The sequence below is a fragment of the Bidens hawaiensis genome, unplaced genomic scaffold, assembly GCF_021521415.1.
Source record: "Bidens hawaiensis isolate Kalapana, Puna unplaced genomic scaffold, B.hawaiensis_p1.1 tig00005587_1, whole genome shotgun sequence".
Taxonomy (NCBI): Eukaryota; Viridiplantae; Streptophyta; class Magnoliopsida; order Asterales; family Asteraceae; genus Bidens; species Bidens hawaiensis.
This window is the reverse complement of record NW_027491361.1, coordinates 1,169,488-1,241,576: the sequence shown is the minus strand read 5'-3', so window position 1 is coordinate 1,241,576 and position 72,089 is coordinate 1,169,488. Positions and strand designations below refer to the sequence as shown.

The window sequence follows — 72,089 nt, the reverse complement described above, 5'->3', positions numbered from 1 at the left end:
TGCTCGGCCATTTAAACTGAATAAAATTTAAACAAATATAAGTAATGTGGAGATATACTATACAATTAACAGTTATATATATTTATCAGTGAATGGTGTATTTAAATCTATATGCCGTGCGTAATCGATATATCGACGCGTTTAGGTGGTTGGAATAATTTACTAATTACAATAAGTTGTAAATTTAATTAATTAAATTTAATTAATTAATTAATTAAAATTAAAATGTCATTCCTTTGATTATCAATCTGATTCGTTACAAACATGTATCGAATCAATTGATTCGCTATCAGGTAAATATGTTAACGAAATAGACTTAGTGAATTACTATTCAAAGGAACAAACTAGAATTTAGTTGTTGTGATTTAATGAATTCAAATATGATTCGTTGATTAACTTATTCGCTAAACTAGTTCGTGTGTCTTCTTAACGAATTGGACACGAAATAGTTTCAATTCGCTAAAAATAACGAATAGTCAATAAAAACTTGATCTTTGACTCTCATAGTCAAAGTCAAAAATATATTAAGACCACTGAAAGTCAACAATATAAACCCAGTATCAATTAATCTATAATCATCGTTGGATAACTGAATCAACAGGCTTAGCGATCTCGGAAATACAATACGAAGCACATGGTGTTGAAATTGAGGCTCAACACCGTGAAATAAATTAGGTTAAACGGAGTTTTAACAGAGCATAAACACCCGAAACCATAAACATTTAATCGACCCGGCAAACAAGAATCAAACCTTGATTAAAGTCCACCAAGGGTCTTGGAATCACATTCCGATCACAATGACCTATACATAAACTATATCAACATAGTATAGCATAGATAAACCAGAGTTTTAAAACCCGGAAAACCCTTAGTACAAAAATTACATAATTAGTCTATCAACACAACGTCATATTTGACGAAAATCACATATAAGTGATCGTCTATACCTTAGCAACACAATGGTATACTCGAAAGTTCGAATTTCGAAGGTCAAAAAATAAGAGAAAATTTGAACAGGGTTGCTTTAGGTATAAGGAAAAAAGGTGAATAGTGAAGGACGGTTCGTGTAACCTGTCTTTTATACAGTTACACGCTACCCAATGTACCCTATGTACGAATTATGAGATTCGTTTGAATTTTAAACTAACGAATCAGGTGATTCGTTATTAGAATTCGTTATTTTAGAATAGCGAATAAGACATGAATCGTGTCTTGATTCGTTAAGAATGTATAATGGACAAGAAGTGTTTCGTTACAGAATGCGAAAGCGAATTAGGTGAACGAACTAGATTGTAGTTCGTTAAAACAACACTTAATTCGTTATCCATTATTAACGAATTATATTGTATTTAATTTTAACTTAAATAATTAAATAAATAAATGAATTAAATAAGAATAACTTATTGAAAATTACCGAGGCCCGTTATCTCAATAACCAAATAACTTAAAACATTTTTACGTTCATTACAAATATTCCTTAAATAATATGTAAAAAAGAAAAATAAAATATTTTTGGTATTTTGTAAAAATTAAAGAATGTATTTACAGAAATATCTAAACAAGAAAAGCAGATAATCTTTTTGTGTTTTTCTAAGATTTTCAAAAGCAGTACATATTTTTATGTTTTTGTTGAGTTTGAGCAGCGAATCATATTATCCAAAATGCCCTTCCATCACAGTTTTATATTTTAGCGATAATATGGCTGGCGTTAAGTCGATCATTGATATTGTTGTCAACTTAAATCTTATAACAAACCTTCGAGCATTTATGTGACATGATTTTAAGATTTAATTAGCGCACAGAATATCAGAAACTATCAGCCCCTAATCTCGGTTCAAGCTTAATTTGATTTTTGCCAAATCATCCCAAATTGACTTAAACAGTTATAATGTTGATCAAAATTTTTAATACCAATTGAGAATTTTATAATTTTGAGCAATGCATCAAGTTTCTTTTACTGTGAGTGAGTATGCACGAGTCCATCTGTCGGCTTACATACATTGTATCCCCTGAGGTCCGTTTCTTATTGGTATTGAGATGCGCGCAAGGGAGAAACAGTTGTATGATTAACTGCGGAGTTTGATCAAGTCAGTAATTTGGATTGTACAAAGTACAACAGTGATCAAGTTTAATGACTTTGGGTTTGCTCTAAAAGCGAGTGAAATATTCATGCACATGAATACCCAGATGATTAAGCCGCATAAAGACTCACAATGTACAGAAACCTAACGCTTGTTATTTGTTTTATTACATATTTGGGTGATCAACAACTATAAGGCTGAGTATGATCGGTTATTACATTTCTGCCATCTTCACCGAGACTTTTGCTAGAGACTAACACCTCTTTCAATTTGGCTTTTCTTTAGGTTTATATCAATTAATTTACTCTAACAGCTTGTTTAAGACCTATCAATGCACCAATGATTAAGCACTCAGTCTTTTAAGCTTATTTCTTTCTGGATTTGGGGTCAAATAATCAATGTACTATCATTTTCTCTTTTTGCTTCAAAAACTCAAAATTTTGAGGAGCATAATAAAAATGAATTTAATCCCCTCAGTTACTTTGAGTCTATAGATAAATGGCTATCATATCCTTCTACAGGTAGAGAACAGGACCAAAACTCCAAAAATGCTTTACAAACCTAAATAACTGATGAAATTTTCAGCGAGAAAATAAAGTAGAAAGCTTAACGAACGCCCCAAGTACTTTCCATTTGTCAGATAAATGGCTAACCCGAATATTTACAAGAAATTATCAGGACCAAACATATACAAGTATATGTCCTTCAAAATAGAAGCAAATGACATAATTTTCAGTGAACATTAGCAAAAATCTTTTTGGTTTTTCTCTTTACAAACTAAAAACACAATCTTTTTGTCTTTTCGGATTTTTCTTTAAAAAACGAGAAATTCACATTCTTTTTTACTATCTCAAAATCAATTAATTTATTTTCATAACAATCTCGTATAAAATGATATCGAATTTCGATATGTTTCGTTTTAGAATGTTGTACGGGATTTTTGGTGATACTAATAGCAGCAGAATTATCAATCAAGATGGGAGTAGTGAGAAACTTCAAACCGTAGTCGCGAAGATGTTGTTGTATCCACAAAACCAGGGAACAGCAACTCGAGGTTGCAACATACTCAGCTTCAGCGGTTTAAGTGGAGACCGTTGTCTGCTTCTTACACTGCTAGGAAACAAGCCAGCTTCCTAAGAATTGACATCCTGCTGTAGTAGACTTGAAATTGATCTTGCATCCTCCATAGTCTGAGTCAGAATAAGCGGTAAAATCAAAAGTATCGTCCTTGGGGTACCATAACCCGATGTAAGGATTGCCCGTTAGATATTGCAGAATACGCTTGACCAGTGATAGGCGAGTCACTCGGGGACTAGTTTGGTACCTAGCACATAAACAAACAGCAAACATTATGTCGGGTCGACAAGCAGTAAGATAAATTAAGGAACCAATCATAGCACGATAGAGGGTCGGATCAACGGTATCTTCCAATTCACCCGGTGATAAATTGTGACCCACGGCAAGAGGAGTAGAAGGGATTTTTCCAGCAGTAATCTTAAATCGGCTCAAGACGTCGTTCACATATTTTCTCTGATGAATGAGGATTCCCTTCGCAGACTGACTAACCTACAACCCTAAAATGAAATTCATCTCTCCCATTGATTTCTCGAACTCCTTACACAACGTGTCGTTTGTAGACACAAAGATTATGTCATCAACATAAATCTGAACGAGGAGAAGATCATCACCATTATTCTTATAAAACAAAGGGCAGTCGACAGTTCCACGTTTGAAACCATTATCCGTCAGATGGTCGGCGAGCGTGCCATACCAAGCTCTCGGGGCTTGTTGTAGACCATATAATGCCTTGTTTAATCAGTAAACACGGTTAGGATAATCAGGATCTTCAAAACCTGGAGGCTGTAAGACGAACACTTCCTCATGAAGTTCACCATTGAGAAAAGCACTCTTGATATCAATTTGATAAACTTTAATATTCTTGTAAGCAACATATGCCAGAAAGATTCGAATCAACTCTAATCTTGCAACTGGAGCATATACTTCAGTGTAGTCAATACCCTCTTGCTGATGAAAACCTTGACAACTAATCATGCCTTGTTTCTCACAATTACCCCATGATCGTCTTTCTTACATTTGTATACCCACTTAGTCGGAATCGTCATCTTGACTCTAGCAGGTTTGTCGATAAGATCCCAAACATCTAAACGTGCAAATTGCTGTAATTCTTCTTGCGTAGCGTCTACCCAAGAAGGATCTTGAAGTGCCACACGAGGAGTTGTTGGCTCAACTTGAGATAGAAAACAAGTTAATTTAGCAAGATTTACAATTCCAGACGAGTGTAAATCAGCATAAACACATAGAACATTATTTTCACTTGATGAAGCAACTTGATGTCGTGTTTGAACTCCCACATCGAGTTTTCCAATAATGTTTTCTTGTGGATGGTAATTATGAATCCTGAGAGTAGGATTCTCAGAAACAATAAAATTTTCAAATAAATTAGTGTAGTTTTCGCCCAATTCAGGTGATGAAACATCACTATCAAGTTCAATAACTTGATCTACAACTGCATTATCATCAGATGAAGTAGAAGCATTATCATAATGAACAGGGGACTCAGTATCAAGTTCTTTAGTTGGAACAACAATTTGAGATTCAACATCATTTGAACTTGCAAACCTTGGAATTTCCAAATGTTCTTCAAAATAAGCACGAACAAAATCCTCATCTGGATGATCGGTTGTCGGAGTAAATGAATTAAATAAGCCATCATAGTCAAACATCCAGTCAGGACCTTTTCCTTGAGACGGAGTAGTGTACTTTTGACAGTCCACATGGTACCATTCTTCAACACAACCGGACGTAAAGTTAAATACTCGTTTCTTAGGTGACGCATACCCCAAGAAATAACCTTCAATGGCTTTTTCATCAAACTTTCCCATATCCTTTTTCAACATAGTACAAGGACACCCAAATGGTTCCAAGTACTTTAAATTTGGTTTAAGATTATTCAATAATTCATAACTGGTCTTCTTGAGTCTTTTAACAGTGAGAAATCGATTGAGTGTATAACAAGCAGTATTCACCGCCCCATTCCAAAACTGGACAAGAAGCTTTGAATCAGCAAGCATCGTTCTAGCAGCTTCAATCAACGTTCTATTCTTTCTTTCAGCTAAACCATTCTGTTGTGGTACATATGGAGCACTGTATTCTCAATGAATTCCTTTTTGTACACAAAAGAAATCCAATACAGTATTTTTAAATTCAGTCCCATTGTCACTTCGAATTCTCCTCACTTTCTATTTATATAGTGATTCGATCTTAGTGATTAGATTTTGAACAAGACCCAGTGTTTGATCTTTTGAGCTCATAAACAAGACCCATGAATATCGTGAATAATCATCTGTAACTACTAGGCAATAACAGTCTCCAGAAATACTCGTCCGATTCACTAGACCGAATAAATCCATATGAAGTCATTCATGAGGAGTATCAATGGAATTTAATAACTTAGATGGGTGCGGTTTCTTCTTCTATTTGCCCTTCTTGCAAGCAACGCATTGATCAGATAATTTAAAATTCTTCAGTGACACCCCTCTACCAGTTCATTTGCCATCAGGTAGTTCATCTTTCGAACATGTATATGACCCATTCTTCGATGCCAAAGCACTGAGTCTTTCTCGGTCGCTTTCGAGTCAAAACACGTTTCGATCGATGTAGATACTTTAGAATTCATATTCAAGACATAAATATCATTTGATCGAGGTGATCGAATGACAACCATGTCCTCGGGAATCACATAACCCATTTCAAAACCAGACATTCTTTATCTGTAAATACTGTAGTGTATTGCTTATCACATATTTGGGACACACTCAATAAATTATAGTCCACTTTATCACAATAGTTAACTTTCTCAAAAGTAATCTTCCTATTCGAAACATCACCTTCCTGTGTAATCATACCCCCAGAATTCCCAGCAAACGCCACATAACCTCCTTGAATATTTCTCACATTTGTTAAGAGGTCGAGATTCCCAGTAATATGACGAGAATATCCATTATCCATGATCCAGTTTTCACCAGAAATGGTCTTGGATGTACCCTACACACAAATGAAAGTGATTAGTTCAAAAAGGCAGCCCAGGCCTCGGTCTTAGGCACCTTTTGGTTTTCTTGAGAAAAATTAACCTTAGTTGCATCCAATTGTTGTTCAGCAACTTGAGAATAAGTTACAGGTTTCTTAGACATTCATCTTAGATACGCAGCTTGAACTACATTTGAATTAACATTCTTGCACATTGGTTCGGTTGAAATAAACTTAGCTTTAACGGAAACTTGAGTTTCATTCACATGAACAACTTTTCGAGGACGTACATTAGAGAACATAATATGAGTATCATCAGTATACGACACAGATCGTTTCAGAATCTCCTTTACCAAAGGAACCGGTTTGGAATGGTCCTTGATAAAAGGATGAAGATTCTGATAGTTCTTCTGGCCACAATTTCTTACTACATGACCTTGTTGACCGCAAAGAAAACAACTTCGCATGTCACCAAGAAGATGTTGAGAGTTTGTCGGAACATGTGACACAGATGATGGATGATGATTCACATTTTTGGTCACGCTCTTAGCAAAATCATCAGATAACTCAGATTTCTTTTTCAAGTAGAAATCTAAATTAGAACAGTTTGAAAAACTTTTCAACGTATCTTTCCCAGTTGACTTCACAAATTGAACCTTCTTAGCTTGTTTTAAAACTTGCTTTGCTTTAGTCAATGGATTAGATGGAGCTGATGTTTTCGCTTGAGCATACAAACGTTCAAGTTCACGAATCTTGGAAGTTTCATTGTGAAACACACTCTCAATCAGTTCAGGTTTAATGATACTTATTGGAATGTCTTTCTCAGTGAACATTGTGTCCATCCCCTTTAACTTAAACACACTAGTAGATGAAAAGGTGGAGGACTTAGATGGATTAGGATTTATAAAACACAACAAATCCTCATCAGAAATTTTGGGTTTTTCTGGTTTCTTAGCCTTCACTGGTTTGACATTAACATGAGCATCTTGTTTCATCTTAGTTGTGTGCGAACCATACACAGCCTCCTCAAATTCATGAGGTTCACAAAGTATGTGATTAGAACTTGGAATGTTCTTGTTCTTGTGTATAATTTCAAGTTCGAACACATCCTCAATGACAACTATGTTCACATTTTCAACATAAACTTTGTTGCTCTGAACATGAGATTTTTGAGGAGCAAATTGGGTTTTAACATATTCAAATTTACTAAGTTTAGGTTTTTCTGAAATCACAGGTTCTTTCATAATTACCTCCTCTTCCTTTTTAGCAAAAGGATTAATTTTATAATCACTGTGAAAAGGTGGAGGAATTTCAACGAAACTATGCCTTTCTTTGAATCCTTTTGTTTTTCCGATACTTCAATGATTTCATTCAACAAGAACGAAGAGTTTCGAAATTTACCCAATTTGTTCTTTAACTCAAGACTTCATTCTCAATCTCGGTTATCTTTGAACAATATTTCAAGATTTCTTGAAACTTTTGGTCATTAATTGTCATTTTCACAGATAAATCAGCTTTGAGATCAAGATTACTTGTCGACAATGCTTCAATATTTTCACGAGATCGCATTTGAGATTCAAGAGATTGTCGATAAGTACCTTTTAGTGAAGCAATTTCTCTAACTAAATTATCATTGTGATTCTTTAAAGATTCTAACTTAGATTTGTTAGATTCACATTCAACATAAGTAACTTTAAATGATGATGTAGCAGAAATAGAATGACTAACCTCATTGATTTTAGACATGCACGCAAAGACAGTTGTAGGCTTGTCACATGAATCATCAAAATCAGATCCAGAGTCATTATCGGAAGACACATCACTTCCACTAGCATCATAAAAATCTTGAGTCAACTCAAACAAAGCCAAATTAGCTTGATTATCATTACACAATAGTCGTTGTGACCAATCATTTCCATCAGCTAACATTGCTTGTGACCCAGAACTTGATGGTTTCTTCTCAGCATCATTACCTCGTGTTGTTGAAGGATTTTGATTTTTACCACGAGAACCAGTATACTCCTTTTTCGATTTGTCACATTCTTTTGCAAAATGCCCGAATTCTTGACAATTATAACATTTCACCTTTAACTTGTCAAATCCCAATTTCTTGTTCAAGGCATGAAGATCTTTTCCAGTCCTTTGCATAAACCTTTTCACCTTACGAACAATCATTTCCATGTTCCACTTTAAATCAATGATTTCTAAGTCATCTGGATCAATCTGATCATAGTCTTCATCAGTCAAATCACTAGTGGCAATCTTGCTACTCACCAAATTTTCATAAGAAGTCATGAAAGCTGATAAAAAGGCAAAATTTTGTTTAGCTTCTTTCAAATTGACATTTGGAGGTGATGAGTATTGATTTGTAGTAGATCAACTTCCTGAACCAGCAGACCCATTTGGTGGTCCAAAATTACCAGCAGTATAAAAACATGCTCTAGGATCACTATAGATGGTTGTTTCATTTTCTTTAGCATTCTGTGTAAGAAAAGCAGTAATCGGTGAAATGGTTGAGCTCAGAGGCATGCTACCACCATAGAAAGCAGGATCTTGACTTTCCTTGGATGATTTTTGACATTTGAGGTCATATTCACGAGCTTCAATCTTTTGTAAAAACTCACTTGCAGTCAAGTCGTCATTGAAATAACTGTTTTCTTTTAATACCATTAGAAAAGTACAGTACGAACTTGGTAGTGCACTCTTAATAGTATCAATCTTGTCAATTTCAGAAATTTCCAACTTCATTTTATCCATCTCTGCAATCAAGTAATTGAATCTCATTGTCATTTCTTCAAGGGTTTACCTATGTGACACCCGTCAATTTCAGGTTTACTCCGTTAATCCGAACTCCGTTAATTCAAACTTAAGATCACACGAACTGTAACGCATATCTCATTACATTTAAACTAGGGTTTAGATGACGCATGAAAATAACTACACAAGCACTCTTTCGGAATTTCACCGAAACACACACGAGTCGGCTCAAACCGTTGGTGAAAAAACGACAAATATCAAAACAATAAGTATTTGATAATTATGTGTTAATCTATGTGTTACTTGATATTTAGATATAGAACACAAAAATATAAGAAGCAAAAGTCTATTGTTTTATACTAGAAATTGATTTACTAGAAGTTAAGGGGACTAGGGGTAACAAATTAATAATATAATCAACTTATTTCACAAACCCTAAACTTCTACCCCTGCATACGATCGTCCCCTACCCCCCTCTCCTCTTGGCAGCCGTGAACTCCCACACACACACATACAATTCCCTTGCAAGCTTGTTTGAAGAATCAAAGTGCTAGCTAGGTAAATTACATCCTCTCTAGTTTACTCCATTGAATTAATTGCATGATTAAGCATAATAAATATAAACCCTAGATGTTAAAACTATTGATTATTGATAGATTATGAGTCTAGAAGGTTTCTTGCATGGTTAATGGTTCATAGGATGATAGTTTGTTGAGTTTTGATGTAAACTGATGCTGGACAGATTATTGAATTACTGTTTGGATGACTGTAACTCGATATTAATTACATGTTTTGATGTGATTATTGATTCTATAATATATTAGGTCGAGTCTAGTTTCTTAAAAGTTCGAGTTTGTAAATTTTGTACATGTAAAAGTTTGTTTTTATTATTTTACAAAACTGTTGTGCAAGGCTGATTCGGGAGACCTGCTGTTAGGCTGTTTTGTGGCTAAGATATCTCATAAACGCAAGACCAAATGGGTTGGTTCCACTTCTGGAAGTTAATATTTTGAGTTAGGAATCTAACCCAATTGGTCTTGCATTAATTAGATTTGTCATTTAACGGGAATAACAAATAAAATTCTGTTGCGCATGATAATGATTGTTGTGTGTTTGCTGTGATGTTTTGATCATTGTGATAAAACCATATATGATAAAAATATAATAAAATTTTTTTAAAAAATTTAACCCACGTATACTTCTGTGATGATTCTTGGTGATTTATTTGACATGTTAGGATTTATTAATAAGAGTAATCTTGTTGAGTGAAAATCTGCCTTGACAATTTAGCTGCTGTATTACTTGAATTGTAATGAAAAGTGCATAACTGATCGATGTTTGCTATGTTTTGACCAAATTGCCCTTTTGGGGGATAATTTCTAGTAACGTACAATGTTAATACTTGACACTTAAGTAGTTTTTTACACATGTAACGTATCACCAACGCGTTTGTCGAGTCGCACTTATTTAACAAATGGAACACGAAACGCATCTCATGCATAAGTTGTATGTGTCGAGTCTAGGGACTCACTTGTAGTTTAAATACTTAGAAAAACTCATTTGTGTTGTTAGAGCACTAGTGAGGATTTTCTGTGACTCACACCTCTTTCGGATTCTTTTTGATTTTCTTCAGTGAGTTTCATGTCCCCTTTTTACTCTTTTTAAACGCTTTTATTTGGGGGGATATAACATACTCCAACGCTGTAGATTTTGTTAGTTTTTATATATCACTTGTAAGGCTAAGTGGCAAACAAACCAGCTAAAGTCCTTCATAACATCGAACCGGTTAATATTTGGATAATAGCGAGTCACTGTTGAGTAGTACTACTGGGTATGACAAACCACACCCAACTCTAAACTCGACTGTAGGTTGAGTGGGTGTAGTCTTGGCTAACACATTACCATGGTCGTGGTTGACATGGTGGCAAGGCAATTGATAAAAAGTCAGCTTCGGTGTCGAACACTTAGTAATACATGCTTGATAGGTTAGCTACCTATCGACATATAATTGACTTAACACTGTCTGGTAACGCAAAACGTAAACGCAAACGCAAACGCTTTAATTATATAAACTTGTGAACTCACCAGCCCTGTGTTGACACTTTTAGTATGTTATTCTCAGGTAGCCGAGGCGGGCGCGCGGTATAGGAACATGCATTCGCTAAACACCATCGCTTGAAAACTTCTTTTAATTTTTATCTTAATAACTTGGGTTTTTAAGTCGTCCTGTGTGGCGCAAACTTTTTGGTTTACAATTTACGCTTCCGGCTTTTTTTTAAGACTTAATGTCTTGTTGGTTTGAAAACTTAACACATGGTGTTTGAATATACCTAATGATTCCGATCCTGTTAGTTCACACCCTCTGACGGTAAAACTCCTTTAGTGGATTTTGAGGGTGTGACAGATTGGTATCAGATCCATTGGTTATAGCGAACTAGAATTGCATGCATACTAGACTATAACCGCAACGAACCATAAGTTATAATTACACGCACTGCATATATAAATATATATATATATTATATTTAGTCCTTCGTTTTTCTTTATTTCTTTACCTCATTCATTCATACGCGCGCATACACAACTTATCCTGTAGGGATGTCGACGCCATCATCATCATCATCATCCGACCCGGTGTCTCATGCCCCTGGAAAGGAACCGCAGCTACCTAACTCATCGCCACATGGTGTAGTCCTGGCACTAGCAGCCCCTGCACCGAAGAGGTATCGCCTATCTTGAGACATGTACGAAGATAACGTTAGCCAGAGTTGGTACCCGAGTTTGATCCAGCGTATGGTTTACCGTGAGCAAGTTCCCCCATTACCTCACCCGGGCTGTCCTATATCCTCCAACAACCTACCACCCATAACCGAACCAACGGAGCGTGCTTTCGCAGCTCTCGCTTCCTGTTTAGAGCATGAAGTGGGCTTTATGCGCTCGACAAGAGCGAATGTTACTGGATTGATAAAGGATGGAACTGAGGCTAGGGAGGAAATTTCTCACCTGACTGAAGCTATGAAGGAAGTTCAGGTTGCTCACGTTCAGCAAATGATGATAATGAGAAAAATGCAAGCAGAGATGATAGATTTGCATGATCAACTTCTTAAGGCGAGATCCCTGGCAGCGACAGCCCTAGCTCGTTGTAACATCTTAGAGGCGCAAATTGCCCAGAATGAGGAAGAACCTGAGGAAGAACCCGAGGAAGATCCCGAGGAGGAACCCGGAGAGGAACCGGAGGAAGAGCCGGCTGAGGAGGAGGCACACTCAAAGGTGTCCTCAGACGATGACATCTAAGAATGATAACACCTAGATGGAGGGGTTGTCTCCATCCAAACTTATATTTTGTTCTATAATTTTAAGGATTGATTTTAAATACTTTGTAGCGGATACAATGTTGTGATGTGATGTTTTATTTCTTTTCTTTTCTTTCTTACCTACCTTTTATTACATGTATGGTGTGTTGCATATGAAACCGAGAATTCATGTCTAACATTTTATGCAGTGATTCTAGGAGATGTCTGGAAGAAACGCTGGTCATGGTCGCGGTAACATTAACCTAACCGCAGCAGAACTCCAAACCCTACTGAATGACCATGCGGCGGCAGCTCTAGCTGCACATGTTCAGAATCAAGCCGGAGGTCCAGCCAGAGTCTGTACTTTCAAGAACTACTTAGACTGCATGCCTAATTCATTTGACGGCACTGAGGGAGCCATAGGTTTCCTGCGTTGGGCCGAGAAGGCAGAGTCAGCTTTCGAGATGTGTAACTGTCCACCAGCCAGCAGGGTCAAGTTTGCTGCTGGAACACTGCAAGATTCCGCCCTCACCTGGTGGAACTCTAATGTTCAAATTCTTGGGTTGGAATTGGCCAATGCTATGAACTGGGTGGAATTCAAGAATATGATGCGGGAAGAGTATTGTCCTAGAGAGGAAATCACGAAGTTGGAGTTGGAATTTTGGGCCCTGAAAATGGTGGGTTCTGAGATTGAAGCCTACACCACCCGTTCCCATGAGCTAGCAGTGATGTGCCCGCGGATGGTTGATGCGCCAAGTAAGAGAATCGAGATGTATATCAATGGTTTGGTACCCCAGATTCAGGGTATGGTGACGTCTTCCAAACCGGCTACAATTCAGCAAGCGATCCGAATAGCCCACAAACTGACAGACCAAGCAGTGGCACAAGGTGCATTACCACCTAGAGGGTCCACCTCTAAAACCCGTGACAACTCAAGCACCGACAACAACAACAACAACAACAACAACAACTCTGGTAATGGAAAGAGAAAATTTGACAACACTAGGTCCTCATCATCGAACCCCCCACAACAACAACACCACCGTAAACCCGAACTCGCTCGGAACATTAATAATCAGGGTTCCAACAATAACAACAACGGTGGAGGACAGGGTTCGAGTGGCTATGCTGGAAAGTACCCGAAATGTAACAAGTGCAACTATCACCATGCTGGCCCATGCGACCGTATCAAGTGTCTACGATGCGGTAAATTGGGTCATCAGGCCAAGGACTGTAGGGGAGACCTAGCGGCTAAGGGTGCTCCTAAAAAGCCTACAGAGACAAAAAGGTGCTTTGAGTGTGGTCAAGAGGGTCACTTCAGGAAGGATTGTCCCAAACTGAAGCAGAATGAAAACAATGGAGGTAATAACAGTGGCTGGAGCAGTGGTAAAGGTAAGTTCCCTGTGAACAACTGTTTTGCTTCTATTTTGTTTGACACTGGAGCTGATAGGAGTTTTGTATCGAAAGCCTAAAGTAAACTCTTAGAGTTAACTCCAACCCCATTAGATGCTAAGTTTCCTGTTGAATTAGCCGACGGTAAGTCTATAGAAACAACTCATGTACTAGCGGGATGTAAGTTAAAACTCTCGGGTCATACTTTCGATATCGACCTCATACCCTTTACGCTTGGTAGCTTGGATGTAGTTTTCGGCATGGACTGGCTATCCGAGAATAGAGCTGATATTATATGTCATGACAAGGTAGTCCATATCACTACCTCTTCCGGCGAAATCATCTCGATACAGGGAGAGAAGAGAGGCATGACCACAAGCGTCATCACCCTCATGAAGGCACAAAAATATTTACGAAAGGGCCATCCGGTGATTTTAGCTCATATTGTCGAGAAACCCGCGGAGGAGAAGCGAATCGAACACATACCGATTGTGCGAGATTTTCCGGAAGTCTTCCCGGAGGTTTTCCTGAACTCCCACCTATTCGACAAGTCAAGTTCCAAATCGAATTAGCCCCCGGTGCAGCACCCATAGCACGAGCCCCGTATCGGCTCGCACCGGCGGAGCTTCAGGAGTTGTCCACTCAACTACAAGACTTGTTGAATAAAGCTTTCATCCGACCTAGCTCATCACCATGGGAGCCCCTGTCTTATTTGTTCGAAAGAAAGATGGGACTTTCCGCATGTGAATCGATTACCGGGAGCTGAACAAGGTTACAGTCAAGAACCGTTATCCCCTATCCCGAATTGATGATCTTTTCGACCAACTTCAAGGATCGAGTTACTACTCAAAGATCGATCTGAGATCTTGTTACCATCAATTATGAGTGCGAGAAAAAGACATTTCAAAGACGGCTTTCAGAACTCGGTACGGTCACTATGAGTTTTCGGTTATGCCTTTTGGCTTAACCAACGCACCAGCCGTATTTATGGACCTCATGAACAGAGTATGCAAGGGGTACCTCGATAAGTTTGTGATTGTTTTCATTGATGATATCCTCGTTTACTCCAGGAACAAGACCGACCTTGAAGAATACCTGAGGTTAGTCCTGGAATTACTAAAGAATGAACAACTGTACGCTAAACTCTCGAAATGCAAATTTTGGCTTCGCTAGGTTCACTTCTTAGGAAATGAGATCAATGAGGGTGGTATCCATGTCAATACAGGCAAGGTAGAGGCCATCAAAAACTGGGAAGCACCTAAGACTCCGACTGAGGTGAGACAATTCCTAGGACTGGCTGGCTACTACCGACGTTTCATCGAGGGATTTTCAAAGATTCCTCAACCCCTCCTCGCCTTGACACACAAGGGTACTAACTACGATTGGGGTGACGCGCAGGAATCTGCCTTCCAACTATTGAAAACCAAACTCTGTAGTGCCCCTATCTTAGCCCTCCCAGAGGGAACAGGAAACTTTGAAGTGCGCTGTGATGCATCGATACAGGGTCTCGGTTGCGTGTTGATGCAACTCGAGAAAGTTATAGCCTATGCCTCTCGACAACTTTGGATCCACGAGAATAACTACACGACCCATGACTTGGAACTCGGAGCTGTGGTGTTTTCTATTAAGATGTGGAGGCATTACTTGTACGGTACCATGTTTACCATTTACACCGACCACAAGAGCCTCCAACATATCTACGATCAAAAGAAGGTGAACATGCGACAGCGTCGTTGGGTCGAGCTACTTAAGGATTATGACTGTGCCATCAAGTACCACCCGGGCAAGACCAATGTAGTGGTCGATGCTCTCAGCAGAAAAGAAACCGCTAAGCCTAGACGAGTGCGAGCATTACAACTCACGATTCACGCCAACTTACCTGATCAGATTCGTGATGCTCAACTCGAAGCGTTGAAAAACGATAATCTCCCATCAGAACTCATGTGGGGCATGGACAAGCAGCTTGAAACCAAATCGGACGGGATCAGATATTTCAAACACCGGATTTGGGTCCCTCGATACAGAGAGTTGAGAACTCTAGTGATGGACGAAGCACACAAGTCCCGATATTTCATTCACGCTGGCTCAGATAAAATGTACCATGACCTAAAGGCACTTTACTGGTTGCTAAACATGAAAGTCGACATTGCCACCTACGTGAGAAAATGCTTGACTTTTACAAGAGTCAAAGTGGAATATCATAAACCATCTGGTCTGCTACAGCAACCGAAACTTCCAACGTGGAAATGGGAACACATTTTCATGCGACAGTGGAAATGGAAACAATGACGTGAGCAAATTCTTGACTTGTGCAAGAGTCAAAGTGGAAATGGATTTCATCACGAGATTACCCAAAACACCGACGGGATGCGATACCATCTGGGTGATCGTTGACCGATTGACTAAGTCTGCGCATTTCTTAGCGATCAAGGAATCGGACAAAATGGAAACACTGGCTCGCATCTATATGAAAGAAGTAGTGTCTAGACACGGAGTGTCTGTCTCCATCATATATGATCGAGATTCCCATTTCACTTCGCACTTTTGGAAGTCACTACAGAGTGCCCTAGGCACCCGTCTTGATATGAGTACAGCATACCATCCTCAAACGAATGGGCAAATTGAACGCACCATTCAGAATTTGGAAGACATGTTGCATGCATGCGTGTTGGATTTCGGAAAAAGTTGGGAACCTCACTTGCCCTTGGTAGATTTTTCGTATAATAACAGCTACCACAAATCATTAAAGCAGCGCCGTTTGAAGCGTTGTACCGACGGAAGTGTCGATCACCTCTTTGCTGGGCAGAAGTGGGTGATAGCCAAATCACTGGTCCAGAATTAGTACTTGAAACCTCTGAAAAGATTGTTCAAATCCGAAACCCCATGGCAGCAGCACGAGATCGCCAAAAGAGTTACGCCGACAAGCGCCGAAAACCTCTGGAATTCCAAGTGAACGACCAAGTTTTACTCAAAGTCTCACCTTGGAAAGGTGTAGTTCACTTTGGAAATCGAAACAAACTCAACCCACGATACGTTGGCCGATACCGGATAACCGAACGCGTTGGTCCGGTAGAATACCGATTGGAATTACCAACAGAACTCAATGGCGTACATAACGTTTTCCATGTATCCAACTTGAAGAAATGCCGTTCTGGCGAATCACAAGCAGTTCCTTAGGGCGAGTTGCAAGTTGATGAACAGCTACGCTTCATCGAAGAACCAGTCGAAGTTTTGGATTGGGAAACCAAAACACTCAAGCACATCAAAATTCCAATCGTTAAAGTTCGTTGGAACTCGAGACGTGGACCAGATTTCATGTGGGAACGCGGGGATCAAATGATGAAAAATTATCCTCACCTTTTTGAAGGGTAGACAAAACGTCAGAACACACCGGAGGTATGAATTAAATTTCGGGACGAAATTTCTTTCTACTAGGAGATGATATGACAAACTGAAAATTTTTGCGTTTTTCAGACACCCATCGCGACTTTACTCAAATTTTCGAGACGAAAATTCTTTCAACATGGGAATGATGTGACACTCGTTAATTTCAGGTTTACTCCGTTAATCCGAACTCCGTTAATTCAAACTTAAGATCACACGAACTGTAACGCATATCTCATTACATTTAAACTAGGGTTTAGATGACGCATGACAATCACTACACAAGTACTCTTTCGGAATTACACCGAAACACACACGAGTCGACTCAAACCGTTGGTGAACAAACGACAAATATCAAAACAATAAGTATTTGATAATTATGTGTTAATCTATGTGTTACTTGATATTTAGATATGGAACACAAAAATTTAAGAAGCAAAAGTCTATAGTTTTATACTAGAAATTGATTTACTAGAAGTTAAGGGGCTAGGTGTAACAAATTAATAATATAATCAACTTATTACACAAACCCTAACCCCCTACCCCCTGCATACGATCGTCCCCTTCCCCCCTCTCCTCTTGGCAGCCGTAAACACCCACACACACACATACAATCTCCTTGCAAGCTTGTTTGAAGAATTAAAGTGCTAGCTAGGTAAATTACATCCTCTTTAGTTTATTACATTGAATTAATTGCATGATTAAGCATAATAAACATAAACCCTAGATGTTAAAACTATTGATTGTTGATATATTATGAGTCTAGAGGGTTGCTTGCATGGTTAATGGTTCATAGGATGATAGTTTGTTGAGTTTTGATGTAAACTGATGCTGGACAAATTATTGAATTCCTGTTTGGATGACTGTAACTCGATATTAATTACATGTTTTGATGTGATTGTTGATTATATGATATATTAGGTCGAGTCTAGTTTTTTAAAAGTTCGAGTTTGTAAATTTTGTACGTGTAAAAGTTTGTTTTTATTATTTTACAAAACTGTTGTGCAAGGCTGATTCGGGAGACCTGCTGTTAGGCTGTTTTGCGGCTAAGATATCTCATAAACGACAAGACCAAATGGGTTGGTTCCACTTCTGGAAGTTAATATTTTTAGTTAGGAATCTAACCCAATTGGTCTTGCATTAATTAGATTTGTCATTTAACGGGAATAACAAATAAAATTCTGTTGCGCATGATAATGATTGTTGTGTGTTTGCTGTGATGTTTTGATCATTGTGATAAAACCATATATGATAAAAATATAATAAAAATATTTTTAAAAATTTAACCCATGTATACTTCTGTGATGATTTTTGGTGATTTATTTGACATGTTAGTATTTATTAATAAGAGTAATCTTGTTGAGTGAAAATCTGCCTAGACAATTTAGCTGCTGTATTACTTGAATTGTAATGAAAAGTGCATAACTGATCGATGCCTTTCGGGGGATAATTTCTAGTAATATACAATGTTAATACTTGAAACTTAAGTAGTTGTTTACACATGTAACGTATCACCAACACGTTTGTCGAGTCGCACTTATTTCACAAATGGAACACGAAACGCATCTCATGCATAAGTTGTATGTGTCGAGTCTAGGGACTCACTTGTAGTTTAAATACTTAGAAAATCTCATGTTTGTTGTTAGAGCACTAGTGAGGATTTTCTGTGACTCACACCTCTCTCGGATTCTTTTTGATTTTCTTCTGTGAGTTTCATGTCCCCTTTTTACTCTTTTTAAACGCTTTTATTTGGGGGGATATAACATACTCCAAAGCTGTAGATTTTGTTAGTTTTTATATATCACTTGAAAGGCTAAGTGGCAAACAAACCAGCTAAAGTCCTTCATAACATCGAACCGGTTAATATTTAAATAATAGCGAGTCACTGTTGAGTAGTACTACTGGGTTTGACAAACCCCACCCAACTCTAAACTCGACTGTAGGTTGAGTGGGTGTAATCTTGGCTAACACATTACCATGGTCGTGGTTGACATGGTGGCAAGGCAATTGATAAGAAGTCAGCTTCGGTGTCGAACACTTAGTAATACATGCTTGATAGGTTAGCTACCTATCGATATATAATTGACTTAACACTGTCTGGTAACGCAAAACGTAAACGCAAACGCAAACACTTTAATTATATAAACTTGTGAACTCACCAGCCCTGTGTTGACACTTTTAGTATATTATTCTCAGGTAGCCGAGGCGGGCGCGCGGTATAGGAACATGCATTCGCTAAACACCATCGCTTGAAAACTTATTTTAATTTTTATCTTAATAACTTGGGTTTTTAAGTCGTCTTGTGTGGCGCAAACTTTTTGGTTTACAATTTACGCTTCCGCATTTTATTTAAGATTTAATGTCTTGTTTGTTTGAAAACTTTAGACATGGTGTTTGATTATAACTAATGATTCCGATCCTGTTTGTTCACACCCTCTGACGGTAAAACTCCGTTAGTGGATTTTGAGGGTGTGACAACCTTTGAGTAAATTAAAGTTTCTGAATTGAAACTTAAGCATAACCTTTTTGCTTTCAGCAGTGTTTCCCATACTTCTCATTCGGATATGTTGAAACAAAGAGGCACATATTTGTATACTACCCACTTGGTGAAAGATATTTTCAGGTAAAGCCAAGGTTAGAGTAGAATAGGCTTTTGTCTCTATCTCTAAAGCTTTCTTCTCTTCCTGTAGGTTAGAGTAGAATAGGCTTTGTTAGAATAGCCAAGGTTAGAGTATTGAGATATAGCTTTAGGTCTGAATCCTATAGTCTAATCCCCAATCATTGGAACGGTATAAACTTCATCTAAACAATATGAGTAATTAGGATGAACTGATCCTAGATGAGCACGAAACCGAGGTTCCCACTTGGTAAAGTCATTAAACTTCATCAACCTTGGACATTTCGAATGCGAACTTATCTCGGTATCAAGTTGTAACATTTGTTACATCAACATGTTTTGAGAAGATAATGCATACATACCGGCCATTTTTGACAAATTTCAAAAATTCAAGGATGACTTATGAAAAATAAGATTAACTAATGCTGAACAGTGAATGTAACGAACTGTAAACAGTTTTAGCGAACTGTGAACAGTGATAAATGAATTAGAATTTGATGATTAACGAATCCAATGGTCAACGAATGAGTAAGCGAATTAACTAAGCGAATCACGAAGTACAAGCTTAGCGAATTAGAGTATTTTCTATAACGAATCACTAAGATAGACTTAGCGAATAAAATGACGAACCAACTACAGTTGATAGCGAATCAAACAATAGCGAATCAGGTTGTTACAATCGGTTGTAACAAACTCCGACACCTAATGCCACGTGGCAAAGGTTGTTATAACACAAATTCCAAGATGACCACGTGTCACACGAATTTGTGAACACGAATCAGATAGATTAACGAACTGATTACACGAATCAACTATAGTTCATAGCGAATGAATAACGAATCAACAAGAACTCATAGCGAATTGGGTGAAATATGTTAACGAATCAATGAAAAAATGGTAACGAATCAATCTCATATTCAAATCTCCAAACCTTCAACAAAGATTTCCAGAAATCTGGAAATGAAGAACACAAAACCCAGAAACTCAAATCCGTAATACACGCTCAATACGTAACCAAATCTCACAAATCAAGTACCAAAACACTCGTCATCACCACACCAAACCAAATCAACCATTCTCGTGACCGATTAACACAGATCACAATTCCAATTATACCAAAACAAAACCTCTGTTCCGGTTAACACTGAATTCACACCAATATCAATCTAAACACAGTTCTAACTTCAATTCCAATCCACAATACCTCACCAATACCTTAACCACCTCAAATCCAGTCCAAACCTTCCATAATTCAATCAATTATCCTCAAATTGATCCTAATTCAATCAAAAACAACATTAACAATACATAATACTAATTAACAGTCCAATAATCCAAATAAACAACAAAATCAAGAGTAATTGAGCCCCGAAAGCTCTGATACCACTTGTTGGAACTTAGATCAATCCTTTAACTATAAATAGATCTCAGATCTATATGAATACGATTAATCCTATATCTCGGATCTAGCTCATTATCACGTTTGATTGTATGTTATATGTATATATATTATCAATATTAGTATGTGTATGTGTATAACATTAAGATGAAGATTGAGAGCGATTTGGACAGAGGTTCGATAATTATCTCTCAAAACTTAAATTAAACGTGAACAGTGTTCAAATATAAATAGAAGATGGGGTTAGTTCGTTAACATCCCTTAACGAACTAGAGCCCACTTCGTTACATACATTTCGAAATAATACACTTAACGAATCACCCCCTGATTCGTTAAACATCCTTATCGAATCAGGGGAAACTTAACTTAAGTCTTAGTTCTCTAAACAACCTTAGCGAACTAGACATTACATTAACGAACTAAATATAACTTAATTTTTTATTACATTAAATAAAATGACAAATACATTTAACGATAAATACAAATACTCAAGACGCAAAACCCTGCACTAACAATTTTTGGTGAGTTTAAGTAGAGAGTCATATTGACCAAATTGCCCTTCCATCACAGTTTTATATTTTAACGATAATATGACGGGCGTTAGGTCGGTCATTGATATTATTGTCCACTTAAATCTTATAACAAACCTTCGAGCATTTATGTGATATGATTTTAAGATTTAATTAGCGCATAGAATATCAGAAACTATCAGCCCCTAATCTCGGTTCAAGCTTAATTTGATTTTTACCTTATCACCCCAACTTGACTTAAACCATTATATTGTCTATCAAAATTTGAATTTATAGATAATTTTGAGCAATGCACCAAGTTTCCTTTTTTAGTGAGTGAGTATGCATGAGTCCATATCTGGGCTTACGTACATTGTATCCCCTGGGGTCCATTTCTTATGGGTATTGAGACGCGCGCAAGGGAGGAACAAATGTATGACTAACAATGGATTTTGATCAAGTCAGTAGTTTAATTTGCACGATGTACAACAGTGATCAAGTTTAATGACTTTGGGTTTGCTCTAAAAGCGTTTGAAATATTCATGCATATGAATACCCAGATGATTAAGCCGCATAAGTTCTCACAGTGTCCAAAATCCTAATGCTTGTTATTTGCTGTATTTTATTTTTGGTGATCAGACAAATATAAGGCTTGAGTATGATAGGCTATTTCATTTCTTCCATCCTTACCGAGATTTTTGGTAGAGACTAACACCTCTTTCAATTTGGTATTTCTTTATGTTTGTATCACATAATTTAATCTAATGGCTTGTTTAAGACCTATCAATGCACCAATGCAATTAAGCGCTCAGCCTTTTAAGCTTATATCTTTCTGGATATGGAACCAGATGATCAATGTACTATCATTTTCTCTTTTTGCTTCAAAACTCATTTTTGAAGAGCTTAAAATAAATTCACTTTCCCCAATCACTTTCAGTCTATAGATTAATCGCTATCCTTTCAATCTACAAGTAGATAACATGACCAAAACATGCAAGCATGTCCCACAAACTTAAATAGCCGACGTAATTTTCAGCGAGAGAATAAATTAAAAACGCATAATAATCGCCCCCAACTACTTTCCATTATTAGGTAAATGGCTATCCCGAAGATTTACAAGTAAATATCATGACCAAACATATACAAGTATATGTCCTTCAAATATGAGTAATTGACATAATTTTCAGCGAAAGTATGCAAAAATCGTTTTGGATTTTCTCTTACACACATAAAATCACAATCTTTTTGTTTTTTCAGATTTTTTTATACATACGAAAAACGCAATCTTTTTGTCTTTTCAGAATTTTTAAACAAAATTCACAATATTTTTGTATTTTTCATCATTTTTAAATTTTTTTGGTTTTTCTCTATACAAACAAAAATTACAATATTTTTGTATTTTTCAGTTTTCACCCCACAAGCCAAAGCGTAAAAATAAATGAAAGAAAATAAACGAAAACGAAATAAAGATAATTATCTTTGTTTAAGGACCTCAGCAAGTGTTTTAAGACCATTTAGACCAAGCAAAAGTTAAAACGACTTTCGTCAAATGCCTTGGTAAACAGGTCAGCGCGTTGAAATCCGTGTGCACTTTTTCGATATCAATTATTTTCTTTTCAAAACAGTCTCGAATGTAATGATATCAAATCTCAATATGTTTTGTTTTCGAATGCTACACATGATTTTGGGTGATACTTATAGTAGCCGAGTTATTAATTAAAATTGGAGTATTAAGAAACTTCAAACCGTAGTCGCGCAGATGTTGTTGAATCCATAAAACCTGTGAACAGCAACTCGAGGCTGCCGCGTATTCTGCCTCAGCGGTTGAAATGGAGACTGTTGTCTGCTTCTTACACTGCCAAGAAACAAGCCGGCTTCCTAAAAATTGACAACCCACTGTAGTCGATTTGAAATTGATCTTGCATCCTCCATAATCAGAATCGGAAAAAGCAGTGAGTTCAAAGCTATCGTCTTTTGGATACCATAACCTGATGTCAGGATGACCCCTCAGATAGTGAAGTATACGTTTAACCACCGCCAGGTGAGTCACTCGAGGACTGGATTGGTACCTAGCACACAAACAAACATCAAACATTATTTCCGGACGAGAAGCAGTTAAATACGTTAATGAACCAATCATTGCTCGGTAAAGGGTAGAATCTACGGTATTCTCCATTTCATCCGGTGATAAATTGTGACCCACTACAAGAGGTGTCGAAGTGATTTTTCCAGCAGTTATCTTGAATCGGCTCAAGACATCGTTCGCTTATTTCGTCTAATGAATATAGATTCCCTTATCAGACTATTGAACCTGCAACCCTAAGAAGAAATTCATCTCCCCCATCGAGCTCATTTCAAACTTCGACTGCATCGACTTATCAAAATTCGTACAAAGCATGTAATTTGTTGAACCAGATATAATGTCATCGACATATATTTGTATAAGGAGCAGATCATTACCAACGTTCTTATAAAATAAAGTGCTATCCACAGTTCCTCTCTTGAAGCCGTTATCGGTAAAATAGTCGGCAAGTGCTTTTCTTCTGTCTGAATCGATATTATTCCATTCCATTTCCTTCCCGATACCTCTCAAGGAAAATATCGAATTGGATCCTAAATTGACGGATTAGTGTGAGCTAATCCATGGTACCAAGCTCTCGGGGCATGATGCCATACAGGGCCTTGTTCAAACGGTAAGCACGGTCCGGATAATCTGGATCTTCAAAACCATGAGGATGCAGCACAAACACCTCTTCATGTAATTCCCCATTAGGAAATGCACTTTTGACATCCATTTGATAAACCTTAATGTTTATGAAAGCATTATAGGCCAAGAATATTCGTATAGCTTCCAATCGTGCGACTAAAGTATACACTTCCGTGTAATCTATGCCTTCTTGCTGATGAAAACCTTGAACGACCAATCTTGCTTTGTTTCTTACGATCACCCCTCGATCGTCCTTCTTGCACTTAAATACCCACTTTGTCAGAATTTGTTTCTTAACTCTAACCGGTTTATCAATGAGATCCCAAACACCCAGTCGATTAAACTATTGCAATTCTTCTTGCATCGCTTCTACCCAAGATGGATCAGCAAGAGCCATACGAACATTTGTTGGTTCTACTTGAGATAGAAAGAAAGTGTATTTCATGAGATTCATGATTCTCAATGAGTGCATATCGGCATACGAACACAATATGGAATTAGTAGAATTAGCAATTTGATGACGTTTTTGCACACCTATATTAAGATCACCAATGATGTTGTCCTGTGGCTGATGTTAGTGCACGGTTTTGCGTCTCGAGTCTTTGTAATTATCGTTAACGTTTTTGTTTTATATTTTAATGTAATGTCTAGTTCTCTACACTTGTGTGGCGAACTAAGACTTAAGTTTATTCCCTCCTGATTCGTTAAGGGATGTTAACGAATCAGGGGGTGATTCGTTAAGATATTTTGTTTATTAATGTATGTAACGAAGTAGTGTCTGGTTCACTAGGGAATGTTAGCGAACCAGACCTATCTTCTATATATAGTGAACACTGTTCACGTTTAATGTAAGTTTTGAGAGTTAATTAACGAAACCTTGTCCAAATCCTCTCTCGATTTTCATCCTAATATTATACAAACTATTGATATACATATACTGATAATACATATACATATATAACACTTAATCTAAATTAATTATGAGCTAGATATATTATTAAGGTATTAATCATATATACACAGATCTGAGATCTGTTATTGTTATTGGATTGATACACCGGGTTCCAACAAGTGGTATCAGAGCTTTCAGGGCTCAATTACACTTGATTTGGTGTTTATTTAGAGTTTGAATGTTTAATTAGTTTAAGATATTGATAGTGTTCTGTTTTGGTTGAATTTGAATCAATTTATGGATAATTGTTTGATTTATGGTTGGTTTGGATTGGATTTGAGGTGTTTTAAGTATTGGAAAGGTTTTGTGAATTAGAATTGAGGTTTGGATTGATTTTGGATTGATTCGGTATTGGTTTGGTTTGTGGCCGAAACAGGGTCGATGTTTTGGGACAATTGTACTGGTAATTGGAGATAATCGGTTACGAGGTTTGGTGTATTGGATTCGCAATCACGTTACGAGTGTTTTGGTAGGTAATTTGTGCGTTTTGGTTAAGAATTGAGTTTGTATTACGGATTTTAGGGTTCTAGGTTTCTGGGTTTTGGTGTTCATCATTTCCAGATTTCTGGAAATCTTCTTTGAAGATTTGAAGATTTGAAGATGAATATGTTTCGTTATCATTTTTCTGATGATTCGTTACATTATTCACTTTGATTCATCGTCACAGTTAGTCAATTCGTTATAAACTTCAAGTGATTCGCTAGCCAGTTAGCATCAATAGTTGATTCGTGTTATCTAATTCGTTATTTGAGTTAACTGATTCGTGTGACATGCGTCCACTTTGGGATTTTTGTCATAACAACCTTTGCAAGTGGCATAAGGTGTCAGAGTTTGTTACAAACCGTTGTAACAACCTGATTCGTTATAGTTGATTCGCTAATCAACTGTAGCTAATTCGTTATCTATTTCGCTAAGTCTTTCTTAGTGATTCGCTACTGAATATTTTTTAATTCGTCAAGATTTCTTAATCAATTCACTATCTAGTTCGTTAGTCAATTCGTTAGTTTGACCTGATTCGTTGACTTTCTGATTCGTTAGTTTGGTTCGTTAAACTCAATCTTGATTCGCTATCTGATTAATCTTAGCTTCGTTAAGATATGATTCGTTAAGCTACTGTTCATAGTTCGCTACAACTGTTTACAGTTCGTTAGAATTCTCATTCGTTAATCTTATTCTCTGGCTGATTCGTTACACCCTCAAAATTTGGAAACTTGTCAACAATGGCCGGTATGTATGCATTAGCGTCTCAAAACATGTTGATGCCATAAATGTAGCAACTTTATACCGAGACAGGTTAACATTCGAAATGTCCAAGATTGATGAAGTTTAGTGACTTTGCCAAATGGGAACCTCGATTTCGTGCTCATCTAGGATCAGTTCATCCTGACTGCTCATATTGTTTAGATGAAGTTTATACTGTTCCTATGATTGGAAATGAGACTATCGGATTCAGACCTAAAGCTATATCTCAATACTCACAAGAAGAGAAGAAGGCACCAGAGATAGAGACGAAAGTATATTCTACTCTAACTATGGCTATACCTGAAAATATATTTCACCAAGTAGGTAGTATTAAGATATGTGCTTCTTTGTTACAACATATCCGAATTAGAAGTATGGGAAATACAGCTGAAAGCAAAAAGGTGATGCTTAAGTTTCAATTCAGAAACTTTAACTTACTCAAAGGTGAAACGGTTGAAGAGATAACAACGAGATTCAATCACTTTATTGCTGAAATGGATAAAATAAAATTGGAAATTTCTGAGATTGACAATATTGATACTATTAAGAATGCATTACCAAGTTCGTACTCTACTTTTCTAATGGTATTAAAAGAAAACAGCTATTTCAATGAAAACATGGACTGCAAGTGAGTTTTTACAAAAGATTGAAGCTCGTGAGTATGATCTCAAGTGTCAAAAGTCATCCAAGGAAAGTAAAGATCCTGCTTTTTTGGTGGTAGCATGCCTCTAAGTTCGACAATTTCACCGATCACTTCTTTTCTGACACAGAACGCAAGAGAGAATGAAACAACAATCTATAGTGATCCTAGAGCATGTTTTTATATTGCTGGTAATTTTGGATCACCAAATGTTTCTGCTGGTTCAGAAAGTTCGTCTTCAGCAAATCAATACTCATCACCTCCAAACGTCAATATGAAAGAAGCTGAACAAAACTTTGCCTTTCTATCTGCTTTCATGACGTCTTATGAAAATCTGGTTAGTAGCAAAATTGCCACTAGTGATTTAACTGATGAAAACTATGATCAGATTGATCCAGATGAATTAGAAATCATGGATTTAAAGTGGAACATGTCAATGATTGTTCGAAAGGTGAAAAGATTCATGCAAAGAACCGAAAAAGATCTTCCCGCTCTATACAAGAAGTTGGGATTTGACAAGTTGAAAGTGAAATGTTACAATTATCAAGAATTCGGTCATTTTACAAAAGAATGTGACAAACCGAAAAAGGAATATAATGGTCCTCGTGGTCAAAGTTCAAACTCTTCAACACCACGAGGTAATGATGCTGAGAAGAAACCATCAAGTTCCGGGTCACAAGCAATGTTACCTAATGGAGATGATTGGTTACAACGATTTTTGTGCAACGATAATCAAGCTAATTTGTCTTTGTTCGGGTTGACTCAATATTTCCATGGAAGTGAGGTGTCTTCTGATAATGACTCTGGATCGGATTCTGATGATTCATGTGACAAGCCTACAACAGTCTTTGCATGCATGGCGAAGATAAACGAGGTTAGTCATTCTATTTCTGCTACATCATCTGTTAAAGTAAATTGTGTTGATTGTGAATCTAACAAACCTAAGTTAGAATCTTTGAAGAATCACAATGACAAATTAGTGAGAGAAATTGCTTCTCTAAAGGATACTTATCGACAATCTCTCTAATCTCAAATGAGATCTCGTGAAAAGATTGAAGCATTGTCGACAAGTAATCATGATCTCAAAGCTGAGTTATCTGTGAAAATGACAATTAATGACCAAAAGTTTCAAGAAATTATGAAATATCGTTCAAAGATAACCGAGCTTGAGAATGAGGTTCTTGAGTTAAAAAACAAATTGGTTAAATTTCGAAATTCATCTTTTCTGTTGAATGAAATTATCGAAGTTTCTGGAAAACAAAAGGATTCAAAGAAAGGTATAGGTTTTGTTGAAATTCCACCGCCATTTCACAATGATTATAAAATTAATCCTTTCGCTCCAACTGAGGAAGATGTTATTCTTAAAGAGCCTGTGATTTCAGAAAAATCTAAACCTAGTAAGTCTGAAACTGTTAAAACCCAATCTGTTTCTCAGAAACCTCATGTTCAAAGCAACAAAGTTTTTGTTAAAAATGTTGACAAAGTTATCATTGAGGATGTGTTTGAACCGGAAATTATACACAAGAACAAGAACATTCCAAGTTCTAATCACATATTGTGTGAACCTCATGAATTTGAGGAGGCTGTGTATGGTTCGCACACAACTAAGATGAAACAAGATGTTTGTGTCAAATCGGTGAAGGCTAAGAAACCAGAAAAACCCAAAATTTCTGATGATGATTTGTTGCGTTTTATAAATCCTAATGCACTAAAACCATCATCTGCTCGTGTTTTTAAGTTAAAGGGGATAGATACTATGTTCACTGAGAAAGACATTCCAATAAGTATCATTAAACCTAAACTCATTGAGAGTGTATTTTACAATGAAACCTCCAAGGTTCGTGAACTTGAACGTCAATATGCTCATGCGAAAACATCAGCTTCATCTGACACGTTGACTAAAGCAAAACAAGTTTTAAAACAAGCTAAGAAAATTAAATTTGTGAAATCAACTGGGACAGATACGTTGAAAAGTTTTTCAAACTATTCTAATTTAGATTTTTACTTGAAAAAGAAATCTGAATTATCTGATGATTTTGCTAAAAGCATGACTAAAAATGTGAGTCATCAGTCATCATCTGTGTCACATGTTCCAACAAATTCTCAACATCATCATGTTGACATGCAAAGTTGTTTCCGAAAGATGAATTTTTTAATGGCAAACGATCTGGTGGAGGGGGTGTCGTTAAAGAATTTTAAGTTATCTGATCACTGTGTTGCTTGCAAAAAATGGAAACAGAAGAACAAATCGCACGCATCTAAGTTATTAAATTCTATTGATACTCCACTTGAACGACTTCATATGGATTTATTCGGTCCAGTGAATCATGCGAGTATCTCTGGAGATTGGCATTGCTTAGTTGTTACAGATGATTATTCACGATATTCATGGGTTTTATTTATGAGTTCAAAAGATCAAACACCGGGTCTCGTTCAAAATTTAATCACTAAGATCGAATCACTTTACAAACTGAAAGTGAAGAGAATTCGAAATGACAATGGTACTGAATTTAAAAATACTGTATTGGATTTCTTTTGTGTCCAAAAAGGAATTCATCTAGAATACAATGCCCCATATGTACCAAAACAGAACGGTGCAGCTGAAAGAAAGAATAGAACGTGTAACACCCCGTAACCGCAGCGGAAACGTACACGGGATGCAACAGACACATCTGATATCAACAGCATTGCTTATAAAGAAAACACCACTACATTAATTTAAACGAATTACATTGTTCCGAGTTTCGTTACCATCTAGGTGTTATCACAAAAGTTTTACCGATAGTACATTAACATATTTAATGCAAAATATAGATCCTTAATCTTCCACAAAATAGCACACATCATCAAGCACGTATCATTCATTCCAATTTGGGTGTACCTAGAAAGCATGTAAAGAAAACGGGTCAACTACGAAAAGTTGGTGAGTTTCACTAATTTAAATAAACCATGACAAATCATTTTACTAATCATAAATTAATGATGTAATTATGCTGAGCCTACAAGTGAAAACTCTGTTAACCCAGAAACACATTTAATAACCTCTGGGGACACTGTTAACCCAGAAACACATTTAATAACCTCTGGGGACACTGTTAACCCAGAAATACATTTAATAGCCTCTGGGGACACTGTTAACCCAGAAATACAATTAATAACCTCTGGGGACACTGTTAACCCAGAACACTGTTTCGGGCCTTACAATATTAGCAACTCAGACAATTACCATCTTAATACATTACCGTACGATTCCCGTACAATAAACATCATATAAATACATTCATTTCCATGCGATCGGCATGTACTTAAACACTTTGATAAAAACATGCTTTCCGCCCCGGGAAAATATTTAAAACAGTTCAATAAAAAGGGGCTCGTGAAACTCACCTTTTTGGTGAGCAGAGGTGTAATACTGGCACGGCTACCTGTCCGGATCTGTAATACGATCCCTAAGTCGTTACTACACAATTTCTATTAATATAACTTAAATTCGTGTTAACCGGTACGTCCGGGGACACTGTTAACCCAGTACCGTACACGATCCGGGGACAATGTTAATCCCCGATACACTTCTCAGGACTTAGATTGTGATATCACTTAGAGTTCTTTAGTTAAAACTACCATTAGTTTGTTTTCTCGTTTTGCGTGCCTAGCACGGTTATTCGTCTTTATGTTTTCAAAAATGAGTTTGGCCACATACGGCCCGAAAGTAGTTGTTATTGATATTTTAATTAAAGTGGTGAAATTAGAGCTCGGTTTAGACACCCCGTTTGGCCGCGGGGCCCGTTTCCGTCTTTAATATACCGGAAACGACTAAATCGGGTAAAATTACCCAAATCATCCGAATTACTTTCGGATGATTTATTTTTACTTGATTTACTCAGTTTCATGAAAATAGTCCATTTTTAAGGTTTTTATACACCAGTCAGCTCGCTTAGGCGAACTTTGCCGGTTTACACGTTTTAAGCTTTAAAAGTTTGTTTTTAAGTTCCATTTAGCACAAATAAATATCCGTTTAGTCTCGGATCTTGAAATTTTGCACAAATCAGTTTTTGACAGTAAGGAATTTTATAAAAATATTTCCAAAATTAATTTTTATATTTAACATTTATTTATCTATTTTTAAACGTCATTTAAACACCAAATATGCCGAAAATACCAAATGACTTTAGAAAAATCCCAAATTTTTCTGAGATGGCTCCTGCCATCCATATAGTTCCCAGTAATTTTTACAGAACCAAAAACTCATTTTTCATGCCATTTTCACCAAAACCGAGCTAGAAAACCCTAGAACTTGTTTTAGCGAAAAGCCTACTTAGACACATCCAATAGACCTGAAATTTTGTGTGTGACTTTTATATGTTATAAAAAGCTTATCTAAATTTTTCCAGTATTTTTCATGATGTTTAGCTATTTTTCACCATTTTTAGCCAAAACCGAGCATTAAATTCACCAAATATTCATCCTTTATCCAAAAATTACCAAAATTTCACAGATCTCATATTTTCATGTGTAGATCATCTCTGTGAAATTTTAGGACTCAACTCTAAGCCTACCACAATCTGTTCAAATCTTACAAATCATACGAAAAACCGAACTACCTTGTGTTTCTAGCTTTAGATCGCAAAGATCTTGATTTCTAGCCTTTGCTAGCAACTAGATACAACACCTACAAGCACAACAACACCACACCAAGCAAGTTATACCCACAATCAAGCCATTTCTTTCATGGTTTCGGTTAAGACATCAAAACAAAGATTTTAACCGTAAAAATTCGTTTTTGACTCTTTTGAATCCTTTCTTGGACCAAGATCCCTTGTATAACTTGTATACATCACTTGATCACGCAAGAATCGGTTTCATCTCGGGTTTTCACCCATTTTTCACTTGAAACTTCATTCTCTTGCAAACAACTTAAGATCATGGAATCAAAACTATGAATCAACCATTAAAACCATGTTTTTACCTTATGATTCTTGTTAAAAATCAAGGATTTGGATGAAGGTTGAAGAGTGTTGAGAGGATTTTGGAGTTGGGAGTTTAGAAAAAAGAAAAATGAAATGTGTGTGTGTGATCCATGGACCGATCGGTCCATGTATGTGTGGGGGGCGGGCCCACATCTCAAACCATGGCCACACATTTGGATTGTGTAATCCGGATAATGTTGTGGATAATCTGGTTCAGTTCGTTTTTCGGTTAAACACTTAATTCGGCTTAAAACGAGGCTAAAACGGTCGTTTTTCGGCTTAAAATTTAAATTTATATAAAACCGATTTAAAATCTTTAAAAAACTTAAACCATGACATTTATTGACTCAACACATCATATTGTCGGTCATTGTGCATCTTTTTCGGCTTGATCGATCGTCTCTTGCTTGTTTTGATGTTAAAGGTTTCGTTTATCGTACTTACGTACTAATAAATCGAAATCCTTTTTCTGTGCTATAATTCACTTATCCCGAAGCTTTAATACTTCGTACACATCACTAAACATTATATATTTCGTCTATAATGTAATCCCCGATTCGTTCGGGTTTCAATAACCGTTCATCGATTATTCGTAATTTCAATACGACTAGCTATATATTCGAGTATAATTCGTACTGTGAATCTTATATACTCGTATAAACACATTATAATTCATATATTCAGTATTGAATAACACGTAAATAGTATATTCCGGCTAGGGTATACCTGAATTTGCCGGAATCGTTACATTCTCCCCCCGTTACAAAAATTTCGTCCTCGAAATTTTACGCGTCAACTACTTCCTTTTGAGGAAATAGGTGGGGGTATTTCTTCCGAAATTCGTCTTTTCGTTCCCATGTATATTCTGGGCCTCGTTGCGAGTTCCACCAAACTTTGACCAACGAGATCTTATTGTGTCTAAGCTGCTTGATTTTCCCGTCCACTATTTCTATGGGTTCCTCTACGAAATTAAGCTGATCACTTATTTGGACACCCTCTAAGGGTAACACCGATGTCTCATCCGACAGACACCTTTTCAAGTTCGACACGTGAAACACGTTGTGAACTGCACTTAATTCATCAGGCAGTTCTAATCGGTATGCTACAGGACCGATTTTTGCAGTAATGTCGAATGGTCCAATGTATCTAGGGGCCAACTTCCCCGCCTTTCCAAATCTGACTACTCCTTTCCAAGGTGATACTTTCAAATACACTTTATCACCTTTCTCAAATGATAACGGTTTTCTACGGGTATCGGCATAACTCTTCTGCCGATCCCGTGCGGCCTTCAGATTGTTCTTAATTTCAAGGATTTTGCTGGTCGTTTCCTGGACCAGATCTGATCTAATAACCTGTGTGTCACCCACTTCAGTCCAGCAGAGTGGTGATCGGCACTTCCGTCCATACAATGCTTCGTAAGGTGCTGCCTTTATACTGCTATGGTAACTGTTATTATAGGAAAATTCAACGAGTGGGAGATGTTGATCCCAATTTCCCTTAAAATCCAGTACGCATGCACGAAGCAAATCCTCCAGGGTTTGGATGGTCCTTTCAGACTGACCATCGGTCTGAGGGTGGTAAGCTGTGCTTAGATTAATACGCGTTCCCAGCGCTTCTTGCACAACTTGCCAAAGCTTGGAGGTGAAATGGCTATCCCGATCGGAGATGATTGAGATGGGTATCCCATGACGAGACACAATTTCATTTAAATAAATCTGCGCAAGTCTCTCTGTGTTATAATTATTTCTAATCGGGATAAAATGTGCCGACTTGGTTAGTCGATCCACGATTACCCAAATTGCATCGTGTCCACGGGACGTCTTAGGGAGATGTGTCACGAAATCCATCGTGATTTGCTCCCATTTCCATTCGGGAATTTCCGGTTGTTGTAACATTCCCAAAGGTTTCTGGTGCTCCGCCTTAACCCTCGCACACGTCGTACACTTGCCGACGTATGTGGCTATATCCTTTTTCATACCCGGCCACCAGTAGAACTCCTTCACATCCTTGTACATCTTATCCGATCCCGGATGTATGGAATATTTTGATTTATGCGCTTCGTCCATGATTAATTCACGAAGGTCATGGAGGGTCGGGATCCAAATCCGATTTTTGAAATAGAGAATTTCATCCATGCGCTGTTCGAAATTCTTCTCGTTACCATAAAGTCCCTCTTTTACCAATTGTTCCTCTTTCAACGCCTCGCGTTGAGCGACTCGAACCAGGTCCGAAAGGTTCGACTGGACTATCATTTCCAGTGCTCGCACTCGCAATGGCTTAACCCGATCCTTCCTACTCAGGGCATCGGCTACGACGTTAGCCTTGCCGGGGTGATAACGGATGTCACAGTCATAGTCGCTTAACAACTCGACCCATCTTCGTTGCCTCATATTCAGTTCTTTCTGATCGAATATGTGTTGCAAACTTTTATGATCGGTGAAGATGGTGCACTTTGTACCGTAGAGATAATGTCTCCAGATTTTAAGTGCGAAGATGACTGCTCCCAGTTCTAAGTCATGAGTAGTGTAATTTTTCTCGTTTATTTTTAACTGTCGAGAAGCATAGGCTATAACCTTATTATTTTGCATCAACACGCATCCTAACCCTCTCCGGGATGCGTCACAATACACGACAAAACCATCGTCTCCGTCGGGGAGACTTAAGATCGGCGCTTGGCACAATCTTTGTTTTAGCGTTTGAAACGCCGTTTCCTGCTCTTTACCCCATTCATACTTTCGATCTTTTTGGGTCAGAAGGGTTAAAGGTTGGGCGATGCTGGAAAAGTTCTCTATAAATCGACGATAATATCCAGCTAAGCCTAAGAATTGGCGGATTTCCTTTGGCGATTTAGGCGCTTGCCAATTCTTAACTGCTTCAATCTTACTTGGATCAACGTGTATTCCTTGATGGTTTATAACGTGACCAAGGAATTGCACTTCTTGTAACCAGAAGTTACACTTGGAGAATTTTGCATACAACTTCTCCTGATTTAGAAGCTCTAAAATTAATCTTAAATGTTGTTCGTGCTCTTCTTTACTCTTCGAGTATATCAAAATATCGTCAATAAACACGATGACGAATTTATCGAGGTAGGGCTTACAAACTCGATTCATGAGATCCATGAACACTGCTGGCGCATTTGTTAGCCCAAAAGGCATAACTAGGAACTCGTAATGGCCGTAGCGAGTCCGGAATGCGGTTTTTGGGATATCCTCCTCCTGGATTCTAACCTGATGGTATCCCGATCTAAGATCTATTTTTGAGAAGTAGCTCGCACCTTGTAGCTGGTCGAACATATCATCCATTCGGGGGAGGGGATACCTATTTTTGATTGTCAACTTGTTCAGCTCCCTGTAATCAATGCACATTCTAAGGCTTCCGTCCTTCTTTTTCACGAATAGAACTGGTGCACCCCACGGGGAATAACTAGGACGTATAAATCCTTTATCCAACAATTCTTGCAATTGGTTGGATAATTCTTGCATCTCTGATGGTGCAAGTCGGTAGGGTGCCTTAGCAACAGGGCCAGCTTGAGGTAATAGATCGATTCTGAATTCGACCTGTCGGGTTGGCGGTAATCCAGGAAGTTCTTCTGGGAAGACTTGTGGAAATTCGCGTACCACTGGAATATCATCCACCCGTTTCTCCTTAGAATCAGTGGCCGTCAAGCTTGCTAGATACGCCACGCATCCTTGGCGTATGTATTTTAACACCTTGAGGTGGGATATAAATGGTATCATGGTGCCTGACTTTTCTCCTTGCACTAATATCTCTTCGTCATCCGACACCCGGATCTTGACGATTTTCTTTTCACAGTTTATTTCTACTTTGTTACGTGCTAACCAATCCATTCCCACTATCACGTCAAAACTACCCAATTCTACCGGTAACAAGTCAATCGGAAGGGATTGATCGTTCAGAATAAAAGGGCAATTCCGAACTATCTGATTAACTATCATGGTTTTACCGTTAGCGACTTCAACGGTGTAAGGTTCTATGGTTTCACCAATTGGAAGGTTTGCTATCGACAGGAATTTAACGGAAACAAAACTTCTATCGGCGCCTGTATCAAATAATACAGAAGCGTAATGATCAGAGACGAGGAATGTACCTGTCACTACGCTGGGGTCCTGGCGTGCCTCGTTCGCCCCCATCACGAATGCTCGGCCTCGCGCCGGATTGGACGACGATGCCTGACCCGCGGTTTGCCGCCCATTTCCTCCCTGGTTCAGCTTCGGACAGTTTCTCTTGAAGTGATCTGTGCTGCCGCATTCATAGCAAGCACGGCTGGTGGTCACCATTTGGTTTCCTTGCGGGTTTTGTTGTCGGGCTGGTTGGGTCCTAAATGGCTGCGCACGGATAGGTTGCGGTTGCCGGTTCAAGTTGTTCAGGTTTGTGCTACAACTCGGTGCGTAGTGCCCAATCCTGCCGCACCGGTGGCACACCACCTCTTTGCACATGCCACCATGGTGGTAACCGCATTTCCCACACTTAAGAAACGTTCCCCTCTGCGGTTCTTGCCTTCCGCCTGAACTAGTCATGGCGTAGTTCTGGGCAGTGGGCCTAGCACGTTTACCTTGCTGCTTTTCCTGGATCCTATGGTCATGTGTACCCCGCTTTCCCCCAGCGGACTCTCCCGCCACCTTCAGTGACCCGCTCCTTACGAAATCATACGTGACGATACCAGCTTGCGTCACCGCACCCTCATACGTCTGGTGTCCCCCAGAATTGACTATACTCCTTACAACTGAAGTTAGCCCCCAAATATAACGCTCAACCCTCTTCGACTCTGGGGTGACCAACCATGGTACCAATCGCGACAACTCATTAAACCGGTTCGTATAACCCAAATGGTCTGCCCCCTGCATTTCCAGGTTCCACAATTCATTTTCTAATTTTTGCAATTCATTTTTCGGGCAGAAGTGTTCCAGTACAAGAGCCTTGAGCTCTGTCCAGGTCATGCGGTTTGTCGCCGCCTGACCCCGGGTCTGCACTATCGTGTTCCACCATGTCAAGGCATGGTCCGTGAATGTGCAGGTAGCATACTTAACAACACAATCCTCGGGGCAGTTGCTGATATTCACAACAGATTCTATTTTCTCCATCCACTTAACCAACCCATTTGGTCCTTCAGACCCGCTAAACTCTAGAGGTTTGCACAACATAAAGTCTTTGATCGAACATCCCCTGGATGCACGAATCGGTTCAGTACGGTTCATCTCTACCGTAGGTATAGGGCCATTACTATCTGTAACGACCACCCTAGGCGGTGCGTCATTACTCGGAATCGTGTTATCATTCTGTGGAGGATTAACATTTTGTTCCCCGTCATTATTGGTGGTCGTTTGATTGCTCGGAGGGGCTGGATTGGTCGAATTGTTAATACTGGCGGCGATGCGCGATACTATATCCGGTATCGCCGCCTCTAACTGTTGAGCAATCAAACGGCTCACGTCCACTTCCGACAATTGGGCTGAATGTTTTGGTGCCATTCTACACAACATCAAGAAAATATATATAATTAATACAAGTTCCAATCATAAAACACAACAAACATTCCATTCATTAATAAACAGTAGTACATTTTACATCCATATCAGTTCACATACGTTTCCTGTCATCATTACATAAGTTAAGTTTTCCTACATAGGGCCTATGTCGGCATCATCTCGACATAACCCACAATGGTTCAATGCTTGAATGATACCCAAAAGTATCTATAACGATATGCCCCAAAAGAGACCCCCCTAAGGGCCAGTGGTCGTATTATAACTACCCAAGATTCACTCTATGTTAGCATCACCACTAACTGCTTACACAGAGTATCAAAAAGCGGCCCCTGACTACTCCCGTCCTAGCACAACTAAACACGGTGGTATACCAAACCCACCAACACCGCCACCAACACCACCATCACAGCCAGCATAACCCGGATCCGCGTCTCCATCCGGCCGATCATCCACTAGGAGTATGAGCACTCCCTCTTCAGCTGCGAAATCGCATACTGGTGGTCCAGTATGCAATCCCCTAGGTACATCCGCCTCTGTACCCCCACCGTCAAGGCGGCGGAGTGCTCATTCACCTGTTCGGTGAGCACTCGTAGCCACGCCGCCGCGTCCCTCTCCTGCCTGGGGAGACCCCACACAGGTGGAGTCACAGGCTCGGGCTGGGAGCGGGAGGACTCGCCCCTGCGGGTAGCAGGTCCGGGTGGGGGCGAGGTAGGTGGGACCCGCGGAATACTGATCCGCGCCGTGAGGCGGGGTCCGAATCCGGGAGGGATAGGGACAGCCTGTGGTGCGGGTGGGGTAGGAGATCTATCAATCCTGGCAGGGGAGGACTGGCTAGAGCTCCTAACACTAGCCTCGCTAGGCTCCGAGCTGGATGATACGGGGAGGCTCCCAGAGTTCCCGGAGCTGACCTCCTCCGGGTCCTCCTCCATCGATGCACTAGGTGTTCTTGACATTCAAACCTGCACACAAGTTAACAAACATATAGTTCTTTCCATAGTGTAAATCGTAATCAAATTAATATACACTTACTTATACAACTTGACCACAAACAATATTATCATATATTTGCACATATGTTGCTAATTTTACCAATTAAAGTCCCCCGTGACTTCCCCTGAATTCCCTCGTGCGGACAAGTCTGTTATTATGTTCCGGACCATAATAACTCACTTGTCCATCCAAGTTCATCCAGACCTCGTCACAATAAATTATTAGTTGATATTCAGATCCTATAACACTTGAGCTACTGGTTATATTTTAGGTATCTTTTAAAGACATCCTAATTCTTTATAACCAATGGCTCTGATACCAAGTTCTGTAACACCCCGTAACCGCAGCGGAAACGTACACGGGATGCAACAGACACATCTGATATCAACAGCATTGCTTATAAAGAAAACACCACTACATTAATTTAAACGAATTACATTGTTCCGAGTTTCGTTACCATCTAGGTGTTATCACAAAAGTTTTACCGATAGTACATTAACATATTTAATGCAAAATATAGATCCTTAATCTTCCACAAAATAGCACACATCATCAAGCACGTATCATTCATTCCAACTTGGGTGTACCTAGAAAGCATGTAAAGAAAACGGGTCAACTACGAAAAGTTGGTGAGTTTCACTAATTTAAATAAACCATGACAAATCATTTTACTAATCATAAATTAATGATGTAATTATGCTGAGCCTACAAGTGAAAACTCTGTTAACCCAGAAACACATTTAATAACCTCTGGGGACACTGTTAACCCAGAAACACATTTAATAACCTCTGGGGACACTGTTAACCCAGAAACACATTTAATAACCTCTGGGGACACTGTTAACCCAGAAATACATTTAATAACCTCTGGGAACACTGTTAACCCAGAAATACATTTAATAGCCTCTGGGGACACTGTTAACCCAGAAATACAATTAATAACCTCTGGGGACACTGTTAACCCAGAACACTGTTTCGGGCCTTACAATATTAGCAACTCAGACAATTACCATCTTAATACATTACCGTACGATTCCCGTACAATAAACATCATATAAATACATTCATTTCCATGCGATCGGCATGTACTTAAACACTTTGATAAAAACATGCTTTCCGCCCCGGGAAAACATTTAAAACAGTTCAATAAAAAGGGGCTCGTGAAACTCACCTTTTTGGTGAGCAGAGGTGTAATACTGGCACGGCTACCTGTCCGGATCTGTAATACGATCCCTAAGTCGTTACTACACAATTTCTATTAATATAACTTAAATTCGTGTTAACCGGTACGTCCGGGGACACTGTTAACCCAGTACCGTACACGATCCGGGGACAATGTTAATCCCCGATACACTTCTCAGGACTTAGATTGTGATATCACTTAGAGTTCTTTAGTTAAAACTACCATTAGTTTGTTTTCTCGTTTTGCGTGCCTAGCACGGTTATTCGTCTTTATGTTTTCAAAAATGAGTTTGGCCACATACGGCCCGAAAGTAGTTGTTATTGATATTTTAATTATAGTGGTGAAATTAGAGCTCGGTTTAGACACCCCGTTTGGCCGCGGGGCCCGTTTCCGTCTTTAATATACCGGAAACGAATAAATCGGGTAAAATTACCCAAATCATCCGAATTACTTTCGGATCATTTATTTTTACTTGATTTACTCAGTTTCATGAAAATAGTCCATTTTTAAGGTTTTTATACACCAGTCAGCTCGCTTAGGCGAACTTTGCCGGTTTACACGTTTTAAGCTTTAAAAGTTTGTTTTTAAGTTCCATTTAGCACAAATAAATATCCGTTTAGTCTCGGATCTTGAAATTTTGCACAAATCAGTTTTTGACAGTAAGGAATTTTATAAAAATATTTCCAAAATTAATTTTTATATTTAACATTTATTTATCTATTTTTAAACGTCATTTAAACACCAAATATGCCGAAAATACCAAATGACTTTAGAAAAATCCCAAATTTTTCTGAGATGGCTCCTGCCATCCATATAGTTCCCAGTAATTTTTACAGAACCAAAAACTCATTTTTCATGCCATTTTCACCAAAACCGAGCTAGAAAACCCTAGAACTTGTTTTAGCGAAAAGCCTACTTAGACACATCCAATAGACCTGAAATTTTGTGTGTGACTTTTATATGTTATAAAAAGATTATCTAAATTTTTCCAGTATTTTTCATGATGTTTAGCTATTTTTCACCATTTTTAGCCAAAACCGAGCATTAAATTCACCAAATATTCATCCTTTATCCAAAAATTACCAAAATTTCACAGATCTCATATTTTCATGTGTAGATCATCTCTGTGAAATTTTAGGACTCAACTCTAAGCCTACCACAATCTGTTCAAATCTTACAAATCATACGAAAAACCGAACTACCTTGTGTTTCTAGCTTTAGATCGCAAAGATCTTGATTTCTAGCCTTTGCTAGCAACTAGATACAACACCTACAAGCACAACAACACCACACCAAGCAAGTTATACCCACAATCAAGCCATTTCTTTCATGGTTTCGGTTAAGACATCAAAACAAAGATTTTAACCGTAAAAATTCGTTTTTGACTCTTTTGAATCCTTTCTTGGACCAAGATCCCTTGTATAACTTGTATACATCACTTGATCACGCAAGAATCGGTTTCATCTCGGGTTTTCACCCATTTTTCACTTGAAACTTCATTCTCTTGCAAACAACTTAAGATCATGGAATCAAAACTATGAATCAACCATTAAAACCATGTTTTTACCTTATGATTCTTGTTAAAAATCAAGGATTTGGATGAAGGTTGAAGAGTGTTGAGAGGATTTTGGAGTTGGGAGTTTAGAAAAAAGAAAAATGAAATGTGTGTGTGTGATCCATGGACCGATCGGTCCATGTATGTGTGGGGGGGGGCCACATCTCAAACCATGGCCACACATTTGGATTGTGTAATCCGGATAATGTTGTGGATAATCTGGTTCAGTTCGTTTTTCGGTTAAACACTTAATTCGGCTTAAAACGAGGCTAAAACGGTCATTTTTCGGCTTAAAATTTAAATTTATATAAAACCGATTTAAAATCTTTAAAAAACTTAAACCATGACATTTATTGACTCAACACATCATATTGTCGGTCATTGTGCATCTTTTTCGGCTTGATCGATCGTCTCTTGCTTGGTTTGATGTTAAAGGTTTCGTTTATCGTACCGACGTACTAATAAATCGAAATCCTTTTTCTGTGCTATAATTCACTTATCCCGAAGCTTTAATACTTCGTACACATCACTAAACATTATATATTTCGTCTATAATGTAATCCCCGATTCGTTCGGGTTTCAATAACCGTTCATCGATTATTCGTAATTTCAATACGACTAGCTGTATATTCGAGTATAATTCGTACTGTGAATCTTATATACTCGTATAAACACATTATAATTCATATATTCAGTATTGAATAACACGTAAATAGTATATTCCGGCTAGGGTATACCTGAATTTGCCGGAATCGTTACAGAACGTTGATTGAAGCTGCTAGAACGATGCTTGCTGATTCAAAACTTCCTGTCCAGTTTTGGAATGAGGCGGTGAATACGGCCTGTTATACACTCAATTGAGTTCTAACTATTAAATGACTCAAGAAGACCAGTTATGAGTTATTGAATAATCGTAAACTTAATTTAAAGTACTTGGAACCATTTGGTTGTCCGTGTACTATGTTGAAAAACGATGTCGGAAAGTTTGATGAAAAAGCCATTGAAGGTTATTTCTTGGGGTATGCGTCTCCTAAGAAAAGAGTGTTTAACTTTACGTCCAGTTTTGTTGAAGAATGGTACCATGTGGACTGTCAAAAGTACACTACTCCTTCCCAAGGAAAAGGTCCCGACTAGATGTTTGACTACGATGGCTTATTCAATTCATTTACTCCAACAACCGATCATCCATATTAAGATTTAGTTCGTGCTTATTTTGAAGAACATTTGGAAATTCCAAGGTTTGCCAGTTCAAATGATGTTGAAGCTCCAATTGTTGCTCCAACTGAAGAATCTGATAATGAGTCTCCTGTTACTTATGATAATGCTTCTACTTCATCTGATGATAATGCAGTTGTGGATCAAGTTATTGAACTTGACAATGATGTTTCATCTCCTGAATTGGGTGAACATTACACTAATTTATTTGAAAATGTTTTTGTTTCTGAAAATCCTACTCTCAGGATTCATAATTATCATCCACAAGAAAACATTATTGGAGACCTAGATGTGGGAGTTCAGACACGACATCAAGTTGCTTCTTCAAGTGAAAATAATGCTCTATGTGCTTATGCTGACTTACACTCATCTGAAATTGCAACTGCTGCTAAATTCACTTGTTATTTATCTCAAGTTGAGCCAACGACTCCACGTATGGCACTTCAAGATCCTTCTTGGGTAGAAGCTATGCAAGAGGAATTACAACAATTTGCTCGTTCAGGTGTTTAGGATCTTATTGACAAACCTGCTAGGGTCAAGAAGGCAATTCCGACTAAGTGGGTATCTAAGTGTAAGAAAGATGATCGTGGGGTAATTGTGAGAAACAAAGCACGTTTAGTGGTGCAAGGTTTTCATCAGTAAAAGGGTATTGATTACACTGAAGTATATGCTCCAGTTGCAAGATTAGAGTTGATTCGAATCTTTCTGGCATATGCTGCTTACAAGAATATTAAAGTTTATCAAATGGATGTCAAGAGTGCTTTTCTCAATGGTGAACTTCATGAGAAAGTGTTTGTCTTACAGCCTCCAGGTTTTGAAGATCCTGATTATCCTGACCGTGTTTACCGATTAAACAAGACATTATATGGTCTACATCAAGCCCCGAGAGCTTGGTATGGCACGCTTGCCGACCATCTGACGGATAATGGTTTCAAACGTGGAACTGTCGACTGCACTTTGTTTTAAAAAAATATTGGGGATGATCATCTGCTCGTTCAGATTTATGTTGATAACATAATCTTTGGGTCTATAAACGACACATTGTGTGAGGAGTTCGAGAAATCGATGCAAACCAAGTTCGAGATGAGCTCGATGGGAGAGATGAATTTCTTTTTAGGGTTGCAGGTTCATCAGTCTCCGAAGGGAATCTTCATTCATCAGACAAAATATGTGAACGATGTCTTGAGCCGATTCAATATTACTGCCGGAAAAATCCCTTCTACTCCTCTTACCGTGGGTCACAATTTATCACCGGATGAATTGGAGGATACCGTAGATCCGACCCTCTATCGTGCTATGATTGGTTCTTTAATGTATTTAACTGCTTCTCGACCCGACATAATCTTTGCTGTTTGTGATAGGTCCGAGCCCCGGTGCGGAAGCTTGAATAATAGTCAATACTAATCAACGGTATGGAGCTCGGAACTAGGGTTAGGATCGAATCTTACTCAGATTCACTCTTGAATGATGATATCAGTTGGACGGATGAGGTGTATTGAGAGAGAGCCTGATTTGATTAACAATCAACAGTAAAGTAGGATGAACAATTGTAATCAAAACACAAACAAGATAGAAAAGGTAGTATGAAATATTAGCCAAATGATTCTCATTAAGATGAAACACTCATACATACATTCATACATACAATCAATTAAGAAATATCTCAGCCGCCACCAGGAGAGCTCATCCTGGCGGCAGAGACTCTCTCAAATGGATAAAACCTTAAATCTCACACATACACAATACAGTCACTCATACTAGACAAATGAATAAAAACATCTATTTATACTAGCCTTGCATGACTTGGTCTTCAAGCCATCCACCCTTGGTTGAGACCAAATAATACATTTTTCACCCAAAGTTTAATTCGATGCGTCGGTCTAAAATATAAGTCCCAACAGTTTGTTTATGTGCTAGGTATCAAGCTAGTCCCCATGTGACTCACCTGGCAGCGGTCAAGCGTATTCTCCAATGTCTAAGGGGAAATCCTAACATTGGGTTATGGTACCCCAAAGATGATACTCTTACCGCTTACTCAGACTCTGATTATGGAGGATGCAAGATCAATTTCAAGTCTACTACAGCGGGATGTCAATTCTTAGGAAGCCGGCTTGTTTGCTGGCAGTGTAAGAAGCAGACAACGGTCTCCACTTCAACCGCCGAAGCTGAATATGTTGCAGCCTCGAGTTGCTGTTCCCAGGTTTTGTGGATACAACAACATCTTCGCGACTACGGTTTGAAGTTTCTTACTACTCCCATCTTGATCGATAATTCTGCTGCCAATTGTATCACCAAAAATCCCGTACAACATTCTAAAACGAAACATATCAAAATTCGATATCATTTTATACGGGATTGTTATGAAAAGAAATTAATTGACCTTGAGAAAGTGTATACTGATTTTAAAAAAGCCGATCTATTTACCAAAGCTTTTGACAAAACACGTTTTAACTTTCTGCTTGGTTTAAATGGATTGAAGACCCTTGCTGAGATCCTAAAATTAGGATGATTCCCTTTATTTTAGTTTGTTCTAGTTTAAAATTTTTGTTTTTAGGTTTTAGGGGGTGAATCTTAGAAAATACAAAAATATTGTGCTTTTTGTCTGTATAGTAAAACCCAAAAAGATTCTGAAAAAGTCAAAAAGAATGTGAATTTTCTTGTTTTGTAAAGAAAAATCCGAAAAGACAAAAAGATTGTGTTTTTAGTTTGTAAAGAGAAAAACCAAAAAGATTTTTGCTTATGATCGCTGAAAATTATTTCATTTGCTTTTATTTTGAAGGACATATACTTGTATATGTTTGGTCCTGATAATTTCTTGTAAATCTTCCGGTTAGCCATTTACCTGACAAATGGAAAGTACTTGGGGCGTTCGTTAAGCTGTCTACTTTATTTTTAGCTGAAAATTTAGTCAGTTTTTTAAGTTTGTGAAGCATGCTTGCATGTTTTGGTCCTGTTCTCTACTTATAGATGGATAGGATAGCCATTTATTTATAAACTTAAATTAACTGGGCACTTAAAATCATTTTGTTTTATGCTCCTCAAAATTTTGATTTTTTGAAGCAAAAAGAGAAAATGATAGTACATTGATTATTTGACCCCAAATCCAGAAAGAAATAAGATTAAAAGACTGCGTGCTTAATAATTGGTACATTGATAGGTCTTAAACAAGCTGCTAGAGTAAAGTAAGTGATATAAACCTAAAGAAAAGCCAAATTGAAAGAGGTGTTAGTCTCTAGCAAAAGTCTCGGTGAAGATGGCAGAAATGTAATAATCGGTCATACTCAAGCCTTATAGTTGTTGATCACTCAAAAATATAATAAAGCAAATAACAAGCGTTAGGATTCTGGACAGTTTGAGTCTTTATGCGGCTTAATCATCTGGGTATTCATAAGCATGAATATTTCACTCGCTTTTTAGAGCAAACCCAAAGTCATTAAACTTGATCACCGCTGTACTTCGTACAATCCAAATTACTGACTTGATCAAAATCCGCTTTTAGTCATACAATTGTTCATCCCTTGCGTGCGTCTCAATACCAATAAGAAACGGACCCAGGGGATACAATGTATGTAAGCCGACAGATGGACTCGTGCATACTCACTCACAGTAAAGGAAACTTGATGCATTGCTCAAAATTACAATTGGTATAACAATTTTTTGATCAACACTATAACGGTTTAAGTCAAGTTAGGATGATTTGGCAAAAATCAAATTAAGCTTGAACTGAGATTAGGGGCTGATAGTTTCTGATATTCTGTGTGCTAATTGAATCATAAATCATATCACAAAAATGCTCGAAGGTTTGTTATAAGATTTAAGTAGACAACAATATCAATGACAGACTTAACGCCAGTCATAATATCGCTGAAATATAAAACTATGATGGAAGGGCATTTTAGTTAATATGATTCTCTGCTCAAACTCAACAAAAACACAAAAATATGTACTGCTTTTGATAAATCATAGAAAAATACCAAAAATATTGTGCTTTTTGTTTAATGGTCGGATATTTTTTTTAAATACATTCTTTAATTTTTAACAAAATGCCAAAAATATTTTATTCTTTTTACTTTACATATTATTTAATGATTTTAATTTATGTTTCGTAAAAGTGAAACGCTTTTAAAGTATTTAATTATCGGGATAAAAAGGTCCTCGGTAATTCTTTATTTATTTCATTTAAGTTAAAAAAAAACAATTCGTTAAGTATGGATAACGAACTAGGTGATTCTTTAGCGAGGTAATGTCTTGTTCGCTCACCTAATTCGCTTCCGCACTCGGTAACGAATCACTTCTACTTCGTTATAAATATTTAACGAATCAATACATGATTCATGTCTTGTTCTCTATTCTGACGTAACAAATTGGAATAACGAATTGTCTAATTCGTTATTTAAATTCAAATGAATCGCTTGATTCGTACAGTGAGTACCTTGGGTGGCGTGTTAGGCTATATAGGACAGAAACACGAACAGTCCTTCACTGTTCATCATCTTTCTTCACCCTAAAGTCACCCTTTTCAAAATTTTTCTCTGATTGTCAACCGTCAAAATTCGATCTTTCACAAATATCATTGTGTTACTAAGGTATAGACGATCATATCTATATGATTTTCATCAAAAATGACGTTGCTTTGATAGACTAATTATGTACTTTTGTGTTCTAAGGGTTTTCCGAGTTCAAAACCCTAGTGTATTTATGATATACTGTGTTTTTATAATAAATGTATAGTCATTTGTGACCGGAATGTGATTCCGAGACCTTGGGTAGACCTTAATCAACGATCGATTATCGTTTGCTGGGTTGATTGATGGATAATACCTTTGGGGTTTTAGACTCTGTTTAACTTATCGAGTGTTTTTATTTATGTCACTGTGTTAAGCCTCAATTTTAACACCTTGAGCTTCGTATTGTGATTACGAGTTGGATAGACCTGTTTTTTTGATTACTCAACGATGAACATGAGCTTATTGAATCTGGTTTTGTTCAGTTGACCGTCGGTGTTCTTATTAATTTTGACTTTGACTATGCGAGTCAAAGATTAAGTCTAAATTATTGACCATTCGTTATATTTAGCGAATTGGAACTACCTAGTGTCCAATTCGTTAAGGAAATACACGAACTAGCACAGCGAAACACTTATTCAACGAATCAAAATACGGATTCACCAAATCTGTAACGAACTAGACTTTAGTTCTTTAACTTTTATAGTTAATTCGCTGTGTCTCTTTTCGTTAACCTATCTCTTGATTCGTTACTGTATGGTAACGAATCATAGTGATAATCACACGAATGACATTTATTATTAATTATTTAATTAAATTTAAATTACCTTTTAAATTAACTAACTTATTCCAATCGTCTAAACGCGTAAATACATTAATTACACATATCGTATGAAATTAAATACACCATTTATAAATAAATAGATGTGCTAAATGTATATTACATCTTCACATTCCTTATATTCGTTTACTTATACTGTAAAAATGGCTGATCAAGTAAATCAAGATCCACCGGTTGCTGATCCAGGGAAACAAGAATAACCACCACAAAAGCAACCACCTCAAGAACAGTAGGAAGATGTTATCTTATTACCTTTTGACATAAAACACAATATCTGTGCTTATGTTGATCAAGATATTGCTCATGTTGCTGTATTTGGTGATATGTTAGCTTTCTTACGACGCTCAGCAATACATTATGCAATTACTGCTCGCCCTATAGTTTATCTGAGTATCGTTAGGCAGTTTTAGGATACAGCTGAGGTTGTTGAGGCGGAGAATCATATTAGAGCCACGATTAATCAAACTGTTATTACAATTGATGTGGGAGTGGTTCGCCGTGTGCTTCAATTTGGTGATTATGATGACAACCCGAGTGAATTTAACAAGCAGTTGATCAAGGGTTTGTTTACTCGTCTACATTATGGTGGTGATATTGATAAATCTATGTTGATCAATAATGGATTATGTCCACCATACAAGTATCTTCTTCATGTTTTAATTCATTGTATGAGTGGTCGTCGTGGTGGATTTGACGAATTTAGAAGCAGTGTGAAATCAGCTTTTGTTGCACTTATCCTCAACAAGCCATTCAACTACTCCGAGCTTGTATTCGATCATTTGAAAGAACAAGTTCAACAAACACTTCAAAAGAAGAAATTTTTAATGTATCCTCGATTTCTACAACTAATCATTCAAGATTTAATTCTCAATTTAGTTGTTGATCCAACTCAGGTGAATGATGTGATTCCTATGGAACACATGAAAGCTGATACCGTACATAGGATGTTGGTTTATCGAAAGGAGAAACCAAAGGACGAAAGAATGATTGGTCAAATAATTAATTCGAATTATGTATGTCCTCCTAATGAACGCTGGATTCACGACGACTCGGATTCCGAGTGTGAAGGGGGAGAAGGTGGGAACGATGATGATGGGAATGATGATGGTAATGATGGTGATGGTGGAGCTGGTGATGCTGCCCTTCAAAAGCAACAAGAGGCAGTAAATGCTGCATTAGCTGCTACCATTGCAGCTCAACAAGAACGAAAGAGGAAAGGGAAAGCGGTGGCAACTGGAGAGCCATCAAAGAAACGACGTGTGTCAGCTGGGGCTGGGGTAATTATTGGTGTTCCACCACCTCGTCATTCAACGCCTCAACGCTCGGTAGTGCCGCCTACTACTAGCACTCTGATGCTTACATTGACAACGACGTTGGTGTCTCATGAAAGGCTTGGGTTAATTCCACATATGGCGCTATCTGAAATACCAAGGCCACCTGCTACTTTATTACTGTCCCTCCAACACCATCTATGAGGCCTCCCCATCCTCCTCCTCCTCCACCTCCCAGTGATGTCTCTTTCATTAGAATCACTCGGCCTCAGGGACCCATCCAACCTGTTCATCCATCATTGTACAAATTGCCACCCAACCGCCAAACAGAGATGCTATAAAATCTTCTTCATCTTTATGAAAACCAAATGGCAGCTGACCGTTAGAATCAGGAACGTCTTATGGAGAATCAAAGACGGATGATGAGTTATATCTCATTTTGCCAAAAGGAGACTAAAGCGCTGCGTGCGATTGTTGAGTCTCAGGGGGTGAAAATGAAGGAACAAGAAGAGTTAATCTTGTAGTTGACTTGCAAAGAAGATGCCCTAAAGAAACTCAAAAATGATGATCAAGATCCCGACGAGTCTAGTGCAGGAGGTGAGCCTAAACAAACGCACGGCTCATCTTTCGGTGCTGGTACTAGTGGCGATGAGGACTCAGGTAAACAGATTGTTATGTATTAGGATCCAACTGCCGCTAAGCTAATTGAGATGATTGCAGCCAACACTGTGATATTTTTGGATGGTTCGGGGGTGGTTAGAAGTGTGGTGAACAGAGATGAGATAGAAGTTGGTGAGTTTGTTGATAGATCTCTGACACGAGAGCATATTTCCATATTGCTAGGCTTGAATGATGAACAGTTGAATGTGTTAGAGACTGAGCCTGATGTTGAAGTGATGAATGAGGAGGGTATATCAGATGATCCGTCAATTCAAATGAATACGGATTTTATTTATGAAGACGAGGATGTTGAGATGGATGATGTAACTGCTGAGGAGTATCCTGACTTGTTTCAACACACGAACTTTGATCAAGGTGCTCCTGTGTTTGATGAGCAGACGGTTAAAGCGGCTGAAGATGATTTGGAAAATATGTCTAAGGGAAAGAAGGTTGTGTATACTCGGTTTAGATCGATTGAGAACCCAACTGATGCTGACATTGCTAAGTGGTTCAACTACAAAGCGACGGGTAAGATTATCAAGGAATATCGTTTTGTTGATCAAGAACAAAAAGACACAGCTGCTGCATGGGTCAAAGAAAATCAAGTGACCTCCTTCAAGACTGTTTCCAAGGTACATGGTGATATTGTCTCATGGCTTTATGATTCTGAGCTTAAAGTATGTATAATTAAATGGGAGAAGGGAATCCAGTACTACGAAACGATAATGGATGTTCTTACTTTACCGCGTTGGGATGTTCGTACCCTCGCGATACGTCCATTTATCAATCATAGGGGTTACCGGACAGTTAAGTGGTTTCATCAACACTTACTGTTCGACGTCAGTCATGGCTTTAAGTTCTTCAAGCCCTAGGTCCCGAGACATAAGCGTATTGATGAGATTGACCCTAGGAATAGCTGGAGGAAACTGGTTCTAAAGGTAAAGCCGCCGAAAACGATGAAACAGGTGACGGTGAAGACGATGCCCCAATATATCTCTCGTTCAACCTCTGGTATTATGACAATCGTACTGGCGAGGCCGTCATTGTCCTTGGCAAAGGACTGAAAACTGAGCTCATCAAGATAATCGACCCTATGTGGTTGGTTAATTTATCTGAAACAGACAATGACGTGCTACACAGGAAACAGATTATGATCGAGCGCCATGAAGACTACGACCTGGCTATGCAATTCCAACGCGTTGTGCGTGTTTGTCATGAAAATGGAATTCATAGTTGCAGAGACTGGCAGTCCAAGCGCTTCAAGTAACTTAAGGATAAAGAGCTCAAGACGAGGGGGTGTCTGTTAGTGCACGGTTTTGCGTCTTGAGTCTTTGTAATTATCGTTAACGTTTTTGTTTTATATTTTAATGTAATGTCTAGTTCTCTACACTTGTGTGGCGAACTAAGACTTAATTTTATTCCCTCCTGATTCGTTAGGGGATGTTAACAAATCACGGGGTGATTCGTTAAGATATTTTGTTTATTAATGTATGTAACGAAGTAGTGTCTGGTTCTCTAGGGAATGTTAGCGAACCAGACCTATCTTCTATATAAAGTGAACATTGTTCACGTTTAATGTAAGTTTTGGGAGTTAATTAACGAAACCTTGTCCAAATCCTCTCTCGATCTTCATCCTAATATTATACGAACTATTGATATGCATATACTGATAATACATATACATATATAACACTTAATCTAAAGTAATTATGAGCTAGATCTGTTATTAATGTATTAATCATATATACACAGATCTGATATCTGTTATTGTTATTGGATTGATACACCGGGTTCCAACAGTTGATACAAATGAATCCGATAAATTAGTTAGACTCTCCTCATCATCATGAGACGATTCATTAATCTCATGTGTTTCAGGAAATGGAGTCGAGGAAGAGTCAACAAAATGACCATCATTAGATGAGATAGAAATCACATTAGACGTATCAGGAAGATCATCTTGTGAAGCATCAACACAAACAGTACCAGAAGATCTTGGAGGTAAGAATTGATCTTCAAAATACGCATGCACCAAGTCTTCATCTGGTTGATCGGCTATTTGTGTGAACGACTTAAATAAATCTCATAATCGAACATCCAATCAGGTCCTTTACCTTGAGGAGGTGTGGTATACCTTTGACAATCAACATGGTACCACTCCTCTACACAACCCGAAGTAAAGTTAAATACATGTTTCTTAGGTGATGCGTAACACAAGAAATAACATTCAATAGCCTTTTCTTCAAATTTTCCCGCATCTTTCTTTAACGTAGTACAAGGACACCCGAATGGTTCCAAATACTTTAAGTTAGGCTTTCGCTTGTTTAGAAGTTCATAGCTCGTCTTTTGAAGCTTCATAGTCAAAACAAGATTAAGCGTGTAGCAAGCAGTATTCACAACCTCGTTCCAGAACTGAACAAGAAGCTTAGAATCTGCAAGAATTGTTTGAGCCGCTTCAATCAGTATTCTATTCTTTCTTTTTGCCACACCATTTTGTTGAGGTACATAAGGAGCACTATATTCTCAATGAATTCCTTTCTGGATACAAAAGAAATCCAATACATTGTTCTTAAACTCCTTACCATTATCAATTCGAATACGTCTCACTTTAAGTTTATACAATGATTCGATCTTAGTGATTAAAGTTTGAACCAGAATGGGTGTTTGTTCTTTTGAACTCATAAATAACACCCAGGAATATCTTGAATAATCATCAATGACAACTAGACAGTTGCAATCACTAGCGATACTCTCACGATTCACAGGACCGAACAAATCCATATGAAGTTGTTCCAGTGGAGTGTCAATGGTATTGATTAACTTAGATGGGTGCGACTTCTTCTTCTGTTTGCTCATCTTATAAGCAACAAAGTGGTCAGTTAATTTAAAATATTTCAAGGAAACACCATAAACCAAATCATTTGCCATTATATAATTCATTTTTCGAACATGAATATGACCTATCCTTCTGTGCCACAGAATCGTGTCCTTTTCAGTTGCCTTAGAAACAAAACACGTCTCGACAGAAGTAGATACCTTAGAAGTCATGTTTAATACATAAATATCATCCGATCGAGGAGATCGAATAACTACCATATCCTCAGGAATGACGTATCCTGGTTTCAATATATGCACTCCTTGTCATTAAATACGGTTTTGTATTTCTTATCACAAATTTGTGACACACTCAACAAATTATGATCAGCTTTATCACAATAACTAAATTTCTAAAATGTGATACTCCCATTTGACACATCTCCTTTCTTTGTGATCAATCCACCCGAATTACCCGTAAACGCTACATACCCTCCTTGTATATTCTTGGAATTTGTTAAGAGGATAATATTGCCGGTAATATGGCGAGACCATCCCCTATCCATTATATAGTTTTCACCAGAAACAGTCTTGGATGAACTCTACACATGAATGAAAAATGATCAATTCAAAAAAGCAGCCCAGGCCTCAGTCTTGGGCACCCCTTGATCTTCACTTGAAGTTTTAATGTTTAATGAATTCAAATGTGGTTTAGCCGCTTGTGAATAAGTCACAGGTTTTTTAGACTTTCGTTTTAGGTATGCAGCTTGAACGACGTTTGTATTCACATTTTTGTAGCTTGAACAAATTTGGGCTTTAAATTACCTGAATTTTCTAACATGAACCACCTTTCGATGATTCACATCAGAAAACATGATATGGGTTTCATCATCAAAAGACATCGGTCTTTTCAAAATCTCATTAATCACAGCAATGGGTTTAGATTTTTCCTTGATAAATGGGGAAGATTTTGTGAATTCTTCAGTCCACAATTCCTGACTACATGACCTTGTTCACCACAGTGAAAACAAGTTGTCATGTCAACACGATCACGTTGTGGTTTAGCAGGTTCTTGTGCAACCGAAGGTTCATGAAAAACGCCAGCATTGGGACCATTGTCCAAATCATCAAATGTCATGGATTTCTTTTTCATGTAGAAATCAAGATTTGAACAGATTGAAAAGCTATGTAATGTATCATTTCCATTTGATTTAACAAATTGCACATTCTTAGAAGATTTTAACAATTGTTTAGCCTTTATCAAAGGATTTGTTACATTTGACGTTTTGGAATTCACTAACTTATGTTCAAGATCTTGTATGTTGGAAGTTTCAATCTGAAAGACGCTATCAATCAATTCAGGCTTGATTAGATTAAGCGGAATGTCTTTCTTAGTGTAAAATTTGCTAATCCCTTTCAACTTAAACAATTGATCAATAGATTGGTTAGAAGCAACATGATTGATAAAAAGCATCAAATTCTCATCGGAAATCTTTGGTTTTTCTGATTTCTTAGGTTTAACTTTAACCTGTTTCTCCTTTTTCACTTGAGATGCAATCTAACCATACACAGCCTCCTCAAATTCATGAGGTTCACATAAATTGTGATTTGAATGTGGAATGTCCTGGTTTTTGTGTATAACATCAGGTTCAAATACATCCTCAATGATTACCTTATCAACATTTTCAACAAAGACTTTGGTGCTTTGAAAATGAGATTTTTGTGATGAGGAATCGGCATTCAAATTGTCATTGTTAACCATTTTAGATTTTGTCTCAACAACAGGTTCATTAACAACATTTTCCTCTTTTTCCGCAAAAGGATTTGCAGTGTAATTATTATGAAATGGTGGTGGTACTTCAACAAAATCTACAACTTTCTTGGAATCTTTTTGCTTGCCAGTTACTTCAATGATTTCATTAAGAAAAACGATGAATTTCTAAATTTGCCCAATTTTCTCTTCAAATCAAAAACCTCATTTCCAAGTTTGGTAATTTTAGTTCGATGTTTCAAAATATCTTGATATTGTTGATCGTTAAATTGTCATTTTGACAGACAATTCAGCTTTCAAGTCATGATTACTCGCAGACAATGCTTCGATTTTCTCCCTATATCTCATTTGCGATTCTAGTGATTGTCTATATGTATGCTAATTTGAAGCAATTTCTTTTACCAATATGTCATTATGCTCTTTTAACGATTCTAACCTTATCTTAAATTGTCACACTCAACACAAGGCACAGTTGCAGATTATTTAACAGAAGAAGAGGAAGAAGAACTAACCTCGTCAAACTTTAGCCATGCAAGCGAATGACACGAATCATCAAAATCTGATTCTGTTTCAATGTCAGATGACAGCTCATTCCCACTTGCATCTTGAAATCTGTCATTCATCTCAAACATAGCCAAGTTATCTTGATTAACGTTGCACAATATTCTTTGAGGCCAATTAGTTCCATCAGCAGCAGAAAGCAAGGCTTGTGATCCCGAAGCAGAAGGTTTACCGCCAGAAGGTTTGTCAGCATCATTGCCCTTTTTCACATGACTTCTTTCATAATTTCGCGGTCCATTATATTCTTTTGTCGGCTTATCACACTCTTTTGCAAAATGACCAAATTCTTGACAGTTAAAGTATTTGACTTTCAGCTTATCGAACCCAATTTTCTTGTTCAAAGCTGGTAAATCTTTACTAGTTCTTTGCATGAATTTCTTCACTTTTCTTACAATCATTGCCATGTTCCACTTAAGATCCATAAGCTCAAGATCATCGGGATCTATTTGACTTTACTCTTTACTGGTTAATTCACTCATTGCAATTTTGCTACCCACCAGATTCTCATACAATGTCATAAAAGCACACATAAAAGAATAGTTTTTCTCAGCTTCTTTCATGTTCACGATTGGTGGTGGAATGAAATTGTTTGTAGAAGAAGATCCACCAGAATTCTCAGTGTATCCAGATTCCATAAAACATACATTTGGATCACTATATGTTGAAGATCCCACATTTGCATTTTGAGTGAGAAATACAGTGATCGAAGCTATAGTGCTACTTAAAGGCATACTTCCTCCATAGAAAGATGGATCTTGAATCTCTTTTGAGGAATTTTGACACTTTACATCATACTCTCTAGCTTCTACTATCTGCATAAATTCTGAAGCAATCAGATCTTTATTTATGAAGTAATTGTTTTCTTTTAACACCATCAGAAATGTTGAGTTGGAACTTGGTAAGGTATTCTTCACCGTGACAATCTTATCCGATTCAGTAGGCTCCAATTTCAATTTGAACATTTCTACTATCAAATGGTTAAATCGGGTAAGCATCTCCTTAACCGTTTCACCTTTCAATAAATTAAAGTTTCGAAATTGAAACTTTAACATTACTTTATTGCTTTCTTGTGTATTTCCCATGCTTCACATTTTAATATATTGGAACAGTGAAGCGCATATCTTGATACTTCCAACTTGATGAAATATGTTATCAGGTAAATCCATTGTTAAAATTGAGTATGCTTTGGTCTCAATCTCTAACGCTTTCTTTTCTTCTTGTGAATATTGAGAAAAAGCCTTTGGAGTAAAACGTGTTGTTTCACTACCAAGCATCGGAACATTATAATCTTCATCAAGACAATGAGAAAAATCATGATGAACAGAACCAAGATGCACGAAAACGTGTTTCCCATTTGGCAAAATCACTGAATTTCATCAGTCTTGGACATTTTGAATGAGATCCAATTTCCGCATCGAGGTGTAACATTTGCTACATGAGTACGTTTCCGCATAGAGATGGCAATGGCAAAATAACTGAAAATTTTAAATTTAACAAGAATCTAAACTTGAGGGTTAAAAGTGAAAAATCTATAACGAACTAAGAATAGTAACCTTGACGAACTGAGTCTGGATAACGAACCAAAGACACGAACTAGTAACTTAACGAATCATATAAGGTATCAGTAACGAACTAGAAAGAGTATTCTAACGAATTAGATTATAACAAATTAGTAACGAATCAAAGATACGTCGCTAACGAATCACAAATGAATTAGTGATAGCGAATCAGCTACAGTTGATAACGAACAAGATCACGAATTGTTGACGAATTGAGATGACGAGTCATGAACGAATTGATAACGAATCAGGAATTAAAATGTAACGAATTCAAGAACAAGAATTAAGAACATTAAGTACGAAAAAGCTACATTCGATAACGAACAAGGTAGTTAGACGGTTATAACAAACTCAGCCACCTGACACGAATCTGTTCAGAATTGGTAACGAATTAGAAAACATGGATGACGAATAAACAATAACGAATTATCGTCATTAATGAATCTTCAAGCAAAACAAGCAGATCTTCAAATCTTCAAAGGAACTCCCAGAAATATGGAAAATTTCCAGATTCATGAACACACAAAAACCAAACTCAAGTCCGTAATACTACCTTAATGAACTACCAAATCATCCAAATCATAGCTCAAAATACTCGTCAATCACTCGCGAATCCAAATTTACCTATCCCGTATACTTTTATAGATTAGTTGAAGTATTGAGTGAGAGAGAAAATGGGCAGAGGTTCAATACGTTAACTCAACACTTTTATTATCGGGGTATAAACACCCTATATATAGACGATGGATACCAATTCGTTACACATCCCGTAACGAATTGGATACAGTTCGTTAACTTACAAGACTCAAATGGAAAGCATAACGAATCTCTGATTCGATATGCCCCCATTCGTCAACATTCGATTACGAATGGGAACATACATAACGAACTAACAGTCCATTCGCTAAACGTCCTTAACGAATGGGCCTTACATATAACGAAATGGCTAATTCGTTAAACATCCTTAAAGAATTAGCCTATACTTTAATGAACTAACATAAATTACATAAATTCCCTTAACGTTAAAATATAATAAATTACAAATGATAATTACAAAGACTCGAGACGACAAACACATGCACTAACATTTAACTACAAGGGCGAGCTGGATCGATAACAATGCAACAAGGCTTATTTATGTTAACAATATAAGTACTTATTACATGTACTTATTCACTGTCTTGGAGTACGAATAGGTGGGTTTGACGAGTGCCGAATATTGCTGCAGTCTGCTTTCGTGGCTCTTATTCTCAACAAGCCATTCAACTTCTCAGAGTTGATATTCTACCATTTGAAAGGGAACAACGATGGTGGTGAAGGAGGAAGCAGTGGAAATGAAGGGAATGATGGTGGTAATAGGGTCGTTGTGGCAGCTCGTGTTGAGGCTGCTCAACATAAATGAAAGGGAAAAGCACCAACGAAAGAAAAGCCAAAGAAGATGAGGACTCTAAGAGGTGATGGAGTGGAGATTTGTCCATTCGTACCAAGGTCATCCGATCCTCAACAAACACCGGTGTCGTTAGTACCCCGACTATTACTTTGATGACCACGGTATCTTCTGATCCGAGATTTGCATCAATTCCACAGTCGATGAAATCTCCAATTCCAACCTCTCTGATTACTAAAGTTGCTACAACTCTTTCACCAACATTGACGACAATGCAGCCAACGGCCTTATTATATATGAGGTTTAATCTTCCTCAAGGTCCTGTGCAGCCGATCCCTCCGGCTCAGCAAATGGACATGCTGTTGAGTTTGATACACCTTCAGGAAAGTCAGATGGCCGCTGATCACCAACTTCAAGATCAGATGCGGTTGGATCAACAAAAGATGGTAAGCCACATTTCTTATTGTCAACGAGAGAATCGTGAGCTTCGGGCTTTGGTAAATGCTCATGGGGAGAAGATCAAGCAACAATATGATATGATCCTTTAGCTCACCAACAAAGGTGATACATTGAAAAAGATTAAAGGTAACGATGATCAAGACCCTGACGTAGGTGCTAGTGGCAGTGATCAGCAACCAAAGACCGATGCGTCTGGTGATTCTGCTTGTATTGATGCTGAGGGTGGTGATAAGCAGTTGGTAGTGTATCAAGACACTACTAATGTGCAACCTATTGAGTTTGTAAAGGCCAACATGATTTTATTCATGGACAACGAGAAGGGTTGTGACATTCATGGCAAAATGAGGTACACCTAGTTCACTATGTAGCCAGTAAATGATTAATCGGTTAATTCGTAACGATTAAATAAGTAACCAACCGATAGTGATTATGACTCGTATATATACGATCGATATTAAGATCCCAATACATACTAAACCATTTAAACGAAAAAAGGTTTCGTTTAACTATACACTATGAACTTAAACGCGATCGTTAATACCAAAACAAGCATTGCATCATCATTCAAGCCGAAAAAGACATATAGAACACTTATATAAGATTTTTTAAGAAATTCATGAAAATATTTTAGATTTTTACGAGTCGGTATGTTTTTCTTATTTTACAAAAATCGGCTGAAAAACACTTGTTTTCTCTTAGTTTGTCGAACCAGAACTATTTTTCTCGTGAAAAACCAAACCCGAACTAAACTTGGAACCGAGATCGAACTTCCGGCACACAAAACGAGGAAAGTGGGCTAAAAGAGAGGCCCAATGGGCCCCCCTAATGGTCCAGCCGCAATAAGTGGGGTCCACCCCCTTGAAAAAGCTTCCTAAATAAGTCTCATTCAGTTAATATTTCTACACACATCAAAAAACAATTCAAATAATAGCTAAGGTCGTCAAGGTCCAGCCATGAAACACCCTTGTAAGCTCCAAATTCTTGAGTTTTAACCGTATTTTAATCATGTTATAATCATATATGCATGTTTCGATTAGTAAAAAATCATGTTTAATCATCAAAAACATCTTAAAACTACCTAAAATCATGTTTGGTCTTAAACATGATTACAAACCCGAAACATATGGATTTTTGACCAAAAACACGGATTAGAACGTCGATACAACGTTTTTATGGTTTAAAAGTTCGGTTTGAAACCCTAAAGGAAACCCTAAGTAATAAGGTTTAATGATGGATTACTTATTCTTGGTTTTGTTGTATTTGATCTGTAGATACTTGTTATAGCTAACCAAGGACCCGGTAACTTGAGCATAGAGCTTAACCAAATGAAAAACCGACAAGGTATTACCGATTTACTCGTTTAGGGGTTGTTTAGGATTAGATTGTGAAGTGCTTGTTTTTATTTGTGAAACTTTACAGGAACATTAGGAACCATAAAGTGAGTCCCTTTCAACCTTTGGTAATTTTTCGATAAACGAAGAATATTTGGTGAAGTTATTACCGTTTATTGCTGATTTATTATGAAAAATTGTAAAACTGCTGGAAAAATTATGAAATATATTGGCTAACTTAGAAATATCATTGTTAGATCACACTGAAAGTTTAGGATTATTTGGAGACGTATAAGTATGATTCATGCATTTTCGTTTAATCGGGTTTTAACAGCCGAATCATGCACAAAAGGGTTTTTTGGGAAAAAGAGTTAAGCTCCGAAAATTCTACAGGGATTAATTGGTGTTATTTTGACCAATCTGAAAATTTTATCGGATTTCTCAGGAATCGTTTGGTATAAACGGGTTATTTATCGATTAATTATAACACATAAATGAATTTTTACAAATAAATAAATAAGGGTAAAAATTCTGGAACTATTTTTATTAAAATCTATAGATTTTAATCTATTTGTACAAAAATTATAATAATTTATATATAATTATATAAATAGTTATGATAATTTAAAGATTTAAATTATAATTTAAAGATTTAAATTATATATGTTCTAACAAAACAGGCAACATTATGTTTAACGAATTGACTGGTATGTCAAAATGTCAAAAGTGGTCAAATGTCATATTTTTGAATGAATATGATAAAATGAACTTTTTAAGAGATTTCCGGGCAATTCGGATGGATTGTACACGTTTTGTACAATCAAACCCGTATAAAAACGGAAACGAACCCTGCGACCATCCAGATACTGAAACCTTAAATTTCATCTATAAATTGAATCATTTTATCAAACAGTGTGTTTTCTTTCATTTGTGTGATCATACATCTTTCCGAAAGGCGTAAACGACCAACTTGGCCAGGCACGAAAAACGGTGAAACTGAGCCAATACTGGTTTTGAACATTTTATATCGTGCAACATCACAATCTAAGACTACTGACATGTTCTGGGTGTAACAGCCATACCCAGACTAGATGTACAGCCTCATTTAGTTTATAGATTGTACTAGCGTTAACCGTACTATATCGATATAGGATGCGAGCTATAATCGAGGCATAATACATACATCACGTGTAACTAATCGATACTACATTAAGGTGATTTTCGTGACCCCACTTTTTTAATTGTTTTACGAACATTTGTGGTGGAAAGAATGTTTATGTATACATATTTATTTGGAAGCGTTATATGATGTGAATTATCTAAACACTCGAACCCCCCCCCCCCCCAAAAAAATGATTAACTTAGAGCCCATGGCATGTGAATAGTACTATTTTGTCAAACCCAACTGAAAGGGACGGTGGGGTATGTCGGAACATGCTTTATAATTGCGCATTACCATATAAACCTTGTGTAACATGCTATGTAGTGTTAGGCATAGTACCTTTGGGGCATTTAGCAGTGGAAATGCGTGGGCAATGGAGGCCACGTAGGATGATGTGTCAAGGTTTCACTTGTGGCTTAGTATAATTACACCGTATACATACTTACATACATATTGAGTACTATGATTACAGATACTATTCTCGTACAAACTTATGAAACTCACCAACTCTTTCTAGTTGACCCGTTTTAACATGCTTTTCAGGTGAGCCGAAGTTGGAATAATATGCTTATGTGCTAGGTGCTAAAAGTGAGACTGACACGATGTTGATAGACGCAAGTATACTGATAAATAATAAAGGGCCAGGAAAACCTGTTATGTGTATTTCACCTAGTTTGTAAACTTAATACAAAACAATGTAATATGATGTGAATTAGTTTGTTTACTTTCTTATAACAATATGGTTGATACCAGAGGTGTCTGTTACATTCCCGTATTACGCTTCCGCAATTACCTAGTTGGGGTGTGACAAGGGTATAGTTATGAGCATGGTTAACGTGTATGAGATCGAGGAAGGCGTATTTGTTGATCATTCGTTATTCCAAGATCAAATCTCGTTCTGCTTGGATTGAATGACGAAGAGTTGGATGTATTGGAAAATGAGGAGGACCTGAGGTTATTGATGAGGATGAGGTCAGGTTTAATACGAGTATCCCATCTCGGGATACGTTGTTTAATTATGATTACTTCGAGGTGGAAGATGTGACAGCTGAGGAGTATCCTTGTTAGAGCATAATGTCAAATTCTAGGTTTTGTGGGTTTAATATATCATATATGTATAGTTAAAGGGCTAAAATGTTAATATTAGAAATTGTTAAGGTCCGTATAAGTCATAACAGCGTATAAGACTTATACGTAACGTATAAGTCTTATACGATAGGAGACTTATACGCAAACATAGGGACTTGTATAAATAGTCGTGCATTGTCATATTTTAAAATAGTCCTAGTAATTTCTTAGCAGACATTCTTATAACAATATACCAAGTTTATGAGTGATTTTGTTTTGTTATTCCTTTATGATATGATCCTGCAATATCATTTAGTACAGTTGATACGTTTTAACCGATCCGTATCATAACCTTTTGCAGGTACATGATGTTATACATGATTCGGAGCATGGTCTTTCAAGTGGTATCAGAGTGTTAGACTTGTATTTGCTACTGAATTGAACACATTCATTTGTTAAAAGATGAAGATTTGAAGATTTAATATCAAAACCATAGCCAATCACAAATTTCTCAATAACTCATTCATCTATGGACAAATTTCAAAATCCTTCTTTGATTATGGATGTTTTTACCTGTTAATCATTTCGACACGAGTGGTTTTGTCAAATTCAAGATGAAATTAATGTTTAAAATCATGAATGATGAACAGATTATTTAGTGTATATGTTTGTGATTGCTTCGTATAAGTTGAATTAAATCGTATAAGTATTGGCTTCCGTATACGTTGAGTTTTATACGTATAAGTGGTTATACATGTAAGTGGTTACACGTTGAGGAGTTATAAGGGTTATTGTTACACGTCACTATAAGTTGAACTGACATATACGTCGTGTATGTTGGACAATACTTATAAGCCGAGTATTACTTATATGGTGGTTTAGGCTGAGTTTGTGACTTTCTTGTTTTTGGTGCAACAATGGAAGATTTGAATGCTTTTGTGACACACCCCTCACCGATACTTTAGAATATCAATTTGGAAAATGAAATGGGGACATCGAACAAGCCACCGAAGTTGTTAAGAATGGAAGATTACCCAAGTTGGGCCGATAAGTTTGAGACCTATGTTCAAGCCCTCAACTATGATGCATGGGAAGTTGTTGAGATGGAATACATCATACCAAGAAATGAGAATGGTACTAGTCATCGTTTGTCTCAAATTCCTGAGGAAGAAAAAGCAAGATTTCTTCGTGAGAAGAAGATGATGAATTTGTTTCAACAATCAGTCAAGTCTGAGATCTTTCAATTACACAATAATGGATCTTGTCATTCAATCTGGGAAGGATTATTGAATAAATATAGAGGAAATCTTGAAATGAGAAAGTCCAAGATTGGTCTTTTAACGAAAGAGTTTGATATATTCGCTATGGTCTAAGGTGAATCAATGGCACAATTGATTGAAAGGTATTGTCATTTGGTGAATGAGATGAAGCGTTTGGGAGTTGATAAGAAAGAGTATCAATACATTAATAAGCTTGTTGATTCATTATCTGATGAATGGGAGACTTTCATTATGATTTTACAGTCAAACCCGATTAACTATGCAAGATTGGCACTAGCTCGATTCATTGAGAAGTTGTAAGCACAAGAGCTTGAAATTCAAAAGAAGCAAAAGATGAAGAGTAATATTGTAACTCAAGATATTGGGTTGTACTTCAATGCATCTCAATCTGTTGTAGCTCCTAGCATGAAGTTACAAACTGCTTTTGTCACAAATAGTAGTTTTGGTGGTAGTTCTCAAACAAGTCAACCATCTAACATAGTACATTACACAAGCTCTTACACTGGAACCAATTCAACCAACTATGTTCTTGATCAATCCCCAAAGCCCGCTAGTCCATCATCTGATGTTGTTCAATATAGCATTGTTGTTAATATCAATAACAGCAATGGACTGACAGTCGAAAACGTTCAAGAACATATGGCTTTCTTAGGATCCGTCCTTGAGTCATATGAATTTTTGATAGTTGGACGTATTGGTAACTACAACAAGACTAAAGAATATTATGATCAGATTGACCTTGAGGAAATGTAGATGCTAGATATTCGTTGGTGTATGGCAAGTGTAGTGAGAAGGGCACAAAGGTTCAGAGAGATTACTGGTAAGAAATGCCTTGATGGGACAACTTCAAAACTCGGATTTGATAAATCAAAGGTCTGATGTTTTTGAGGCAAAGAAAAGGGTCTTCAAGAGGGAATTCAGTAATCTAGAAGTTGGAGATGCTAGTCCCAATCCGTTTGATAGGGATTATAAAAATTATAATCGGCAAGCCATTTATAATCAAAGCTCTCCTGCACAAGCTGAGTCATCATAGAAGCCTGAGGCATTGTCATCTAAAGCGTTTCATGCTCAATTGGATGAAGGTTTCAACTGGAATACAAATGTTGCTGAAGTATTTGGTGAGGATCAAGTTGAAGAACCGGTACAGGTAAACTTGGTAAATGCAGGTGTAGCGGTGGAAGAAATGGAACATATTGTTGGAAATGAAGTAGTAGCTGATCCAAATGATGATGACAAGACTGAGACTGGTGGTTGTTGTGATGAAACTATAGAATCTCCTAATAGTTTTGATTCGATTCCAAATGAATTCTTTCAATCATTTTAACCTCCTGATGTGTATGAAAGTTTTACAGGTTGGTTTAGTGATGAAGAAGTAATACATGGACAGATTAACTTTGTTGATGATGAAGACAAGTATTGAAAAACTAAGTGAAGAAATTGTGCCAGCTGAAGGTGTTCCAGCGACTATTGAGGAAGTGAAAAGAGAAGATGTTCCTAGTAGCTCCACTCATCATGCAAACATGGCTGGACAGATAACATTTTCTACTCAAGAGGTAAAATATATTTGAGAGTCAGGTGATGAAAAAGAATTTTTGATTAATTCTTTAATATCTGACTATAACAAAAATTTTCATGATTATCAAAGTATAAAAGAGGCTCATGATAAACTTCAATCGTGTGAGAAGAACTTGTGGATGAAAATCCTACAAGATGAGAAAACGATCTTAATGCTTAAGCACACGGGTGAAGATAAATAGGTTTCCATCAATAGGCCTATTGATGAGAATGCGCAACATAAAAGAGAAGTTCAACTAACTAAAATTGAGATTGAAAGGGTTGAAACAAAACTTAAAAGTTATTCCACCTCATCACATGTCATAGATCACATTATTCCAAAAGAGGTACCAAAATATCATGTTGTTCCGCCACCAATTTGGAGCTCTAATATTCCAAAGGAACCTGAAGGGTTTCTTAAGGCGTTGAATGTGGTGCCTAATTCACCACAACATGATATTTCCTCATCTTTGTCATGTGATGGGAAAACTGGTAATTATCCTCACAATTCTGATTGTGAGAGTGAGGTTGGAAGACAAACTGTTGAATTTGTGTTGTCTGAAACAGAAGTTGAACATCAAGAAAGTGTAAAAACCAATAATCAATTTGCTAAAATCAGAGCTGAAACTCAATCTAATGTGCAAACTAGTAATCATAATTCAAAATTTGCTAAAACAAGTTTTTATTACATGAGAAAAGGTATTTGGTTCAAGGAGGGAAACAATGATTCTTTAAAATCCCATGATGGTTTTCAAAAGATTTTATTTGTTAATGGTGAGACCTCTAGGGAACATAAAGAGGCCACCTTTAGTAGACAATCCAACGTTGAGTTTTACAAACTCAAAGCTGAAAGAGAAAGAGAAGAAAAACATTTTCATCCCGTTAATAAGTTTGTTTATAGGAGGAAATGTTTATATTGTAATGAAGAGGGACATTTATTTAATTCATGTCCTAAGAGATTCTCTCAAGAGAGGAAACATGTGGTAAACAAAAAACCACATGTGAAAGTTCCATTGCTAAGATCTACATCTCCACCCATCAAGATTTTAAAAAGAGGTGTAGATAAGCAACTTTTCAAAAAGATTTTTGAAGTAGGTGAATCTTCAAAAGTTAAGAAAAATGATGTATTTTTACAAGAAAACAATTTATGTTGGGCAGAACTGGGCGAGGGTAATATCATAGATAAACCTGTATTTCAACCAATGAAAACGAAGTTGAGCCTTGTAGAATTGAGAAAGATAAAGGAGTTGAATCTTTAAAATCTGAGTCTCCTAAAAACTTGTTGAAGAAGTTTTTGAACCAATTATTGAACAAGTTGTTGAGTCTTTTTCATCAAGTTCATGTTCTTCTGATGATTCATTGTCTGATTGTGATTATGATGACTTAGAGGATGTTTTAAATGATAAAATGAAACAACCCAAGACCAAGAAGGCTTGGGTTTCCTAGCTTCACTAACTACTTACATTTGTATGGGCTTTCAAGATCCAATGACTCACGTTGGATTATGGATAGCGGAGCCTCTCGACACATGACAAGAACTCTTCATTTTCTAAGGAATGTTAAATCTATTCGAGGAGGATATGTTGGGTTTGCAGGAAATCAATGAAGACAAATTGTTGGTGAGGGTACTTTATCGAATGGGAAAGTGATGTTCGAGAATGTGAAATACATCACGGATCTTGAGAATAATTTGTTGAGTATCTCCCAAATTTCTGACAAAGGTTTTTCAACACACTTTACAAGTCAAGAATGTATGATTCTGAAGCATGGGTATAAGATTCCAGATGAATGGATATTGATGAAGGCACCAAGGGAGAATGATCTTTATTCCAGATGTACAGTGTTTCAAAGCGTCAGAAAAGGAGTTGGTATTATGGCATCGTTGAATGGGTCACATTAATGTTCGCAAGATGAACGTCAAGGGTTGAAGGGGTAAACATCAAGGGTATTCATCTGAGTATTGATTGCTTGAGCTGTAAGAAGGATAAACAAAAGAAGAAGTCACACCTGAAGAAGTCTCTCAATTCAATCAACTTACCTTTCGAAATGGTGCATATGGATTTATTTGGTCCTGTAAATGTCAAAAGTAGCACCGGGGAACTTTATTGTTTGGTGGTCACTGATGATTACTCACGCTTCTCGTGGGTGATGTTTCTTGAATCGAAAGATGAGACCTTCGACAACTTGATGATCTTATTCAAGAAGCTCGAGATGTTATATAATCTGCCAATCCAAAGAATTAGAAGCGACAATGGTACCGAGTTCAGAAACAACCGAATGCTTCAATACTGCAACGAGCGTGGAATTCTTCATGTTATCAGTGCTCCTTATACACCATAAAAGAATGGAGTTGTTGAACGAAAGAATAGGACTTTGATTGAAAACGCTAGGGCTATGTTGGCTGATTCGAAACTACCTATTAGCTTTTGGTCAGAAAATGTTTCCTCGGCTTGTTACACTATCAATCGCGTTTTAAAGGTAAAGAAGTTTGGCAAAACCTGTTTGGAGCTGCTTAATCGTCGAATGCCGAACTTGAAGTGGCTTGAACCGTTTGGATCACAATGTACTGTTTTGATCCTAATGGTAAATTTGGCGCTAAGTCTGTGGAAGGTTTCTTTGTAGGTTAAGCTAGTCCTTTGCGTCGAGTATTCTTACCTAGCATCAACCGAATTGTGCAAGTGCAGCATGTTGACTGTCAAAGAAAAGCTACTCCAATACAAAAAAAGGACGAATCATGGATGTTTGACTATGACAGCTTGTGGAGTTGTTTCTCTTTTCCGGAAGAGAAAGTCACTAATGAAATGGCCACACTATTATTTCAATAACATTTAGGTGAAGGGTTTAATGAAGAAACTACTACACAAGATATTCCAATCTTTAATGAGGATCTGGCACCTGATGTTGATGACCATGTTGATGATACGCCAGCTACACCTTCCTTTGATGATGATGCTGAAGATCACTATGATGTGATTGAGTATTTGATTCAACCAACACCTACTTCTGATCCTGTTCTTTCTAATGAACTGGTTAATGATGAGAATGTTACAAATCTACAACCTGGTGTGGTGGTTTCAGATGAAGTCATTCCTCGTACTTTGCAACATCATCCAGAAGAGAATATTATTGGGGATTTGAATACTGGAGTACGTACTCGAAGTCAAATTGATCAATGTCTCAGTTGTTGTTATACTCAAGTTGCTCCACTTCAAAACCGGTTCTTATTCAAACTTTTCATTTCACAAAATGAACCGAAGACATATAAACAAGGGTTGACTGAAGAGAGTTGGGTCAATGCGATGCAAAAAGAATTATTGCAATTTGAAAAGCTTGGGGTATGGACACTTGCGGATCTATCTGATAACAAATGATGCATTAATACCAAGTGGGTTTTCAAGTGCAAAAGGGACGAAAACAGTATAATTTTCATAAACAAAGCTCGATTAGTGCTTCTCATTTTCAATCAAAGGGAGGGAATCGATTACACGAAGTCCATGCTCCCGTTTCTAGACTTGAAGCTATCAAAATTTTCTTAGCCTTTGCATCTTGGAAAGGATTCAAGGTCTACCAGTTAGATGTTAAGTCTGCTTTCCTGAACGGAAAATTGGGTGAAGAAGTCTTTGTAGGACAACCATCGGGGTTTGTCTATCATATTCACAAAGACAAGGTGTATCTACTCGAAAAAGCTTTATACGGATTACATCAAGCCTTGAGAGCTTGGTATGAAACATTGTCTCAACACATGTTAGACAATAGCTTTGTTCGCGGTACCATCGATTTTACACTCTTCATGAAGGAAGTAGATGGAGATTTACTGATATTCCAGGTCTACGTGGACGATATCATTTTTGGGTCAACAAACGATGTTATGTGCAAAGAATTTGAGGAAATTATGAAATCGATGTTTGAAATGAGCGCTATGGGAGAATTGAAGTTTTTTTTGGGTTTGCACTTCGAACAACTTTTTGATGGTATCTTCATTCATCAGACGAAATATGTCAAGGATATCCTCGAAAAGTTCAATATGGCTCGCCGATCAGCACTCCTATCCTGCTAAATCATGGAATTGGTCCTGATCCCACCAGGGAGATGGTTGACGAAACACTCTACCATTCTATGATTGGCTCCCTCATGTACACCACTGCTTCAATGCCAGACATCATATTTTCGACGTGTTTGTGCACCCGATATCAATCCAGTCCAAGGGTCTCTCACCTACGTTGGTGAAGCGGATACTACGGTATCTTAAGGGAGCTGAACACCGAATCTACCACTGCCGGTTGTCAATTTTTTTAGTAGCAGGTTGGTGACATGGCTGTGTAAGAAGAAGACGACTATGTCGCTATCTACATGTGAAGTCGAGTATGTAGTTGCTTCTAGCTGCTGTTCTCAGGTTTTATGAACACCACAACAAATGCGCGACTACGGTTTGAAATTTCTTATTACTCCTATTTTTATTATACTTCTGCTATATCCAAAACTAAGAACCTGGTATGTCACTAGAAAACTAAACATATTGACATATGGTATCACTTCATCCATGACTATTACGAGAAGAAGTTGTTTACTATAGACAAAATTCACACCGACGAACAAAAAGCTGATCTTTTTACTAAAGATTTCAATAAAAACAAATTTGTGTATTTGTTGGGACTAACGGTATTAAGAACATAAGCGGTGGGAAAGAGAGTGATACCGAGGTTATGGATTCCGACCTTTGAGTAACCGTTCACCAGGTAAAATTTTTTCTTAATATTATTCTATAAATGATTTTTTATTTTAGGGGAGATATGGTTTGGGAAAATACAAAAACATTTAAAAAAAACTTAAAAGTAAAAAAAATTTGAAAAAGTATAAAAGCCAAAAACATTGAAAAATATGTAAAACACAAAAACAATAGAAAAATGCTCCTCAAAATGAGTTTTGAAGCATAAAAGGATAATGATAGTACATTGATCATCTTGTTCCAAGTAACGGTAAAATGAGGTATAAAAGTCTATTGATTAATGTCGGTGCATTGGTAGTATTTAAAAACAAACAAGTAAGGGAATAAGTGTTATAAACTTAACTAGCCAAATTGAAAGATGGTTTAGCATTCTATCACCAAAGTCTTGGTGATGATGGCAGATAATTAATAACCTGTCATACTCAAGCCTTATGTTTCAGTTGATCACCAAAAATAAAGTGTTAATAAAGTGTTTTAAGCATCTAGAACACAGTCTACATTTCAACGGTGTATGGTTTTATGGCCTTAAATCCTATACTGATGGGATGCACTACTGGAGCCATTGAGGTATTTATGCGGTTTATCATCTAGGTATTCACTTGGGTGAATATTTAAACTCGTGTTCAAAAGAGCGAACCCTGAAAAGTCATTAGACTTTGATCACTTTGTACTGTGTACAACTTTCACTACTGACTTGATCAAAAATGTTGTTAGTCATTCATTGTTCCTCCCTTGCGTGCGTCTTAATACCAATAAGATACAGACCCTAGGGGATACAATGTAAATGTTTTGATCTGCTGGTTCTAAGGTTTAAGTCAAGTTGGGGTAAAAAGGTAAAAATCAAATCAAGCTTAAGTCAAGATTAGAATCTAATCATGTTCTGATATTATGTGCTTAACTGAACCTTAATCGTATCACTGATGTCTCTGTATCTTTTGTTTTAAAAGTTTAAGTAGACAACCATACCAATGACTAGGATTAACATCAAACATAATAAAGCTAAAATATAAAACCATGATGGAAGGACGGATTGATCAATATGATTTCTTGCTCAACTCACAAAAATATGTTTTTGTATGTTTGTTGTTAGTTCTTATATTTTATATATTTTCTTTCGATTACATCTTTTCATTCCTAAAACCAAAAAGATTTTACGTTTTTGCTTTGTTTTCGACTTTGGTTAATGGTGATTCGGGTCTGGATATCCGAGAATCAGAATTGAGTGGATGTTTTTGACAAAAATATTCAAAGTTTGAGATTTAAAGTTCAAATGAACTGTTCAAGGTCATTCAGTTGGACTTGATTAAGTTCGAAAATGTGAAATTGGTTGTTTGAAATAAAAATTGTTTCAAATTGTTGTCATAAGTTCAAAAGGATTCATCAAGGTCATTAATTTGGACTTGATTGGGATCATAAGTGTGAAATTTGTCAAGCATTTGAAAATTGCAAACGTGTAAGTACTTAACTTATACGGTGTATAAGTCTAAGTGAATTATACGGTGTATAAGTCAACTACTTATACTAGCGTATAAGTGGTCCATATAAATAACATGTTATACGCTAGTTTTTCATTTGTTTGCTTATACGCTTCTGAAAAGAACATACACGCTGCTCACTATCATAATCATTTGTCCGTTATCGTGTTTTTCTTTGATACCTGTGATTTCTTGTGGTTTATCTGCAAACCACTTGAAGTTGTAAAGGTATTAATATGTTCTTTAGTTACAGATCTGTGGTTAATTGATGTTGATGAACAGTGTCGATAAACATTTGGTCTTAATTGGACTTGATTTTGAACTATGGACATGGGGTTTTTGTTTATCGATGTGATTTCGACCCTGTTAGACCAAAAATTCTTGTCTATCAGTGTCTGAATTATTCAAATTGTTACTTGACCTAGTTTTGAAAAATGAACGCATAAGGTTTTCAACTTATACGGTGTGAAAGTCCCCTAGACTTATACGGCGTATAAGCTCTAAAGTCTTATACGTTAAATTCTTACATAAGAACTTATTCACTGATCTGTGTTATACGCTAGACTGGGCTTACACGTTGAGCACTTATACGTTGATATATACTTATACGTGTTACTCAGCTTACACGTTGAATAGGTTATACGGATACATAGTTGTAATTACACGTGTTGTAATGACATACACGCTGAAATGAACTTATCCGTTCTTATATACTTACACGTTTATGCACACACTTATACGACATTAAAAGTTTCTTCGAATTTTAATAAATTTTACTAACATGATGATTTGTTTGGTGTGTGTTTGCAGATGGTAAAGATAAAAGATGTTGATGCTAATCACAATATATGTGCTTTCTTTGATGGATCTGTTGTAACATTCGTTAATTTTTAAACCCAAAAACCCAACCCGTTTTAAATTTTCGGTTTTGTTTCTTATTAAATTTATATATTTTTATAATATTGTTAATTAAACTCATTTTTCGTTAATGTATTTTATGTGATCATTTCTATGCAATTATACTTTTCACCACCCTTGTAGTATTACATACTCATTTAAAATATTCATAATCAAGATCAAATATTTATGTACATGTCCCATGCAATTAATAGAATTATTATTTAACTACTACTACTTTATTATTGTTATTAGTATTATTATTATTATTAGTATTATCATCTTTTCATATTCTACTTAACTAATAAAAACTAATGAATGTTTTAAT

The 72,089-nt window shown here is 37.2% G+C and overlaps 1 protein-coding gene across 1 annotated transcript; it reads left to right on the top strand.

Moving 5' to 3' along the window:
• The first annotated feature begins 12,071 nt into the window (after nucleotides 1-12,071).
• LOC143630166 (uncharacterized) lies at nucleotides 12,072-51,567 on the top strand. The gene is made up of 5 exons (XM_077099247.1): nucleotides 12,072-12,203; nucleotides 12,397-13,570; nucleotides 49,901-49,966; nucleotides 50,093-50,245; nucleotides 51,470-51,567. Exons 2-5 carry the CDS (start codon nucleotides 12,400-12,402, stop codon nucleotides 51,565-51,567), a joined length of 1,488 nt encoding a protein of 495 aa, XP_076955362.1. The 5' UTR covers nucleotides 12,072-12,203; nucleotides 12,397-12,399.
• The last annotated feature ends 20,522 nt before the right edge of the window (nucleotides 51,568-72,089 follow it).

What these genes read in the sequence shown, in the direction of transcription:
- LOC143630166 (XM_077099247.1), top strand. Translation starts at nt 12,400, where the DNA reads ATGTCTGGAAGAAACGCTGGTCATGGTCGCGGTAACATTAACCTAACC. An exon ending in TGGCTGGAGCAGTGGTAAAG is followed by an intron (nt 13,571 to 49,900) that starts GTAAGTTCCCTG and finishes CCATATTGCTAG; the next exon opens with GCTTGAATGATGAACAGTTG. An exon ending in GTTCAACTACAAAGCGACGG is followed by an intron (nt 50,246 to 51,469) that starts GTAAGATTATCA and finishes ATATATACACAG; the next exon opens with ATCTGATATCTGTTATTGTT.